Genomic DNA, 65,000 nt, shown 5'->3' with positions numbered 1-65,000 from the left:
TTTTGTAGTTAAACTTTTAATAGTGCTTAATGTTGTGTTTTCTCCCTCAGATAGACAGAACTGGGGAAGCAATAAACAAATATTACATCATGAAAATAAAAACATACCTGTACATATATATCACTTGATATCAGTTTTATTAAATTCATTCTTATTAATTCTTAATTCTTATTTATTCATTGGCACAATCATTAAGAACAGCTGACAAGGATTGTTTGTTAATAGTGTAAACACTAATTCACAATTTCTATTTTGCAACTAATGCTTGTGAAAGAAGATTTCCTTCTATTAACATCGTTTATTGTTACTTTACATTGTTCACCGAGATCCATAAAAGCCTAATTGTGGTGATCAGTTTTACAAATACAAACAGAAACCTAAAGAAAAATGTTTACATATTCACAACAAAACTCAACAGAGACTTTTGAATCTTTGCACAGCCTTAGCACCTTTTAAAGGTGGCGGGGAAAAGGGGGGGGTTGCCTTCAGAAATGTATGTGATCTCTTATCTCCATTCCCTCTTGCTCATCATTCTCTGGCTAATGAGATAACACAGTGGACAAAGGCACACTCTGAGTAGCAGGGCTTCTAAAGGACAGGAGGCCTCACATGGAGGCAGACCCTGAAGGTGTCGAGGTCCCGCTCTTGACTCTGCCCTGGCCCACAAGCTCAAGAACAAAAGGCGATAGGTCTTGTCCCCTCGTCCCCCCCCCCCCCCAGTACCACACACCTTTGAAGACACCACCCACTCACACACACACACACACACACGCACACACAGCCCAGATCCCGGAGCAGCATGGGGCAGCCCAGCGGAGCCGATCCCAGTGTTACGGCGTTTGCATTTTAAACGTGGAGAGAGGTTGGGGAGGAGGAGCTTGCCTGTACATTCAGACCTAAGGCAGGGATTGAACGGGGTAAGTGTAGTTTATTTTGTGGATCTAATTACACTGAGTCATTTGGATGTGATTTAGTCAAATTGTAGAAATGTTGAAGTAGAATGACTAATAATTCAATTCCCTGTGTCAGTCTTAACACATAATCACAGTAATGTACATTTCCATGACGGTTGTGAGGAAATGTGACTGTAGCACCTACATTTACTTACTCAACTTAAAGCTTGGTTTGAAAAGGTTTTGTGAAACTTTGTCACATATTTCCCATCAGTGTATCAGGGGGAAAATATGAATATAAAATAATAAGTTCCCTCAGGAATGTAGTCACTGCATACAAATTAGCATCACATGCTTAAGAAGGCAATGGTTCACATCATGACTGTACTGACTTCACGTTAGAAGATTTTGGGTCACTTCCTGAGTTTCTCCAACAGATAAGCCATGGGCAACCTTCTCTATCTCGTATACCATGCAGGGCCTCCTGTGTGTGTCTTAGTGCAGAGAGATATCAAGTTGTCCTGAACAAAAAGGTCAGATGAAAGGGGAGTGGTGTGTATAGCTATGGGGAGACTGCAGGCCAGTGACTAGGTGGTGTGGGTTGGGGAGGGGTAGTTTGGGTGGGGTCGGGGGCTGTGGCTGAAACAGCAATGCCTGTGCTTCTAGAACAAAAGGTGCCGAGAAAGGCCTGCAAAAGGCAGACAGGCAGAGGTGCGAAAAGTAATACCCTGTAGAAATGAGTGGTAAATATATGCACTGTGGTAGCTCTCTGCATTTCTCTATCGCCGCCATTTGCACATACTGTCTGCTCTCACTGTCTCCAATCAACAAGACAGACTGGTTGTAAGCCATGGCCTGACTGGTTTTAAGAAAATGGCCACACTCCAGACTGTGATTGATAGGTCAAATGAAATCACTCACTGTCAGGTCACAGCAACCTTAGTTTTGGTTTATAATGGTTTTAATGCTCATCTCGTGTCACAACAGGAAAAATATTTATACTTGTGCTTTGAGCACATTAAACCTTTTTGAAACATTCCCAGCATTCTTCAAACTTCTTAGTGAACCTCACCATCATCTACCTGGCGTACCTTTTTTTCCAGGTAAACACATACAAATTCAAAATATATGTATTATTGTCTGTAGGCCTAATGGAGTGTTTCGAACGGAATTCATGCGGTAAATAAAAAAAACCGCAGGTTTAAACAAATTGGGTATTGTTTGGAAAATGCAAAATAGTTAATGTAATATTCAATTCAAAAATATTAATTGTTACTACGTTCGGGTTTTTGATTGACGGGTCGAACTAGCTCAAATGACTCAAACGCAACTCATAATAAGTTATGCCACTATCACGGTTGGCATTGCTGTGGTTGCTTTTGAATCGACGGCTTTTGTTAACGTTTAGTGTTAAAATGGATACGCACTCTACGTGAGTGGGAGTGTGTTTTCCAACCACAGACAAAAACCTAGGTTGGTGATTGACAATTTCCTGGAGGGAGGTACTTATAATTTCAAATGTCCCCATCTTGGATCCAGACCTGAGAGCAGAGCTGATGTCTTACCTGTTTCCAGCACGTTCGAGGAACCTCACAGGATGGATTAAACTACCTTGGAGTTAGGAGATTGGAGACGCTTGTTAATCCTGTTGGACATATCAAACCGGGGTTGGTCTTAGCAGAAGCAATCGAGTTTTATTTAAGGTAAGATGTTTGTGTAAATACTGTTTGGTATATTTGTGAATGAGTAATGGAAGGTGAGGAAGTTTAACCTTTGCCTTGATTTATAACGCAGCCATTACGCACTCCGCTAGGCCACAGATGATCACATTTTTAACGCTGTTTAGCCATAGCCTAAAAATACTAAAGCTCCTAATATGTGATTTACAAAACAGCAAAGCATATCTTAATTTCATTAAAGTTCATAGGGTCCGCGTTTATCATTTTTTTTCTTTGAAACGGTGCATTAAACCAATTTGTCGATAACTTTTAGTTGAATCTCTTCATGTTCGTCATGATTGTCTAATGTGATTGTTTTAGTAGACGGAAATTATGACAATTAACAACAAAAACGGACAATTTTTGACTTATCGTATATTTAATATACTAAAATATGATTTATGGCTTTTTGTCCCTTGTTGACTTCTAAGAGTAATTTTTGATTAGGCTCGATTTATTTTTCGAAAGTGTTTTTGTATGTGTCTAAATCAAGCTAAGGCAAAAATAGTGTTTATATGTCAACGCTATTATGACTTTCTGGTTTCACATATGAACCATTGAAGCTAATTTTGATTCTCTTTGTGGTTCTTGTACCAGACATGATTCAGAGGAACGAGGCGGTGCTGTCCGTCCTGGGGGACCTTCAGGAGGCCACGGAGTCTGTGGGCCTGAACGCCCTGATTAAAGTCGCCCTGGAGGTGGAGAGGGTGCTTGCCCCCTTCCACCTCCCCACAACGCTGTGCACGGAGATCTCCTTCTGGATGGGTATTGATGGAGTGGCTCACAGACTGTACCCCGCCGACGCACCAGCTGACCTGCTTCCTCTGGTCTGTAAGGGGAAGGCCAACCAGTTGTTTGACGCGGCTAGCATGCTCCTGGTGGGTTCCACAAGCCTGAGCTTGGAGCTGCAGGTAAGGACGGTGGTGGAGATGCTGATATGGAAACACTACTACCTGAATGGCATGATCGATTCCAAGGTGATGCTGCAGGCAGCCAGGTTCTCCCTCTGCACTGAAGAATCCCAGGACATGCTCAAACTTCCCATGCAGGTGCTTGAAGCCATCTTCGACGCGGATGTCAAAGCCTCTTGTTTTCCTGGCTCTTTTGCAAACATGTGGCACGTTTATGCTCTGTCTTCAGTCCTTCAGTGCAACATCTATTCCATCTATCCCATGTACAACCTGAAGATCAGGCCCTATTTCAATCGCCTTATCCGCCCCAGAAGATGGCCCAAGGACACCGAGCCCATGACCCTCCATATCATGTGGTCTGGTGAGCTGGAGGCAGGCTCCATTTTTAAACCGTGCAATTTTGTGGCCTTAATCCCTGCGAGTGACCTCAAAATCGGAAGCCCCAACAGTGAGCAGCGTGTGAAGTCTCTAGAACACCTGGGACAGAACCTGTCCTACTCCACCCTCAAAGACAAGTTCAACATCACAAAGAGCACCTTCTATCGCTGGAGGAGGCAAAGCACAGAGTATCACAAGAAATTTGTTGCCAGGTATGAGGCCAAACAGTTTTTTCAGACCTGCTACAAAGAAGGTAAGCTCATAGCCCAAAACCAGTTTAGAGAGTTCTTTCCAGAAATTTCCAGGTCCACATACTACGCATGGAAACACGAACTCATGTCCACTGGCAGCATTGCATCTGTTGGCTCCAGCGAAGACCTCAGCCCCGGAGATGGCGTTGACCATGACTGCTGGGCCTCTCCAGAGGTCAGGAAGCATCCCTTCCATGAGACCTTCGCCAGTATGCTTGCCCCCAAGGCCGAGAAGCTGGAGGTAGATCGGGCTCAAAATGCTGCTCTAATGCAGGAGGCAAAGAAAAGCCTCCAAATATGCATTGCCACAAACACCTCATTCCCTTACAGGATCTTCAAGAGAAGGTTCCCAGGAATCTCTAGGTCCACATACTACAACTGGAGGAGAGAAGCCATGTTGATCGCTCCTTTCAGGGACCCATCAGGGAGTGGAGAGGAGGAAAGCCCAGATGCTGATAAAACACGGAGTCCTAAAGAGAGGTCAGCACTAGCTTTGCTAGGGAGTCACAGGGTGACCACAAGAGTTAAGATGGCGAAACGCAGTCATGACAGCCTCAGGTTGATCTGCCTGCAGAAGAAAAGGTTCAGAGAAGAGGCCAGAGCACATGTTCAGAAGTCCAAGATGTCACTGTTCAAGTTCAAGCTCAGGTTTCCATCCATCTCCTCCTCTTACTACTGGCTTTGGAGACAGTCCCTCAATAAGAAAGCTCAGAAAACTCAATCCAGCCTGAATTTAGAGAGGGCTGAGCCCGAAAGCTTGGATTTGAGTATGCCTGGAGATGCGTTACAACATGTGAATGGAAGTCCAGTTCTGTTTGCTCCTGATGGAAACGCGGATTACCAAAATGGAAAGACAAAGAGCCCCGTTCAGTTCAACCTGCCTGAAAACCCTCGGTGTGACCAGACCAACAATGAGCAGATGTTTGTGATGGATGTTGTGGCGTTGGCCAATTTCAAGGCAAAAGCTAAACTATTCCTGCAGCAGCGGTTCGAAGAGAAGTCTTTCCCCACGTTCAAAGAGTTCAGATCATACTTTCCTCTCACCCCACGCTCCACCTATTACATGTGGAAGAGGGCTTTGCATCACGGTGTGCCTTTAGTTCATGGCCAAGTGGCTTAAAAGCTTCATTTTTTTAATTTTTTTTGACTAAGTTGCTTACTCATCACAGTCTTACTGATCAGTCATAGTTTGGTATCCAGGGCTGTCCAACCACAGTGTAACTGCAGTTCATGCATCTTAATTGTGTGCTCACTCTCTTACTTTGCCACTTGGATCCACCTCAAGGACATTTGCATGTGTGTGAAATCAGACAGTCCTCGCATACCACTCCAGCGCTGTGGTTTCAGGCAAAAGGCAGTTCAAAGCCACAAATATCGCGGTTCCCAATGAGTCTGGGAGGGGTTTCTCTTTGGTTTACATTTTAAATTGACCAATATTTTGTCTGCCCCTTTATTTTCATGTCTTTACTTCATTTTTAATGTTTTGAAGGGTTTCCTTCTGTCAGTTTGATCCATTTTTTTGAGGAATTTTGTACTCTGTCCATTTATTCCAGCTTTTCCTTTTTTTAAAAAAATGTTATTAACAAAATGTAATTTTTACTGTTTGTTTACTATGTAGGATTTTTTTCAACACATGCATATGTTGTATTGATTATTGAATGTTAACTTTGGGAATGGTTCACCTCAGATACAAGGTATAAAATGATGTACAACTCAAATCTGAATAAGGGATTGAAGCTGTTTTGCACATTGTCTCATGCTAACTTTTGTTAAATAATAGTTCTGCTAGTCTCTAATATGCTGGTCTTCAGACACAGTGCTGGATGGCTGATGACTACTGTATATCCTCATACACTTGAACAGAACATTGTAAGGGCCTTTGTTTTTTCCTATTATTTTTGTTTTTGCTAATACTACCTATTATTCACTTAGTTTTTTTTTCCAAAGACTACCTTTTTTAAGTCACTGGTGGGTTTACAAAGGCTCAATTTATTTAAGTCTAAAATGCAGATGAGGATCCTTGTTATGTGTAACAGCTTCCTGTTTAAGGCGATGAAACCTGAATGTATGTGCTATGATACAGGAAATAAATCATGTAATTTGATGCTCTGACTCGTGACTCAGCTTTTAAGAAAATGATGGTTGGGACTGATGGAAGTGAAATACTGTGTTGCATTCTGGGAAAGCGTGTTAGCAGTTGCTAAACAACAAACAAAAATGGATCCCACTTTGGTCTGGTGAATTTAGTCCTTTTTAAAACAACTTAAATTTAATTGGAAATTTTTGCTAGTAGAATTGAAAGCAAGATGGCAGTTTGTTTTTCTCTTCTTGTCAGTTCAACAGATAGTATATGTGGGCTGATAAACAAACCATGGCCTGATGCGAACTATGAAATTGCAAACAGATGCAGTTGCAGCTTGAGGGATTCTTCAGCATGTTGGTCTTCAGATGGTGGTGGATGTTGTGGGGGGTTATTACTGAGCATCTTTCTCCTCATCACCTTCCTCGTTTGCTTTTCTGAAGCACTGTTGGCTTGAGGTTTCAGTGCAGCCTCACTGTGTGCTCGCTTGCCTGAAAATAGCATGAAAATAATGAGCGTTGGCAGGTGGGTATGGGAGCCTTCAAGGATTAACACGCCACACGGAGGAGGAGCTCCGAGCACTAGAGCGCGGAAGCCTTTCAAGGGCGCCAATGATCCACCAAAACAAAGATGCATCTGGGAGCTTCTGGATCTCCCAATTATGCACGGCTGAGGCATGTGGTATTCATGACCTTTCTGACAAATAATGAGATGTTTTTAGAAAAGCTCTTAACAAATGATTAAATAAAGCTGAGTTTTGGATCACAAAGCATTCGAATGGAGAGAATGATCATACAGGAGGATCACTTCTAGACACACATGTTTACACACCTAGACAAATCTAAGTATGTAGTACATGCAGTGCTTCATAATACATGAATTTCAGGTGACCTGTTACAGGATCTGTTAGTGGATGAACTTCAGCATGTTGGACCTTGCATCTACTTTTTAAACTTACTTGACTCAGGGCGTGAAGTTAGTTCATGATTCAAAACAGGTGAATTCGTTAAATAAAGACGCTAAAATGCGCAGTCTGTCTGCTCCTAAAGACTGGATTTAAAGACTTAAGGAATTAAAAGCTATTCATTGAACGCCCACCACGTCGTATTGAAGTGTAACTCGTGTACTTGCACAAGTAGACAATAGATGGCAGTAGTGTGCCATCTATATGCTGCTTTCTAACTCGCCTTTTTTGCGGTCCACTCTTTTCACTATTACGTTTAACTGATAATGCCTTACAGCACTGCGGTTGAGACTGGGGGACTATATAATAAAAAGAAAAGACAATCAGTATAATCCTACCACTACTTTCAAATTGTTTTAAGCCTGAATTTTTACAGCATCTCATATCTTTGCATAGGTGCCTACATCTGTCGCTGCTCTTTAACTGGACGGTTTACACAGTAGACCGAAACGCTTTAGTGTACACAGAGCCCACACTGTGTTCTGCAGTCACACAGCAGACATTGCGTCCAGCTCTTGAAACATGAGGAGATGTGATGAAAAACTTTACCTGTGTGCTATGGGGTTCCTAGTTTAGCGAGGGAGTGCCTGTGTCTGCATGTTCAAATGAGACTCATGCATTCCTCTCAACCTGGTTTTATTTCTCGAGGATCGTCTGTTTCTTTCTTTCAAAAGCTGATTCTTAGAGCAGTTGTGCTCAGCTCTCCAACCGCTTAGATCTTTGTCCTAGTTTCTTTGTGTGTGTGTGTGTGTGTGTGTGTGACTGTTTATGCCAACGTGTGTGTGTGTGGTTTGTGGCTGCATATGTGTGTACGTGCTTTTAACGTATACATGCATGTTTCCTGTCTCTATACCAGACACCACTGATGTGTCGCTGCTGTGACTTGTATCACAGTCGTCTGATTCCCTCAGATACATCCTCTAGACTTGACTGGCCTGACGTTTTGGCAACGTCTGGGGAATATGTCTGTTGCGTAATCTATTCCTCAGTCGGGTTATGTTCTGAGCAGATATGATTTCTCATCAGAAGACCATCACACTGTTCATTTAGCCAGGCACAATTTATGTGTCCCCTTCCCTTCCGATTAAATAAATCGGATGAAGTGTGTTTGTTTAATTTGTGTTGTCTATTTATATATTGGTTGGTTATGATGCAATAAATTATACAAAGGATCACAGTCAGGGTAGACTGACAAGCCCAAAATGAACAATATCTGAACAGATTAGCCCTGAGTTTTCTGAGTTACGAGACCATGTGGAGACTTGAGCAGTCAGTGTTCAGGTGCCTATAGGCCAGTAGCTGTGATACAAAGGACTGATCTACAAACAGGTGTAAACCCTGAGTGCTATCAACCCAGCAGAAAACAAGGAGGTGGCATCCACCCGTGAACATCCGAACGCACTCAGGCATGGCTTTGTGAAATAACGCTATCGCAGAGAAAGCGAGATGATTGCTCTGTTGTTTGAAATCGCAATGACTTAATGTGTTTACATTGTTTAGTCAGCTATGGCTAATACAACGAACTCGTAGTAGATTAGACATGCAGCTCTGCTCCTGTTTATCCCCAATAATCTGTTTCTGTTTTACAGTTACTACTCACATTGTACGTTCTCTAACAAATGCGCACGTGTGTGTGTGTGTGTGTGTGTGTGTGTGCGTATGCTTGCACATGTGTTTGACAGCAGACGATAAGTGCTCATGTGATATTTAGTGCATTTCCAGCTGGATCGCAGGCACTGTGATTCCTGGAATAGTGCTGGACAGCCCCGTGGACTCCCTGATGCTTCATTCATTATTCACATCATTGGACAGTGAAACATTGTCATGTAGCTGTTCAAAGAATTTCAGTTAGAAAAGTCAACAGCATCCTTCAAAGATTCTGGACCTGATGTAACTTCCAAGTAAAGGCAGATGAGAGAGAGAGAGAGAGAGAGAGAGAGAGAGAGAGAGAGAGAGAGAGAGAGAGAGAGAGGACATCTTGTTCTGTAATGCACATTGAAGTCATGTTAATGCTTAACTTTATTTTTTTACTCTCTAATAATAAGAGTTCATTAGCAAGCCCACCTCTCTAATTCACCCTCATCTGCAGTAATGGCAAAATGATTTCCGCTGTAAAGAGCCACTGTTCACATCTCCTGCGTGGCCGAGCTGGTCTGTTATTAAGAGGAGTCTCTCCTGCCCACGCGCTCCCCGTGCGGACTGGTCTGCAGGGAGCACAGACACTGGATGCCAAAGGTTAACTAGAGAGCTTTGTTGCAGCACAAACCGAGACACAGCGGTAGTTAAGGAGGAGTGTGTGTGTGTGTGTGTGTGTGTTAGCCCTGTTACAGTGTGCTTTGAATTAACACTCAGTAATTAGCCTCGTAATGAGCTGTAACCACTTTATCTTATTTTTGGAACACATGAAGTGTGATTTGGGAGTGCTCTAATTGTGTCCCCAAAGCTTGATGTACTGTATCATTTGCATGATATGGTGTATGTATTGAAACCACTAGGGAAGAACGTTATCTCATCCAGACTTCAGTGGCTGAGATAATGTTTACAGTATAATGTCGTGTGTTGTGGGATGAGGACTACCTGCAGAATTTGTCCAAGATTTGAATTGAGAGTTGCACACTGTTTCCTTCTGTTAGCACCATCCCGTCCTTTGATTTACGCGAATTAATTCGGTAACTATTTTGATTGTGCGGTTTGGGATTTCGATATGATTTCTCTGGAAATACCCAAGACTGTAAACATTCCTTTAGCAAAAAAATGTTGAGGCAATTCAAGCAATTATTGAACCTTTTCCTGACGAAAATCAAATTTTAATCTTTCTTAATTTTGGAGTTTTCTTCTCTTCTCTGAAAAAATGAACGGAGGTTTATTCCAATCATGGCAAATAAACTCTGCAGCACAGTTTCTAATGTTTAAAAGTTAAAGGATATCTTCATGTTGATCTAGTGAGATTCTTTCACATGTGCTTTTTATGCACACCAGAAGCAGCCCAGAGAGAAATTAAGGGCAGATGCGGGCAGTTATTCTTTTACCATATCAAAACAAGCTCAGAGGGTACGCCGTGTGGCCTCCGTGTGTCTTTTTTACTCTAAATATGGAAAGTGAGTTAGTTTGAGTTGTGTTGCACTTGATTTCATAACTTCAACATCGTAGTCATTATTGGTGGCAGGATTCAATTATTCTCTTTGCTGATTGTCTTCCGAGTCTGTGGATCAGCCCACACAAGGTGTTCATGCAGTGTGTCATTCGTGTGTGTGTGTGTGTGTGTGTGTGTGTGTGTGTGTGTGTGTGTGTGTGTGTGTGTGTGTACGTATGAAGCATTTCCCTGTGTTCTATGCTGAATTATTGCCTTTTCACTTCCAATCACTCATGCCATCGTTCTTAGTATGCGACCACACATGAAATCTTTGTTGCCACAATACTTGTCCATTCTGTGTATTGAAAAAGTACCTAGTGACAGAAGCAATATATTTTCTCAAGACATCTGACAAGTTTGATTTGACTTGGCTGTTCAGTTGTAGTGCCTCAGATCTTTGAGTCCAGTGCACTCGGGAGCACATTACTGCTGGAGGCAGAGCACTGATCCGAGATGCTCTTATCACTAATGCCCTTGTGTTCTTCAGGGCTATTGACCGCTCTCATTTGTCATTTTAAAAGGGCCTTTAAAAGAGCCCTTGGGTCCCAAATTGAATCTCCCGAGTGGAATTCAATCAATCGCACTCTTTGACATCTCTTGAAATATTTCTCATGCGTGTACAGTCTTTCACAATTATCACTTTCTTTAGCAAAGCGCCAAGGATGAACTCAACAACAGCATAATTAATAAAGATATATAGCATAAGGTTCTTATACATGTTCTAAGCAACGTCTGGTAGGAAACTGGACCACTCTTTACCCTCTTTAGGAAGAACATTAGAATATGGCACGACAGCCAGTGACTGTGGTCTTAGAGAAGACTGTGGTGTCATGAGAAACCATCATGTCTATAATCAGTAAGGTACTGTAGTGCTCCAAGCACTCTAAGCACTTTTGTTTGTGAGGATATTTAGAACACGTTTTGCATTTTTATGTATTTCAACCGTTGAACTTTCTGTCATCTCTTTACAAAGTCTGACTTTTCCAGTGACTATAATTTTATTTTGCCAACTTTATTTCCACTTAATTCTTGAATATTTTAATGTATGAGATGACATTATCCATTCTATGTTGTTAGTTTGCCATCCAGTGTTGAGGAGAGGTTCTCCTGAGAGCTTCTCCTGAGAGCTTCTCCTCCTCAGTCCTGGATAATCTCAGGGATCCTTGCTCTCGTGCTCAGACATTTTCTCCTTGCCGCTGTTAGCTTGCTCACTGGAGGCCTGGACATTCTTATTTGAAATGAATCAAACAAGACAAGTTAAAAGGTTTGTAAATGTTTGTGAGCCGATACGTAGGTGAGCCAGCACGATCAAAAACAGCTATCTTTGGAAACATTCTTTTCATTCCTGGTAAGATATTCTAGCGTAGATCACCTGCAATTTGACATTTAATCTCAGAAATTCTAAATTTGGCAGATTACCGTTAAGTGCAATAGAGGGCGACCAGCAGTGGTCTTCCTCTGAAATTAATCTTCGCTCCCTTTGATTTGACATTTGGACAGCGTCCCTACAATCCTAAACAAAATCCTGGAGAGTGCACAAGTAAGCTTGATTTCTTGAAAGCTTACAGCTCGGTTTCATTTCGGTTTGCGCTCTTATCCTGTTCTCTCTCTCCCCGCCGATGGTCTGATTGACATGCAGAAAGCCCTGCGGAATCCCTGACAGATCCCTCTCCTAAAAGCGAAGCCGAAATGAGTGAGCTGCATCATCCATCTGGCAGGTATGACACTGTGCACAAACCCCTGGTCTCTGACTTCATTCCTAAGCCGGTTGCGTGGCGGCTGACCCCCTTTAGCCGTGGCTGTGAGGAACCCTTCCGGAGGTTATTGGCTTTCAATTTGCTGCACTCGAGGCCTGCGGGTCACCACGCAGTTCTCTCGGTTTTATTTTTTAATCAACTCCTGCAACCTCGTCCGTCTCCATCGCAGCTGCCCGAGGGGAGGAAGGAGAACCGAAGGAGCTTTAGTGGTTGTGCTTCGCTGTAATAAAGGTAATCCCCCCCCCTCTGCTGGAGCTCGTCTTATCAAAAGGGGGATGTCAGTGTCCACGCTTGGTTAAACTGTTCTGTCCCGTAGTTTCTTGTACATTTAAAAGCCCGTGAAGCTGCCACTCATGCAAGCGATTACTGCCGTGACCTCAAAATAGCTGTCGTCATTTTTCAATATTGTTAAATTAGGAATCATCTACTTCACTCCCCCATGCAGGAGTTGGAGAAGCTCTGTCTGCTTTTAAACGGGAACAAAAATTTAATGTATTATTAAGAAATGAAGACTGCAGTACAAGCAAATATGGGTCTTTTTTTCCCTAAGGTTCCACAGGCAAAATGGGCTGAACCAATCGGCATTTAAAGTTACTGCAGGGGAGGATATCCAGAATTTTTTTTAGCAATGTACCACACAGCTTAATCATAACCGTGTTGATCTGAGGGATTTATCCACCAGCAATATGCACTTACGTGTTATTGTGCTGCAGCTAGCAATAAAATGTGATGAGGGTAATAAGTTTTCAATGGAACCTTGTTTGTAAATCAGCAGTTCTGAGGAGGCTGTTATCGGGCTTCTGAACCGTAAGTGTAAGCCAGCACCGTGGCCCGTGCGGAGCGTGTTTAGTGAAGAGGCTTCCGAGTGCCAGAGAGAAGGAGAGCGAGGAGGTCCCCGTGCGGCCCGGTTCGGCTCGGGGGCCTCCCCCGCCTGTCAGATCCACACAGGCTCCGGCTGGTACAATTTCACACTTGGCCGTGCTTCACTGCTGGGCATTTGTTGCTTTGCTGGAGGTCAGCGGCGTACGCGTGAGAGCACGCTGGGAGACGGAGAGAGAGATGGCGGCGGCGACACCTTCTATACAGCGTTCTAGTTGGCGTGCGGTGGAGGAGGGTCTCCGCGCTGTGGACCAGGTCCAGCCCATCTGTTCTTCTAGCCGCCGTGCTCGAGGCATCAGACCCTCTGGCACCGATACACAGATCTTCCTCCTGGCCCAAGCGTCCGGCGTCCAGCGTCTCATCCTTCGGTCGTTTCTCTCGTTCCGCGGTGCAGAATCGTTTCAGGTCTTCTCAGCTGTTGCCTGCTAGTGGTGGACCATATGTCTTCCAACATCGTGGATGGATAATCCCTCCACTGCCTGCAAACCGTTTACACCTTTACCAAGGTGCTACACATATATGAACTCTTACTTATGCTACAACCCACCCTGGGGTTAAACACATGATTCACAGCTCCTTGGGTTTCATTGGCTGACGGGATATGAGTAAGACGATCGACATCCCATCCATTTGGCCACAGTATGTGAGGAAGAGGAAGAGTTCAGTGGAGTCTAGTGTACTCTACCGAGTGAGAGTTATTTAGGTTTGAAATCAACTTCCCTAGAGAGCTAAACTCAATGTTTAACATCCTGGGTGGCATCCAGTTCAAATGATTTTCATAAGTAAATATTTTCCTCAAATGTTTTTTAAGCAAGGTAAATAGAGTCAGCTAATCAAATGGCCCTATAGGGAAGAAGGGTTTGAAAACTCATAGATTTGATGGTGTGATATAACCATAAAACCATATATGATGGTGTGATATAACCATAAAATGCAATTATAATTTTTAGTCAAATTATTTTAAACCTGTGCATGTGAGTGGGTCTACAGTAATAAATAATCTATATTTAGAGCTTGAATTTAGCTGCAGCTACAAACAGATCCCTGAGAAGCTTGCAGCAGGGTTATAAATATCACCCCAGTCTGAGTTCTGTTCCTCTGGGCTTTGGCGGGGAGTTCAGTGCAGAGGATTGGAGATGAGATTGAGGCGTGCCTTAACCGAGCCCCGACGCCTTCCCAGATGGCTCTGCAAGACCACGCCGTGCAACTATGAGTAAACACCGAAGCTGTTCATAGGCGGGTAAGGAAGTGCGTCCAAGAAAAATAAGTCAAGGAGGCCATTTTTTTCCTTTCCGAGGTGCTGCGAATCATGAAGGGAAACGTGAGCAACACCGTGCCTACTGCTGCACTGTCAGTCCTGATAGGTTCCCTGGGCCCCTGGGGCTTGGTGAAGAGTGAAAGGTTTGAAACAGGTGCCTTTCTTCAATCGCTTTTGCCGCAGATTCTCCCGGTGCCGGTGCAGCACTCCAGCGCTCCACGATCTGGGCCCGCTAAGTGCAGGGGCTTGGAATCATTAGCCCCGGGATCAATAGCGGGGCGGAGGGGGAGACCCTCCCGCTGCTCCGACAGGAACACAGATTGCATTTTCACGTCTTCATTTGCAGTCGTGCTGCTTGGTTTCAGTAACCGGCACCACAGGCTGGTGTGGATGTAACGAACGGCACATTACAAAGGAAGGAAGCCTTTCGGTGTGCGGTTGGGAAGAGGGACGGGAAAGACAGGGTTACGTTTTCCGTATTTGGAAACCGGCCATTGTGGGCTCAGCGGCAATCAGACGCTTGCCAGACCGGGAGACTGTCAGGATGCTCTTGGAATGAAAGGCGAGCTCGTCTGTAGCTGCACCTGCTGGTGCTGGATAAAGACCCGTGGACGAACGGGAACAAAAGCAACAAGATTGTGTTTTGCGTGTGCCGTGTCTGGATCCGGGCCTCTGCCAGGCCCTGACCCGGCTTCACAGTCATCCTCAGAAAAACAGGCAAAAATATGAAAAAACAACCCAATGAAATGTATCGTGCCCGTCTCTAAATGCATTTAGCTTTTCACCGTGAGCTCCGGAGTGGACATGTCTGCTTCGATAAGGCCCGCCCTCGTCTGGAGTCTTCCAGTCCGCTTGGGCCTGAGGCGAGTTCAGGGTTCATTCGGTATACAGCCCGGTGCCGTGACTCTACACGGCCCCTACTGGCTCTTCACAACCTCCGCACGTCCAGAAGTTCACAAACAAGCACAGGCTTATACACAGCTGTGATCCAACTTCGGGTGGTGAACAGAGGCGTTCTTCATGCCTCAGGAGGTAGGCCGTTGAGCAAGCTTCAAGTAACCTGCGTTTGGACTCTCCTATCACCCTGAGCAACGCGTGGAACAGAAAGTTATAGCTCATGACAACAGATTCAAAACACCGAAGTGAACGCAAGCCGACTGCACTGGGCTGAACTACAGCAAATCTCTCACGTCTACTGGAATGCAGCATGAAGAGGCTGACTGGTTATGTCTCCGAACCCTTCCTGCACAAACTAAGCAGACTCAAGGAAGGCCATTGAGAACCGAAGAGGTTTTGACCAGAGACATACAGACACATTCATAAATCCACACACACACAATTCAAGTTGCACTTGCAGGCTAACTGCAATCTCTAATGTTATCTGAGAAGATACTTTCAGCTCACTTCAGTTCAATTGATTTCAGCTGAGTTTTAGCCTAACTTAATTAGAAGAAGTCTATAAAAACATCAATAGTTGCAATGTAAGAATGATAATATGGATTATCCAATAAAAAGACTTTTGGAGTAATTCCTCACAATGTGAATCTCTGTGCTAAATCTGTAACATTGGGAAACAAACTGCTAAGTTACACTTCAAGTCTCTTGGAATGTTGCATTGTATTATTTTTATGCTTTGGTCTTATATTTTTACAATGCCATTGTTTTAAAATGATCAATAATGTATTATGTTTGACAAGAAAAACTGTTGTCCACTGCTAAGTTTTTAGAATGATCATTTAAAATATATAGTTTACTTTTGTTTTTGTTTTCTATATGCAATTCTTCCAAATATGGTCACAGCTGAAATGTTTTGTATGGTTATGATACTCTGAAATGTTTTGACAGACGTCCCGTCAACAAGCATGCAATGAATCCAGATTTGTTATGACCCACAAAATCACCTAGATAACATTAATATATGAACCTTGAATCACTCATGTACATCCTAATTTGCTATGCACACTATCAAGTCTTGTTTAACCTTTGCAAATCTTTGCTTTAAGCTTTACATCTGCATGTCTTTTTCCATTTGTTTAATCTCCAGATGAATTGCCATAGTCCTACTTTTGATTTGTTTGCATGAAGGTTATTCCTTAAATACATTATCTTCACTATTATGCACCAATGGCAAATATAAAAACCACCTTCCCCATGAATGCCCCCCCCCCCATCCTGCCTGCACCCCCATCCTGCTCGTACCCCTCAGTCCTACCCACAATCCCCGTCTTACCCACAATCCCCGTCCTGCCAGCGCTCGCCCCTCCCCCGCCCTATCCACAGCTCCGCCTTCTTACTAAAATAAACTACTTGAGCTATGAAAGCCTGTGGTAAAGTCACTGTCTATAAATCCAGCTGCAGCCATTATGTCTGAGCACTGCTGTGATTGAATCTTTGATGAATGCTCTTTAGAAAGCAACAATGGTCACTTCTGCCTGGGATTTTTAAGCTGTCAGTGTTTACACAGCAAGCCAGAGGTCTCTTTTGAGGGTTGACCACACACTGAGTCTCTTACAAGCAGTACTTCAAAATGTCTTCTGATATTGGTGCTCCATTTAAATAGATATTTGTGTATCTGTTAGATTAGCTGCCACAAATGATCTTTCTTAATCGCAAGATTTCGTGATGATTTTGGTGTGTTTGCCTCTGCGACTGTGTCTGTGAGGCTGGATTCATGCACTTCATTTACATTTGAAAAAAGATGTCTGTTCCATGCCAAACAGACTCCAGCAGAGGCATTAAATCAAGGCTCGTACACCCTGGCAATCCATTTCCCCTTTTCTAATACTTCAAAACATAATGAAAAAAATGTGCTTTATTATATTTCATTTGGATGTGAGTTATAAACCTGGTGTATCCTGTCAAATTCCAGGGATGGGACGACAACCATGAGAACCAAGATGGTTTTCCACAATAATGCATCATGTTACTAATGTTCACCTCATATATTTACACTCTGACACCCTGGAAAGAAAACGTCTGATGTTTTTTGGGTTTTTTTTTTTTTTTGTGAAATGATTTACTCTAAAATGCTCCTTAAACTACAGCCATGACACTAAACATTTCAGGATGTTTTGAACATCAAGGACATTATATGATTTTGATCTAGCCTCAAACATATGAACAAATTACAAGAAATGTTTGTCAACAGAGTATGTGATTTTATTTATCAGTAGCTGTACTGAGGCCTTTAGACTGAAATAACAAAAATGAAATATTAAAAACAACTGAAATGACGTTCGAGCAGAAAGGTGACTGCACTGCAGAAACTGACGATATGCTCCGCGACTGTACTTTGAGGTGCGAAACACAGAGCAACAAACAAACAAACAAACATAAGTGCTCCTAAGGCATTTCGTAATCTAAATGGAGAATCAATGCAAAAATGAACTGTGATGCCTAAATTTGTTTTGGATGAAAGAATCCATTGGAGTTAATTGAAATATGTTGCAGCTTGAGGCTAAGAGCGATAACAAGAAAACAATTGTGACACAGGACAAAGTGAACGTGTTTGGGAGAGAAGGAAGGATCCCCATTTTCCTTTGAATTAATCACTGTCTTTTTTTTGTAATTAATCTCTGTGTAATTTCAAGAGAAATTAGAGAAAAAGCCTTGTTTAAGAATACCAAAGATGTTTAGGATGTTCTGAGAGAGAGAGAGAGAGAAGGAGAGAGAGAGAAGGAGAGAGAGTCCGAGAAGGAGAGAGACAGAGAGAGAGAGAGAGAGAGAGAGAGAGAGAGAGAGGGAAGGAGAGAGAGGAGTGTGTGTGTGAGCGAGAGAGAGAGAGAGAGAGAGAGAGAGTGTGTGTGTGTGTGTGTGTGTGTGTGTGTGTGTGAGAGAGAGAGAGATAGAGAGAGAGAGAGAGAGAGAGACAGGAGGGAAGCCTGCCAGCTCTCATAACTTCCATTCCCTGATTAATTAGCTTGGATTTAAACATTCTGTGAAAGCAAGATACTGATAATGCAGGGAACACACAAAAGGCAGTTAGGAATTGTTCCTTCAGAGTGCCAAAGCCCAGACAAAACAGGACAAATAAAAACATGTTTCCCCTTTGTTGAATGCACAGGCACTAAATGTGTCATTACTTCTTTACTCTTGTCATGTAGTTGTATTAACAAGAAACAAACAAAGCCATTTGTACCCACTGAAGTCTCAGCGTCCCTGTCAAATCCACAGTCCATAGAGGACTGATCGTGTGTATTATCTCACAGCATACTTAGTACTGCCAATAGTATCGTGGCAGCCTCCAAAAAATATTTGGGATCGTTTGTTCAAAGCATGATCATTGTTCAGATTCTATTCATAGTGGTCATCTTGCTGATCAAAATTCTCTGTGGTTTCCCACACCTTTCATGCCATGTTCAACACCTACTGTCCAGAGCTTGAGTCACTCGCTGGTCCTTCACAGCTGTGCAGGGTTCTCACACCTTCTCCTCTCACCAGGACCGTAGCACGATCAATAGGCTTTTTTTGCCACAACCCCTTCTGTGACCTCAGTGAGAGCTGTTTTTTTTCATAAATAACCACAGCAGCTGGCACTACTGCTATAATTAAGAATTGATCAACTTGCGATGGTCACTAACCCCCCCCCCCCCCCCCCCCCCCCCCCCCCCACCCCCAGATGGAGAGGTACGCAAAGCAAGGAGAGAGAACATGAGGTCTTTTGGTGTACAAGTTCCAAAAAAGTGTGTGTGTGTGTGTGTGTGTGTGTGTGTGTGTGTGTGCGTGCGTGTGTGCGCGTGTGTGTGTGTGTATGTATGTCTTTGTGTGTGTGTGTGTGTGTGTGTGTGTGTGTGTGTGCGTGAGTGTGTGTGTGTGTGTGTTTGTGTGTGTGTGTGTGTGTGTGTGTGTGTGTGTGTGTGTGTGTGTGTGTGTGTCCGGAGGGAAGGTCCATTCTCCTTTACAAATTTGAGGATGTGGTTACTGTGTGTAGTCTGCCACATAAAATGAAAGATGCTTCCCTCCCCATCACTATTCTTTATTGTTTGCCTTCTGAATGTGGGCATCCATCTTCTTTGTTTTGCTCTCTTGAAAGCTGGTCTTTTGAAAGCTGGTCTGAGTCCATTTTGACCGAGAGCAGCTCTGTGCTGGAGCCACTGGTGGTGGTGGAGATATTAACCTGGCTCTTCATTAGAAATATCTGCCAAGCATGTCCGAGTGCAAGAGGTACCTGACAATCAACCTGAGAATCAAATGTAAAAGTCAGTGGGTGGATCATAAATCAAGACACATCCATCCCAGGCCTTTTGCTTCTCAGATTACTGTCCAGTAAAATGTCACTGCTCAAAACCTTTGCATCAATCATTCTGTGCTGCTAAATTAAATCATTTCACTCTTTTTGTCTGGACTGAATACTCAAGCATGGAAAGTGATCACCTTTCCCAGTCTCATAGAGATCTTCATCACTTCAATATCTGTGGTTCACATCTAAAAGCCAGAGCCGACTTTCAGCTTGACTACGCAAAGATCAGTGGATTGATTTATTTATTTAACCTTTAGCTGACCAGTCAAGTCATTAAGAAGATATTCGTATTTTCAAAGGTGGCCTGGTAAAGTGTGGAAGCTTCATGTCTTTCCACTAAAGGAAAGGAAATTTCAAAGAAGGATAAAATAATCAACAGCAAAGCAACAAACAAACTAAAAATGAATTATGATTAAATCCTCCATAAAGCCTTACTTTGAAAGATAATCCTTGAAAAACCATTAGGAACATGAAATTATAAACTTTTTGAAAGGCAAGAATTTGATTTTCCTAACCTATTTGAGAGTATTATGCTGCTCGCGTGAGTTTCAACAATTGAAATGTGATTAATAATAGAGTGAATAGAATTAACCTCCTTTCCCGACTCAAATTCAAGTGACTGTGTTGCAGGGAAACGTGTGAAAACTCTGGAACCGGCTAAGCAGAACCTACCGCTGCTTGAAGAAACCCCACAGAAGCTGTGAGGACGTGGAGAAGATCTTCTCCCCAACAACAGCCGAGGGGAACGCAGGGATTGTTATCAGAAATAATGAACCGGTGGGCTTGTGAAAGGAAGTGGTGGCGGCATCATTAGGGTGGAGATGCAGAGGTAAGAGAGAAGTCTACAGCCTCATTAAAGAGAGGGCAGAACCGCCTGGAGGTTTTCCTTCTCTGAGTGGAGCAAGAGCACACACCTCCGGTACCTGGCATTCATCAGCTAGGGCCGACTGAAAGCAGACAGCTGGGAGCCCCCTTCGTGGCGGTACCTCCTGAAGACCTCCTTTCCTGAGTCATTCGGGTATGGGGAGTACATTGCATTTGCAGCATATTTGTACAAATATGAAATTTTTAAAATTTTTTGCATAATGTGTATAATGCTGTGCATATGCTGTCACGTTGATAGATATGTTTTTGCATCATGTACTGTATACCATCCTAAAAAGCTTCTCATGGTATAAGTAGTCTGGGTGCATCAAAACATCATCCCTTAGTGTTAAGGTATTTCCACTCACAGCAGATTTATAAACTACAAACTGCAAATCGCGATTCTTTTTTGAAACCCAATTTTGTAGGAAATGGGAAATTATCAGAAAATAGAAAATAATAATGAATTTCATCGTAACAGAAATTAGAGTTACATCTATCTGGGAATCGTATGCTGGTGGACGGGGCAGGATAATAACTGTGGTCTCGCTCTCAAGTTCCTCTGCAGAGTGGAGATGAATAGCAGCTCTACTGTTGCTCCAGATATGTGAAGCCAATACTGCAGTGAACAGAACCGGCGTGTGTCCTGCACGGACCGCCTGCTCCCTCTTCTTCATCTGTTTTCCTGTGTACCGTCCCTGCTGGTACCGTCAGGTGCTGCTTTGTCCACAGGCAACAGGGCGAAATGACTGCGTGAGCTGCAGTGTAAATGCAAGTGTTTACGTGCTCAGATCTTCAATGCGCCGTCGTTCGCAGAGATCTCGCCTATGACAACCGGCAATTATTCAAATCATTTAGAGTCATTTCACGTTCTCTGTGTGCAAATGTTGTTTATTGCTTGATTTGCAGATATGCGTTATAGAACTTTTTCATTTTCAAGAGAGTATGAGGTTTTGAGTCTAGAGGCTAAAGCAACATAAGGGAGAATGAAATAATTGCTTATTACCTGCGTAGCCGAATGGCGTTACAAGCCGTTTCTCGGAAAACAGCAGTGACGATGTCGAATTGCCATGTGCCGATGCTCTACATTTGCAACCTCAAATACCCCAAAGCTAACGTGTTTTTGTACAGTTGAGTTCATGTGATGAATTCCATCCATTTTGCTCCAACAAAGTTCATTCACCCTAGTGAGGGAGCAGATTCCAGCAGAACACGCCCAGTCACACCTACTGTAGCGGTATAATGTCAGCTTCTCCAATCTGCTAGCAAACAATTATTAGACACACTGCAATGACTCAGCAGTCTGGTTGAATCTGAAGATTCAATTTTACCATTAATCTCTGACATAGAGAATAACAGCCACAATATTCTGTACTCAGATATAGAGACCTGTATATCTATTCTGGTAATCATTTAGCTAAGACTAATTATTAAGAGTAGAAAGAATGTCAATCAAAAACATATTAGTGCAGCCAGAGGCGGTTTTTGCATAGAGGCGTGGCTAGGCAACTGCAATGGGCCCCTCCCACTGCAACCCACTGTAGGGGCCCCCTGATTAGCTGACTTATTTCTCGCATATTAATGTTGATGGGCCCCCTAGTTAATTCGCCTTGAGCCCCCAAATTGCTAAGTCCGCCACTGATTGCAGCTTCTAAGAATGAGAATTTCCTACTAGTATTTATTTATCCATTTCACGTCATAATCTGCTGATTTCAGCAAGCACACAGGTATTTCTGTACACCAGGTAGATAAGTTCATCTCTATCCCTTTCTTCTCATCCATTCCAGGAGATTGGGAGTTTCTAAATAAATCCTCACGCATGTGACGAACCTTGAGCTCTGGGAGCTATAAAATCACCTTTCAAAAAAAAAACAAACAAACAAACAGTCTGTCCCTGCGATGCGTAGCGGAGTGTGGAACCAGAGCAGTAACAGGAACCCGCAGGAACCTCCGGTACTCCGTCTAATTTGGGCCCGCTCGCCACACGTGCAGGGCAGGAGCTCGGCGTCATGGGTCTCCGCACCACTGTGGGGTAGCGGTGGAGATGAAGACGTATTGCTATCCTGCATGAATCACATCTGCCTGATGCTTCTAGCTGAGGCACAGAAGCACCGTCTTCCTGTCGGGCGCCAGGACGGTCTGAACGTTTTGTTCAAGGATCTGTTTTTCCCAGATTTAATTGCTATATTGCGTTCGACTATCGCTCTGATTAAACCTTGAACGCTAAAGAAAATCAGGGCTTAAGAACTATTTAGGGTTTTAAGGAGATGTGTGAACAGTGTGACTGTTCATCCCTACTGAAGGCCTAACAGCGCAAAGACACTATTACAGTGAGAATCTTTTGTTTCACTTTCAGAGACGAAAAAACTTAACTGTGTGTGAAGCCTTATAGTAGATGGTGGCTTTCAGCCTCACTGCAGAAGATTCCCTTGAGAGTTTTCTTTGTTGGGATTACCACAAGGCCATTTCTGTGTCAGCTATTTCCTAATGTGTCTGCTCGCCTCTGGCTGCCGTGGGGGAGCAGAAGCTGAACTGGGTGGCAGGTGCATATCGCAGCACTGCTGGAGATGCCAGCGAGGCCTGTCTCCTGAGCAGAGGGGCCAGGCTACGGAAGACTGGCCAACAAGGGCTGTCAGGCACACAGAGCTGTCAATGCCAGCCAGCCGGACCCTGGAAGGCCCACCCAGACACATGCCCGAGAGACTGAGGAGGTGTTTATGGAGACCCTCCATTCTGTATGAAGCCGTGGGTCGGAGGGGAAATCCACATGACCGTTTGCTGGTTTCAGTCAAGGCAATAGCGTTTATTGATATTCTGATTCTTCCTGCGGTTACAATTTTATGAGGGTTAGCAGTGTAGCGCTATTCTCCTAATACAATTTGTAGAGACATCCAAAAATCAACAAGAGATATCGTTTTTGAAAAAATAGGTTTGAAATAGGTTACAGTGTCTGCCTGGAGCATAAAATAATCACACTCACAGTTATTATTCAAACCCATAACTCTGAAAGAGAAAGTTTCAAACCCAAATGTTGATACAAGGAATGAGAAAGTCCTACATAATATCCAGAAGGACAGGGTGTATCAACGTGACCACAGTGCCTCAGGAAAATGACCGCAGCAGCTCACACTGTGACATGTTGATAAGAGGAGAATTGTGCAGAGCTCACTGACCTGCGTGGGTGAAGAGAGTCCCTGCTGTTTACATGGCCCCTTGTTTTTCAGATTCTCTAAGGAATCTCACAAAACTGTGAGGCACTGATAGGTGGAGTCTGGTATCTAGGTATCTAATCCAGCACCTTCCAAATGGACTGGAGCAAATGTAGTGTGAAACCCATCTGCCTGTTTTCAGTCACAAATCTTCTTGGCAGCTATGTGTAAGTCGTTATACTGCCCCCTGTTGTATGGAAGTGAAAATGTTCATGGGGGATAAAAGGGAGAAGATCAAATGTAATTCCATGACCTAACATGGAAGTGCTGTTCAATAGGCGGAAATAAATAAATCCGATGTGAGATCACATGACCACAAACCGTGAGTGATTCCTTCATGTATACACTTAGAAAGAAATCATCTAGATCATAGCATGAAGAACACATTTGAGCTATTCATCAGCTGCGCTTGGAAATAACATTGCTCATGTGAAAGCATCATACATTACTCCTACTCTCCTGCCCTAAGATTCAAAAATATCTTGCCACCAAAACTAAAAAGATCCCAGATGTTCTATCATTTTCTTAATCTGCAAGAAGGAAGATGTAATCAGTAGTCATGAACATGTAATGAAATTTGCCAGATAAGAAAGATACCAGTCTGTCAGTCATCTGTGGATTAAGGAGCAATGTTGTAAAATTTCACTTATTCTCATATAAGATTAAAACAGTCATAATATGAAAAGGTTCACAGTGTTTATTAGACTGTGACTTTATTTTCATGAACAGTGATTGTATCTTCATGTTTAAGACGAGTCTCTGCAAATTAAACTGCTCCAATAGGAAACAACTCACCACTAGAGGTTTGAGTGTTTGAGTGAGAGATATTTTCCATCTTTCTCTAATCAGTTCCTGGTCTTTAAAGATATATCAATTTTAAACGGTTCTATATACCTATGTTACAATCTCCAGAGCATCTTACAGGAAGTAATAATGAAAGGATCAAAGCTACTTTCACACTGACCCTTGTGCTTTGTGATTTCAGAAACATAATCACTTTAAAAAAAAACAGACTCACGTTTTGTCTCAAACTTCTTTTATTTTATACTGCATCTTTTTAGATTTTATTTTCAATATTTACATGTCGTTAACTCACATAGTGACAAGCACATTCTGGCCATGAAAGGAATAAAACAATACTGACATATCACAATCCAACCCAGTGTCATCATGTTGTTGTAAACACTTCTCTTCTGACAACATTTTGTCTATTTTGATTCAAAGCAATGGTCTCAACAGACTTCCGTTTGTTGTTTGAATACTGTGCCATACCAGGTCAACTCCGCAGTCTTAGAAACACATCATCGGAATGACACAAAACAGAACACGATGCAGAGAGCTATTTGCCATGAAGATCTCCAAAAGCCAAACATACAGCACACAACTTAATTACAGTGTTGGTCATATCAAGAGGAGTATTCACGAACATAAAATGGACATATCACCACTGCATCCGCTGGTGATAGGCTTTATAGTCACTATAAAACATAAAAAGTGTTTAGACAAAAACACACAGGAACATTTAAAAAAATAAACAAAATGAACACATAACATTGTTCAAATGTGTCCAAATTAAGTCCCTTTGTTGTTTTTAATGCAAAACAAATACAAGTTCAGTGTATCTGCTTGGTCACTACAGCACAAGGGCTTTTCATAAGAATGATTGTGTTGTGCTATTTCTGACTGTGCTCCACGGAGTGCCAGCTCTCTCTCCAAACCACCATCATGGGAAGCTAATTGTAAAGCACAAATGTCAGGTATGACTCATGCATGGCTAGTGCACTGAAACTGTAAGTGTCTAATCTTAGCTTTGAACACTTCAGTGGACACGGTGGAAACGCATTTGCTGAAGTCTCCTTTTTGCAGCAACATCAACGGAGCTCAGATGTGAATCACAGGCCCTCAGAGATCTGTAGAGGCTCAACGCTTTGAATCATGCATCCTCCTCTAAAAAGACCGGACGTTGAAGGGTCACAGCAAACCATCTGGGCATTCTGCTATTCACCTAGCAAGTCGTGACATGGTGGCATCTGGTGAGTTATGGAGTAGGGGGATAAACTCCATCAGCTAGTGTTTGTCCATGTAGGGTTGATAGTCTTGGGTTCAGATACCAGATGACCCATTTTTCAGCTTGTACGGATATTTTGAACCAATACCCTTTAAGTGGACATGCAGGCATTTTCTAAACCTAAATAGCTACATTTTGCTTTCCGCATGTATGTCACAGTTCCTTTCAGCAGGCAGGTTTAGTTTGATTAGGTTGGCGTGTGGTGGAGGTTAACAATACCAGCTGGCATGCATGACCAAGCCCATGAGTGCAAAGGAAGTTGTTTTCTATGTATTGCACATGTCAAACTATTTCAAACTAGACCACTTACCAATATACTGTAATTAAGATAAGGACATAGTTTCAACGGATTGGATTGATATGAAGCTCCATCATCATGCATAATAATTTGTCCTAGTTGGATGCCGCTGTTTTCAGACTAGATCTATATGTCTTTAGCACCTTGGGACCTTAACTGGTTACCTGTCAGTGTAGCTCTGCATGCACTGGGTCGTTTTATGTAGATAAAAGGCAGGGCTTCCCAGCATGCACTGTGTTTTGTCAGTTTGGTGAGGACAGATTCTCGAGACGCTGGAAGGCTGACTGAGACTACCATAGGCCATCGTGTACTTATTTTAGAAGTGTCTTAGAATTCTCCTTCGGAGACCGCAAGCTTGACAGTATAGCAAAAATATCTGGCACGGATGTGAAAATAAAAAGTGCAAGCTGAAATAATTTTTCGCCGAAGTATGTTTACATTGGAGAGGTTGGCGCACATCTTTCATAACGATTAATCATATAGTTTTCGGTGTGTTTCATATGGTCATTCACTGTGTATGTTCACTATCGAAGTGCTGTATACATGATACAGACTGCTGTCTTTTACAGACTGCTGTCTTTTTATATAGAATCAAGCTCAGGGTGAAATGCGGTGCTGCCTTGAATAGAAACCACTGGTACCAACTCTCTCATTTGGGAGACGAGACATTTTTGTCTTGTGAATCAAACTGCAAAATTTATTACGAGGTAGAATGTATTACATATTACAACATGTTTCTCCTTGGCCCTTAGTGCAACCAAATCTCGTTAAGTTCCATGTTGGAACCACAGTATCCAGATATCAGAGCTCAATCCTTTACAGCTAGAGCTTGCGAACCTTGCATTTGGTGGCTATCGTCATCACTTTGTTTACCACAGAGCTGAAGCAACCGATCAATGTAATTCTTGCAGTTCTGACTGAAACGGGAACGCTGGACGAGGTTCGGAGCATCTGTCGGCATGTTGAAGTTCAGCACATGCTACCTTCTTTACACACCAAAGTCAGTAGGTTGGTTCTGCTGTGGGAAAGCCAGGCCCAGACCACTGCCTCCACCTTACACTCATTTACATGCTCCATTGCAGCCTTGCCTGGAGCCATGCAATACATTATTAAGCAATTCAATCAGATGTTTTATGACCTGAAAATAAAACCCATTTTAACTAGACCACGCTGAGAAAGTGGTAACGTCATCTATATAGATACATATCACTCCATTCTTCCTTGAGTGAATGTAAGCATTGTCAAATTAAATCATCCACAAATGTGGATTCTTAAGAAACATCTCACAATGGAATGTGAATGTGTCTCCATGCCAGTCCACATACCTGCTTCTTTCTATTCTCAGAGTTGCTGGAGCAGGAACCGCACTGACAGAAGCTGAAGGTATCCTGACGAGATCAGGCAAGAGACGTTCCCACATAGGTGGGGGATTGCATGTTTTATCCCTTTTTTTTGTTTACTGTTGTTGTTCTGGTGGTCAGGTTTCCAAGCACCGATGCTTCTTCCCAGTCTTTCTCAAGAACGGGCAGGCATCCTATGGACGGGAGAGTGAAAATCCCAGTGCTTTGGGCTTTGATCAGAGTGAGGGGAAGCAGAATACAAAAGATGATGCACAAGCCTTAAATGCGGGGGAAGGGCGCAGAAACCATCAGAGGCTGTTTTCTTATGGAGCTGTGTTTCTTTTGAGAAGAAATAGTGGATTTCAAACCCCCTCAAGGGTGCACAGCCAAGCACGATGTTTATCTCTCCCCTTCTCTAGCCCACAGTTTAAAACCATAGTGAATCAGGTTTCAGTATTTGAGCTTCTGTTACCCTTTAGGAGAGTAAACACATAAGAGGATTTGACTTTTCATGCCTCAGTCAGTATTGTTCAGGATTGTTTTTGAAATTGAACAGGGAGACAGTACACCGTCTTAGAACAGCGGTGAACTATTCTGGGGGCTTTGGATATGCAGCAGGGCTATTTCGGAGCCCTAGACAGTGGAGATGCACTTAACGAAGTAAATTTAAAAAAAGGGGTCGTGAATCTCTTCTGGTTTGAAACGGAGGTTGGCTGTAGATGGTAATAACAAATCCAAGGACACTTGGGTTGCCTTTCAGTCCTCATGGCGTGTCCTTATTGAATGGTTTGCCACTGGATTTGCTTAATTGGATGTCTTGTTTCACCATGCGATTTCCGTTTGCTTGAAATGCAGTAACTTCAGCAACTATGCAAAATGTCCAAGCTGCATTTGCACAAGCGTCCCACTCAATCATGTGCAACTTTGATGATGAAGAGTCCCCCAGCTCTCCCATATGTCCTCTCTGGCTTCATCCCTCTCTCTCTCTCTCTCTCTCTCTAAACAGGGATGAAAGAAAGTCCAAGGGGAGGAATATGCGCGTAAGGGGAAATAAGCCTTAGGTTCAGAGGCAGTGCTGCGATCTGAAAGGGTTTTCCGGTCTTTTAAGGACTCTGCTATATGTGACCTGGTTTGGAGAGGTAGGCGATGAGAGCCACCACAACGCCCACATACACTCCCGTCCCGATGGTGATGGAGAGGGCGGCGAGGAAGAGGGCTCTTCGGGAGGCCATGCTAGCCAGCGGAAAGTCCCCCTTTGTCACGGCTTTGCTGGTCTACGAGAAAGGAAGAGAGGAAAGAGGCGGTGAAGCAGGTAGGATCAAAGGGCTACACTGACCGGATTGCCTGGTTGTGTGATAAGGTGAATTTGCAAGAACTGTCTTTTGCTTTAGTGATGATGCAGTGGAGAATGTAAGATGTTCAAATAAGACATTTGTTCAGTTATGTCTCTGCCAGAGACAGAGAAAACCCCAAATGGCAAGAGATTAATTACTTATTTGTTTTGGGGGTTTTATATGTATATATGTGCTTTGATATCTGACACACTCAAACGATTCGCTTTGATTCCTTTACAGCAGAGAAATTTACACATTTCTAAGTGAGAAGCAAAATTATTACAGCATCACTTATTAGCAATGGGTAAAGATTAATAGAACAGTAAAACAGAACAACGACTTATGTTTTATTATTAATGCTTGTTACCGAATAGGGCATGAGGTTTAGAGTAAGTTAATCCATATATGTCTTAAATAAATAATACTTTGAATTTATCAATTAGCACATAAGTGCTTGTGCTCTGATTAAGCTTTAAGTTAATAAGTGTTATTTTATATTTCAGTGTACATCATTAGGCTATTGTATTATACAGTATATGGGCTGTATAAAATATAACTGAACTGTAGATTTAAAGTTCAGATTTAACATTTAAATTTCATTATGTGCTATTTATATTTGTACTTGTATTGGCTTTTACAACATTTTATGTAAGATATTTGACCAATCCTTATTCTGTATCCAACTATCTGTTTGTTATAAACTATGTTCATGAAATTTTTCATTCTTTTGTACTTGGATGTGACACAAAACTCACTTCAGCAGTTGACAGAGTTGACTTTACTATTTGCTAACTAAGGTCCCCTGGTGAGAAACTTGGATTCACTGACTGTAAATGTAATTCCCTTTGTCACGGTGCTTTTGCTTACGACTGGGCTCAACACCACCAGGCTGCTCCACTCAACTCTCAACCGAACCCACTCCGAGGTTCGGAGCACAGGGCCTCAGGCCTCAGCCACACGACGTGGCGGGATCGCGAGCCATCTTCACAGCACCGGCTTTTCGTTCGCAAACAACCTCGTTTGTCACACGCATGGCTCGTTTCTACGTGTTGAAAAGCGGGTTTGTGAGTAGGAAACCCGGCAGTAAACACAAGAACGCGAAAGCAAACAAGCGGAAAGCACGCGTTTAGTTTCCATGCCAACAAGAAGCGCACTAAAGCAATGTTAAGACGTCATTGTTTTTAATTCTGAGGAATTTGCAGTAGGGCGACAATTCAGAGCTAAAAACATCTTTAAAATGACACTCCACGTTGTAGGAAATTTCACGAAAATAAACACTCTTAATATGGCCGTCGTCAGCTTCATCTAATAATTCAATTACCTGAACGCTGTGTGGGAAAGAATATGCACATGAGACTGCGACTCAGAGGAGAAGCTTTGTTCCAATTTAATTTCGTTCATAGCTTCATCTATTTAGAATCTTGTAATTCTTTAATCAATCCATACCAACGTTCCAGATTAATACTAAAGTGATGGTAGGTCACTTGACCCCACTAGGTCTGACTGGGTAAATGAACTCTGTGTCAAAGTACTGCTATTGCCTGTGAATCAAGGTAGATGTTAATGCATTACACTGCTGCTTTACATTGCAAATCCTTGAATAAACGTAGGTTCTTGCATAAATAGTTTAAACGTGTATATACAATGAACAAAATCAAAATAAATGGAACTCAATTAACCTAGTGCGTGTTTAAGAGCACCCTGTATCTTTTTACAAATTAATGGGAGTAAAGAAATGTTTTGTGTGTGTCTGTGTGTGTGTGTGTGTGTGTGCTATTCACACAGCAGCAGGGTGGGTGCTGTCGGTCACACGGGCTCCAGGCGTGGGAGGCTCAGTGCCCTCTGTCACTGCGTCCAACCCCCTAATCCCAGGAAAACACTATCGATTTTCACTCCTTCGCATGGCGCCTGTCAGTAATGTGCTGTCTGGCCACCAGTCAGACTCCTCCAATCTCCAACTTATCATGTAAACATGTATTGTCAGTTTTGTTCCATCAACACTCACATTCTCTGTGAGAGATGTGCTTGTTGAAGTAACCCACTTCTACACTTACACACTTACACACACACACACACACACACACACATACCCACCTAATTTCATAACACTCTGGACAAAGAACATTGTTAAGACTGCTGTAATGAATGTTAAGATTGCTGCTGCAGATATCACACTGATGTGAGTCATGTACACACTCTTAATGTGAAAGTCATCTTTTTCTCCCCAGAAGGCAAGGCCATCAGAGAGACACAGATAGAAGCAGGTGTGGAGAGGGAGGGGCTAGAATCACGGAGTGGGCGTGCCTTCTATTTAACATTCCGCCGGGCTCTGCTTCTAAGGCGAGAGCATCTATCCAGAGCGTTCTCTTAGGAAGGTGGCTCATGTCAGCTGAGACGTAATAAAGCCCTATCTCCACCAACTCCTTTCTACCCATGGATCTTCCGGAAGACAGACAATGATAGACAGCCGCTCTCCAAACACCACCGCCATTATCGTAATTACTCTAAGATAAATTAAATTAGCCTCTGACAAGATAATGTACTCTTTGACTCCACTCGCCGTGCCTCAGATGGCATATAAAAGTGATAAAAAATGCAACAGGAAAACTGTAAAGGTCTGCTTGGAAAACAAATTCCGTATAAATGGAAGCTCCAACGTTAGCGTGCGGATAAGGACGAAACCTGTCAGGCTAACTCGAGCCTTGGATTGCCGTTTTTGATGTGGAAGGTGGAAATGCTCATCGTGTTTTAATGGCTCCGGCGAAGCTGTTTGTGTTTGGCCTAGCGTAATGTGAAGTAGTCTGTCTCTAACAGAGGGGCTGATTCAGGCTTTCAAGAGGTTTAACTACAATAGGGTAAAGTCTCTTTAACATCTGCGTAGAGCAAATGATTCACACCACACATTCGGGAATGAAATAAAGGGTAAAATAGCTCGTATATTGACAGTGCTAAGATAGACGCTCCCCTACAGCCAAGACTTGCATCGGAACAGGAGACGTGGCTCTCGCATGTATCTTGCATACCCCCTGGTCTTAGCCATATGCAGGTAACCATAGCAGCATGCAAGATGGTGACAGAGACAAGGTGGTGAGCGATATCCTGTGGCCAGTGTACGCGTTTCTGCCCATGCAGGGTGTTATCAGTATTTGGAGAGTAGTGTTACACTGACATATTAAATCATTTATGGAAACCTGTAAACAACATGCGGTGCCTTTTCAAGAAGAATTTGTATATCACCTTATTTATTTTCTTTTTACAACATGGCGGCTTTTCTCTTCAGTTCCTGCCTAAGTCGTTCATATTTGCACTCCTCATGGTACATCGTTCGTCATAACTTATTAAACACGGGGCTGCCGTTTCGCTGATGAATTGCGCCCGTCCCGACCCGTCAGCAGATTTGTCAGAAGAGCGGAGCTTTGCGGTGCACACACACGCGCGGTGTGTGGTGAAGATGTCGGTGTGCTGCTGCGGCACACATCTGCCACACCGCCCGCCCGCCCACGCCACATTCCTCATTCACGCTTGTGTTCTCCAGTCCAGCGCCGGTCCGGCCCGGAGCGGGGGGTGGGGGGGGGCGGTTGGACCGGGTTGACTACGTACCCCCTGAGAGAAGTAGAAGGCAGCGATGCCCAGAGGCCAGAAGCAGCAGAGCATGGAGAAGATGGCCAGGCCCAGGTGATCGCGGGGTGGGATAACGATGAAGTTGTCCTCGCTCTCGCTCTCGCTGGAGCAGTCCGTCTGCGGGGGGAAGCAAGACGCTTATCCACCATGATGTATGCCACCGCACACACACTTCACACACACACACACACACTGTGATGCACACACACAGCAAGCTGAATACCATCATTTCTGCCCCAGATTCTTATATAAGACGTTTCCCTGGTTACTGACATGATGCTTAGATCCATTGCATTTATGCATATATATATTCATAGTACATACCACTTCACACAGTAGTTAATGTAATACTGTACTGCATTAGATATACAGTAAGTGTATACACTCACCGACCACTTTATTAGATACACCTGTCCAACTGCTCATTAATGCAAATGTCAAATCAACCAATCACATGGCAGCAACTCAATGCATTTAGGCATGTAGACATGGCCAAGACGATCTACTGCAGTTCAAACTGAGCATCAGAATGGGGAAGAAAGGTGATTTAAGTGACTTTGAATGTGGCATGCTTGTTGGTGCTAGACGGGCTGGTCTGAGTATTTCAGAAAATGATGATCTACTGGGATTTTCACGCACAACCATCTCTAGGGTTTACAGAGAAAGGTCTGAAAAAGAGAAAATATCCAGTGAGCAGCAGTTCTGTGGGCACAAATGCCTTGTTGATGCCAGAGGTCAGAGGAGAATGGCCAGACTGATTTGAGCTGATAGAACAGCAACAGTAACTCAAATATCCAGTCGTTACAACCGAGACATGCAGAAGAGCATCTCTGAACACACATCACGTTGAACCTTGAGGTGGATGAGCTACAGCAACCGAAGACCACACCGGGTGCCACTACTGTCAGATAAGAACAGGAAACTGAGGCTAAAATTCACACAGGTTCACCAAAATTGGACAATAGAAGATTGGAAAATCGTTGCCTGGTCTGAGTCTCGATTTCTGCTGCGACATACGGATGGTAGGGTCAGAATTTGGCGTAAACAAGATGAAAGCATGGATCCATCCTGCCTTGTATCAACGGTTCAGGCTGGTGGTGGTGGTGCAATAGTGTGGGGGATATTGTCCTGGCACAATTAGTACTAATTGGGCCAATTAGTACCAATTGAGCATCGTGTCAACACCACAGCTTACCTGAGTATTGTTGCTGACCATGTCCATCCCTTTATGACCACAGTGTACCCATCATCTGATGGCTACTTCCAGCAGGATAACACAGCATGTCATAAAGTGCAAATCATAAACACGATAATGAGTTCACTACTCGAATGGCCTCCACAGTCAACAGATCTCAATCAATTAGAGCACATTTGGGATGTGGTGGAACGGGAATATATATATACACCTATATACATGCCTTGCTAGTACCGGGTTGGACGCCGTTATATATATATATATATATATATATATATATATATATATATATATATATATATATATATATATACAGTTAAGGTCAAAATTATTAGCCCCCTAGGAACTTTTAACTATTCCCCTAAAATACTGGCAATTCTTTGCAATATACATAAAATTTCATATAGTAAATTATTAATCCAGGATTCATCCATGGTCCACTTTGGAATGTAAAATAAATATTAAATATTTCTATGTGAAACAAATTGGTGAAAACTGAGATGGTCAAAATTAATAGCCCCCATGTGATTTTGATTTTCAAAGCCAATTAACTGGGTTTCAAACCACACCTGACCAATAAATTAGGTTTGAAAACATACCTGAGCAATCAGTTAGCACTGAACCTTATTTAAGTGACTCCAAGAAGCAGAGTTAGTATTACTTGACTGCTTGAATGAAAGGGATACTCTAGGGTTGCTCTATAATTGTTATAGGAAGCAATATCATCATGCCAAAAAGAAGAGAAATCAGTCTGGACCTCAGACAGAAGGTAGTGGACCTTCATTTTCAGGGGGAAGGATATACTGCCATTTCCAAGCGTTTCTTGGTTTCTAGAACAGTTGTGCGTTGCATCATCGCAAAGCACAAAGAAACAAAGTCTGTTAAAAATAAACATGGCCGTGGTCGAAAACGCAAGATTTCTAATACTTTGCAGCAAAAAATAATCAGAGATGTCAACAAGAATCCCCGGACCTCTGCAAAGATGATTGTTGCTGAACTTGCTTCTTTTGGACTTGATGTTTCACGCAAGACTGTTGTGAGGGCTCTTCATCGTGGTGGACTTCATGATCATTGTCCAAGAAAAACCTCATTGCTCTCACAGCGGCACATCAAAGCCAGACTGAACTTTGCCAGAGACAATCTGAAACATAAGGGTGAGTATTGGAAGTCTGTCCTTTGGTCTGATGAAGCCAAACTTGAGCTGTTTGGGCATATGGATGCTGCTTTTGTTGGGCGTAGGAAGGGCGAGGCCTTCAACCCTATAAATACTGTCCCCACAGTGAAACATGCTGGTGGAAGCATAATGCTGTGGGGCTGTTTTGGTGCTTCAGGGACAGGAAACCTTGTTCGGCTGCATGGGACCATGAAAAAAGAGGATTATGTGGAAATTTTGAAGAACAACATCAGGTCATCTGCTGCTAGTCTAGGGTTAGGTCGTCGCTGGGTCTTCCAACAAGACAATGACCCAAATCACACATCGAAGTTGGTCAAAACCTTTTTGAAAGACAACAAAATCAACGTTCTGGAGTGGCCCTCTCAGAGCCCTGATCTCAATCCTATTGAGAATCTGTGGAGGGAGCTCAAGGTTCGGGTCCATGCTCGGAGACCAAGCAATTTGCATGACCTTGAAAAAATTGCCAAGGAAGAATGGCTAAAATCACTCAGGAGACATGTGCCAACTTGGTTAGAAATAACCAGAAAAGATTGTTGTCAGTTTTGAATCACAAAGGCTACACTATTGACTATTAGTTGTCAGAGGGCTAATAATTTTGACCACTGCATTTTTTGCTTTTTTCTTGTTTCAGTGAAGCAAACCAATAAAAATGTTTATTTGACTTATTTATTTTATTTGGCAGATGTTGTCTTTGTTCTTGTGGACACATGTCACGTTGTGAGGGGGCCCCCTGCCGGTCGCCCCCGGTTACAGCGGCAGCGGTCCTGTTTTTGGTCACGTGATGTTCGTCCCTCAGGTGGGCGGGACCCGTGATCCGTCTCACCTGAGGGTCGTTTGTTCGTCTATATATGTCTTGTCTTTGTACCAGTTGACTGCTGGTTATTATTTCCTACATTTGGAACAATGCACGGGTTTTTGGTTTGCACACTTTCTATTAAACCATCCTCTTTCCCTGAGACTTGACGTGATCGCTTCCTTTTTGAGTTGCTCACCCTGCCCGTCACAACACACAGAAACTATAAAGACTCAAGGTTATGGCCCATGTCATTGGAAGGATAAGGGTTTTATATGATTTCATAAGGGGGCTAATAATTTTGACCTTAACTGTGTGTATATATATATATATATATATATATATATACACACATAAATCCTGAATGTTTTCAACATCTTCTCTGGGTGAAGACCTTGTCTTCATTTCCACTGATTCACAGGAGAGCCTAAAGATAATCACATTCTGGAGAATGTGCAGATCAACAACAGTGATGTTTTGTTCCAGTACACAGAGAATCACTCTCAGTAGGCAAAGCAATAAGCTGCAGTCATCCCTGTTGAAGGGAGGATTTTGTAGTCCCAGCTTTATCTGGAAAGACAAGACCTCTGTCTACAATAACACGCAATATTAGATTGGATGTCATAGGAGGAGGGAGGAGAGAGTCCATTCGTTCACAGGTTGTCAGGTTTAATGTCAGTGTATTTTCTTTCCCGCTGGTGCAGGGCATGGTGGGGGTGTAATTGTTCTCAGTCCTTGTCTTTTGCATTCGGTTGTCAGATATGTTTTCCAGCACCAGATATCATTTAGCAATTCTCCATAATTAATGCTAAACAAATGTCTGTGAGCTCACACCCCTGTGAGCACACTACCTGGCACTTCTGTCTCCAAATCTCCCCGGCCTGCTCTTACGTACACACCTGCTGTTGTGTAAGAGCATATAAATATTTCATCAGGAATGTGTTAGTCAGTTTCCCTTCTAGAGTGCGCTGGAAGTTTAGTTGGATCCTGGAGTTGGGATACTGATCTAATGCTGTAAGAAGAGTCTTTCCACAGCAGCTATGTGCTCTCTTTTCATTAAACAGACTTTGAATAGAAGTTCCTTTTGTCACTTTTGAATGCACGTACTGAAAATACGAACACTGTGATTAATATTAATATTGAGATTAATAATAATTGTCTCCATACAATTAATATAGTGATGTTGCCTGATGCTGCAATGTCAACAACAACAAAGGAAAGGCCCCCCCTCCTGCCACCACTCAGCCTAGAAACTAGGCCCTCACACAACGAAACCGGTCCCAGCCTGGATCCTTCAAAGAAGCAGGTCCATAGCAGCTTCATGTCACAGCAGTGCCCACCGCACACACAAAACAGGCTCAGCTACAAGTGACAACACGGAGCTCAGGTGCCATTGTTTGAACTGCCCGTCCACTTACGCATTATTCCAAGTCTTCTAACATGACAGAACCCGCAAGCATAAACAGGGCCCTGTGTCCGTTGTCATTTCCCACAGTATCTCATTAATGCCTCCGGCTAGACCCCACAGCCTGGGTTTACAGCCTGCTCCAGTGTGCTCTGCTCGGGCCATGTCTGCTGTCTTTCAGGTGTTCCTCCGGAGTGACCCGTCACCACGATGGGGCCTCCTGACAGGTCATGACAGATTAATGGATGGTTTTATCCTATCAGGGTGGCAGGAGCCACCAGAGAGTGAGCATGTAATTTATGTTGCTAAATTGGCTCCCCGGCGCAGGGAAAAAGAGAAAATCTATTCCTCTTTCTGACTTGCTGGTTTTTTTTTTTTGTTTCTCACCCTTCAATCCGTCTCCCACTTAATAGCACTTCATTTCATTCCGGATCGATTCCTGTGCTTTCACACTTATTATGTATGTGTCATGTATGAGGGGTTTTTTGCCCGAGTTTGCTCCTTTGCCGCCGGACCTGAATCTATATGCGCTTGTAATTAGCTGTTTAGTCAAACCACTTCAGTCACAACTGCATCTCGTACGTTTTTGTTTGTTTGTTTGCGGCTTTTAAAAATGACTTCCCCGGTGCCAAATTGGGAAGCAATCCCGTGTTGGTCTTGGGATTCCTGTTTGTGAGGCACTCCATCGCCTGCGGTGGTTCAGCTCTCTCCCAGGGTGGGATCCTCTTTGCACAAACACAGGGAGGTGAATTAATCCCGCAGCCAGCGCCGCTCCGTGCGTGGGCCTGCCTGTAAACAGTCCGCAGGGACGGGCGCACAAATGGAAATGAGCGTTTGGGCCAGAAAGCGAATGAGACGGCCGGTTGCCGCGGTCGGTATGCGCCACCGGGGGAGGGGGCTCTCGGAGCCAATTATAATCCAGCGAAGGGCCGAGCGGCCACGGCAGTGATGTCACCGGGAGGTCACCGCCACGCTGGGGAGGTTGGAGTTGGTCAGCAGGGGTGGTGGGTAGCGAGAGAAACGCATCCACATCCATTTTTAATGGGTTACTCAGAACCCACCCAAGAGGTATGAAGGATGGTGGTGGGGGTGTGTATGTGAGCGTATGTGTGCGTGGGGGGTGCGGGTGGGGGTTAAGTCACGCTCCACCGGGCACGCGGTCTCTCAGCAGGCAGGTCATGAAGGTGCAGTTCCTCGGGGTTTCTGATTAATGCCCAGAGCGTTGCCAGGTGCCCATAAAAGCAGGCGCTGACTGGGCTGTTAATAAGCCTGTCTGATTTAGACAGTAGAGCTCAGGACCTTTGCTCAAGGCCTGTGGGGTGAGTCTCCATCACTGAGGGTGTAATCAGGACGCAGTGTAAACCCAGTTACCAAGCCCCTCCCACTGGCGTGTAGCCCCACACTCTACAGCCGTACCGGTTACAGTCACAAACCCTCACAACCTACTAGTATCATTATATCATACGACTCAAGGTCTTATTCTGAGCTTGCGAAAGGGTCAAAGGAAAAAAAACTGGATACTTCACAGAAAATACTTTAAATCATTTGGCCTGAAACCATATTACATTTAGCCAAATTAATGTGCAGGACTTGGCAAAAGACTCTGAATATATACATGTTGTTGTTACGAACATTTATACAATTTGTTTTTCTTTCAATGTATAATATCCTCATTTGCTTACTGAGCAAAAATAGCCCTTGATCACCTGAGAGTTGTGAATGAAATGCATTAATGAGATTAAGAATGAGATGGATGGCTTTTCAAGACCCTTAAACACTGGGAAACGCATTGATAGGTGCTGGGGATTTTTAAATTTACACTGAGTGCAAATCTATATGGAGTCAAAATGCTTTCAGGGTGGGTTTTATTTTTGGAGGGGTGGGGGAGGGGGGGGGGGGGGGGTTACTTAATATGCCACTGCCACGTAATTTTAAATTTCTACCAAGACAACAAAACCCTCATTTTCATGTGCGGCTGAAGAATGCAGGTGGCGTCGTGAGCTCCGTCTCTCTCTCCCGCTGCAGATGTGTGAGACATGCAGCCCTCATTCAGACACTTTAGTTCGATTAGTCCAAAGCCAGGCTCAGCAACCTTCTCGCCTAAATTAGATTTATGGGTTTGCATGGCCGTATTTAAAATGCTCATATTTAAAAATGTTTTGGCTGGTTGTGTCTGGCTTGCTGTCGATAGTCTGCTTGTGTGAGCCATTCAAGAGCGCTCTGCAAATCCAGTTTAAGCGTTTGATATTTTTTGACGCGCTGCTGCGTTCCATCAAGACTGGCGTCCAGGAACGGCCAGATTCATCAGCTGGGGGATCGTTATCCCTGCACTCTGACACTTTGCAGTCTCAGTGATTAAATAAGCCGTGCACACTCACAGGCTAGCTCCATTTATATCAGCTTCAGAATAACGCTTCTTAGACTCAGTCACCGTTTCGAACAACATCAGCTTCAGACGCTGGTTGGCATCGTTTTTTTGAGTGAACTGCAGATAATACAGATGAATGGTTTTGGAATGATTGCTGTTATTGTACCCTGGTGTGCAATAGATCTTGTAACAAAATTATAGAGCAGTGCTAAGAGTAATTGTAGTCTTCTATGTATATGAGTTAGAGGGTTGTTCACACGGAAAAAGTGCAGATTGAATTTTGTATAGTGGAAATTTTAAAAATTAAAAACATTGATGATGGATAGAGTAGTGACCACTGCTGGAGTCCATCAGTAAACTAGATCAGCACAACATCACTGATTCGCTTATCAATTTGGGTTCTATTCAAAAGGCAATAAAAGCCTTTTGATAGACAACCATGGCAATTCCGTTTCACAGAGAATGATTTTTCTCCCGCGTGTCAGAATATTTTCATTCTTGAACTCCAAACATATCGTGTATGAAATGAAAGTTATTAGAAGATGAAGGTTTGAGCAATGGCTGATTATGCAAAATCACCTCAGAACTATTTGTTTGTCAGATCACTGAGTGAATTCTCCATTCAGAACACTGTTCGCTCCCACTTAGACATGGGTCATAAGTGCAATAAACACCGCCATCATCATCATCATCATCACCATTATCATATTCTTAGCATTAAAAGGCGGCCCATTGAGAACTGTAAAAACCATTGTACGCTGACAAGAGTCTCTTAAAACTGCACAGTTTGGATTAGGCTAATAAACTGTTGGAGATGAAAGGGTATAATCTGGTTTTTTCTCCAGTAGACCCTCTCATTTTAAACATCAGAGACAGCACTGATCCCATTTTCATCCTTTCTGGATAATTCATTTTTAGCCTGCTCTCTCTGGAGAAGGGGAGATCTTAAGGGGGAGCAGAAAGCTTTAAATTGGGCTTTAAAAAAGGTAAAAAAAAGTGGCTTTGGTGACACAGAAAGCTGTCTGCAAGGAAACACGAGGGCCATTAGCATCTCTTTCCCATTAGAGAGAGGCGGGAGCATCAGAGAGCTACCGGTGAACGAACTGAAGCGCCGACGTGGGTGCGCAAACCTGCGCCGAACGCAGCAGTCTGCAAACCTGACACCTGTACAGACATGACACGGCCTGTGCTGAGGGTATGGATTATCGATGGAAAGTGACAAGAAAAGCTTCTTTGAGAGTGCTTTAAAGCGTACTGTATCACTGCCACAGCTGAACACTGCCGTGCTCTTAGAGCTGAAGATAACTGCAGGGGGGGGGAGTCTCACAGTGGCATCACTGCCACAGATACAAACGTGGTGATAATGTCTCTTCAGTCAGATATAAAACAAATGAAAAATGTACTTGTGACATAACAGATTTATTTTATTTTGCTTCACAAGCCTTCAAATGAGAAAAATATAGAATAATGAAAAACCCTGTACCCTACCCTTGCTTTGAATTGTTTTTTACTTTACTTTTCATTGCTATCTAAACAGCTACACTTCTTCAAAAGCAGCTATAACATTTTATGTAGCAAATCTTTATAAAATCTTAACCACATAAAAAGTTACAGCTTTCCTTACAGGCTACAGTGTTCTTAGCTCCATATATATCTTGTGGGATGTGTATGCAGTGGCCAGGAGGCCCACACAGGGCGGCTTTGATTTGAGGAGTCGAATGCTTGAAGACTGGGTTCTGCTCAGAGCCCAGCGTGGAGTAACATCCCTGGGATATTCCTAGTGCACAGACTGGCGCACAGTGTGCTTACAGTCACATAAGCACACTGGTGTTCAAAGGTACCATATAGAAAGATGTCTTACACCTTCAACAGTAAACACAAGTCCACCATCCCAATTCAACTCCCTCATCTACTGGGATCAAACACATCTGCTCCTGATTGGACACTTTCTGGCACGTCATCGCGTTAGCAGTGTTACCCACTGTACCTCACACTAGGTAGAAGGATAATGGAGATTATGTAATATTTTGTCCATTCAGTGTGTCTGTGCTCTCTTACCTCATACTCCACATATTCCTCCTCCTCCACCTCGTAGGACACCGTCTGGATCTTGGTCTCATTTTCGTCCAGCAGCTTCGCCTGCGTCTCCTCCTGCGTCTCCTCCTTCTCCTTCTTCTCCGTGAAGGTCGTCTCGCAGCACTCGCTTTTGAAGTCCTTGACCGCCACCTCGTCCTTGTAGAGGATGAGGTTGGGCTTGTAGAAGGCCTCCACCGCCAGGTGCAGCGAGGTGGCGTCCAGAAGCTGGGCCTTGGCCTTGCCGTTTCCCGCCGGAACGTCCGCCTCGCCCCCGCCTTCCCCGACACCCCCACCACCCCCAACCCCGCCCCCAACCCCGCCCCCGCCGCTCGTCACAAAGTAGTTGATGATGTTCTCCTGGTACTGGGTGCCGGGGTAGCCGCTCCTGTAGCCGTAGTCGGCCTTCACCACCTGCTTGCTGTTCTTCTCCAGGAGTGGGTTCTGCAGCTCACTCAGGCTCTCCATCGTATGGCGTCAACAGGAACGTAACTGTCTGGTGTTTAAGGCTGGCCAGGAGGCGGGAGCAGGAATGGTGACCTTGGCCGGACCAGTGTGACAAAGGCTAATGGTTTTCAACAGGCGGTGAGCTGCAGGAAAGAGGTTGGGGGAAGGGGATGGGGAGAAGAAATGGGTTACTGGACACATGGAGTAAGTTTATTAGGACTCTTCTGCCAAGGTAGGTGAGAGGGAGAAGGCAACCCTGCAGCTAACATCTGCTATCAGTGGCAGAGAGCACTGCTTAGAGAAGGAAACCCTTTTCACAAGAAAAAAATTAGCAAATAGTTGAGCACTGAGAAGGAAAAAAATAAGATCTGTGGGGGTTTTATTTATCTACCCATAAAGCAATTTGACATTTTACATTCTGTAGTAAGATTCACACACCACTTCCCTAGGCTGTTCCCCACCTATCGCTACCTGTCAAGTATTCTGTGATTATCAAGCAGATTTCAATTAACTTAGGTCTGCCGCCCCAGGAAATCTCAGATAACCCCTATCTGTATCCGTGTGGAGTGAACGTCTTAATTAAACACCAGAGACAGCTCCACGAATTCTATCCCAGAGCAGCCCTGGGACAGATCTTGAAGACATTTTTAGCTTTGCGCTATTTAAATGTGAAAAGTGAAACAACATTGACAGGTGATTATTGATGTTCCTGCTATGCTTACAGCTTGTTCAGAAGAATAATTTCTTACTCATAATCGCCAGGTGAATTCATGCATGCTGATTTTTTAATGTTTTTTTTTTACCTCAGTACCATCACCGTTGCTCTCTACTGATTTGAGAGGGATGAACTGTATGGATCTGCAGGGACTGGTGGGTATTATCATATTTTGCTCTTAATGGTGTCTAATTAAAACAGCAGCGCAATCACACAAAAAGCAGATTATTTCAGTGGCTGGTCCAATTTGTGCTGATGGCTCACTGTGTTATTCGCAAGTGGTCCACTCTGACGACATGACAAAAACTGGGTTAACTGTCATCAAATCCTGATGTAAATTGTAATTTGCTTGATGTCTGTATTCACCCAGCACACCCAGTTCACAGACGCCATCACAGTGTTGGCCTGCTATTTTCAGATGTAACTGTACGCCTTGACTATGCATGTGAACACGCCACGTGAACACGCCACGTGAACGCACCACGTGAACGCACCACGTGAACACTCCATGTGAAAGATGGAACGCTTGCTGTAGATGTCGAGCCCAGACAGAGAGCTCGGAGACAGACCGATGAGGCTCAATTTGACCTCTCACCTCATGCCCTGCTCGGAAAACGGCTCTCAGCCGTGTGAACGGAGCAGACGGAGCTCCGTGAATTCCTCCGTTTTTTCCCCTCATCTCTCTTCACTGCGCTGGATCCTGTACAGTATTGACCTCCATTCTGTGTTTGGCATCTACTGGAGATCCATCATCTCCTGACATTTGTTTCCACCTGGAATTCTGCTAGCGTTCTGGTGTCTTTCCATGAATAAAATAAAAGCTTTTTCAGGAGCCGGTTGAACTAAGTGGGACATGCTCACTTAGTTTCCTCGTTATGTGTTTTCTAGTTAAATATGATTGTAAATGTACTATGTTAAGGTAGTTTATTCTATAAATTTATTCTAGTGCTTCCTAGTATATGCTTTCACCGGGGCAAAATAATCATTCATTTGGATCGGTTTGATTTCATCAAAGGCCCTGCTAGTCCTTTCAGGGTTATTTTGGGGTGTTTAGCTGCTAGTGAGCTTGTTTACGTTTGCCACTGTCACTTCAAGTGCTGAACATACCCCCGCTGAAAACATGTCTGATGCACGTAGTGCCAACATCCCCTAAATTTTCCGGGTCACAGCTGACCTAATTTCCATTTTCAACAAATTCCGCAAGTAATCTGCACCATAAAGATCAGACAGAGATCAGACAGAGATCAGACAGAGATCAGACAGAGCCACGGAGGTTCTAGTTAGTTCTGCTCCTCTAGAACCTAAACCTGGCAAAGGAACATATGTGCTCTGTGGTGCTGTAGCTCAGCATGTACCAAACACAGATCTATTCTTCCCCCAAAGATATTTCATGACATGGGGCACAGATGCAACTGTGAGCTACAATACAAGCCTAAATACGGACGCCGTTTACGCCTGTCCCATGTTGCACTCCAGAGGTCTGAAGATATTATTAACTTCAAATAAAAGGAAGTACGTCGAGTCAGTGGTTGTGCCACAATTTCGTTTGACATTTCACGTGAATCATCTGTAATAGTGCTGAGAAAATGTACGTCCCGCGCAGAAGGCTGTCAGCCTGCATAGTCGATGGCAGCCTGGTCTCCACAGGCCTCCCCCACTACCACCGCCCCCGAAAGGGTGTAGACTCAGAAAAGGTGCCACTTACATCCAGACGGTACAGCCGGAGGGGAGGAACCATCTGGAGATTGAGATTATAGCAGTCATTTCAACAACACACCAACTGCGGCCTGCCCTCCAAAAATCCTCCAAAAGCACAGATCATCACAAGATGGAGCGCTGCTTAAAATGCGCTTAATCCTATCATGTTTTTAGGGAACTCGTACGCTGGCAGTGTGCTTCAATCGCGTCAGTCACTCCCTTATCTCACCCTGATCCTTACGGCATGTTTTGTGACTAATAATGCAGTGAATGGATCTGGATCTAAGCCCATTTTGAAGAAAACAATGCAATTCCTTGAAAGCCCATCTAAAAAGCTTTGTTTGTTGTCATTTGAAGGTGTCGTTTTCATTTTAGCTCGTAATTACATTCTTTCCCTGGGACGCACATGAAATGAAGAGCTTACCAAGCAGACCAAACGGACACGTAGTCACGACCACGGAATTTGGTCCTAGTGGCGAACGCAATGGCCATTTGATGTGCACGGTATGTGCATACAGAAACATACATCCCGCGTGTCAAATTTATAAAGCGCATTCTCTATGTAAAACGTTCTGTTTATGTGGCTGTGACAAATTAAATCTGTCTTACTCAAATCATGTCACACAGCTTTAATGGATCAGTCAGCTGTCAATCAACCCCTGCTTTGTGACCCCAGGACAATAAATGCAAGCTAACAAAAGCATTACCAGCAGATCAGGCCGGTTGCTGTGGATGCAGCAGAAAATAAATGTCTTCGAAGTTTATCTCTTTTAGTGCTGCTGACCCTGTTTGACCGTGTCGGAGGACTGCTAGTCGTGTTTATCATCCCCTGAACCTCCCCTGAGTGCACAAGCCACAGGTTTAGCTTACCTTTACCTGTTTGCTTCTTAACATTGACGAGGCATTCTAACTCGCTTGCTGTAAACCCTCCCACCCCAGCGACATTTCATCTAAAGATGTTTCTAACGTTTAAAATAAAAGCCGGAAGTCTCCCCTTCAGACGTTAAATAATTGAGAACGAGCCTGTCGATAGCTCTCCACCGTCTCCTCCATAGTCGGACGCTCGAGCAGGAAAGTGGCAGGACGAGCTTTCATCGGTCATTGATTATGGCACTTTGTTAGTGGTGCTGAGGGGCAACCGAATTCCCCCAGCTTTGCCTGAGCTGTGCCTTTAGTAGCCGTGTCGCTGCACAATTGTAAATGGCTGAAAGCAGAAATGTAAACGTCTTAATGTCCGAGGAAAAACAGATATAGCGATGGAACTGAAGTCTAATGGACAACTTTTGGATTGCATTGCTCTATAGGCTGAGACCAGATGCCCTGAAGAATAGAGGTAAGTATAATATGTGGATCAAAAGCATATGATGTCAGAAATCTGAGGGGTTTCTTATAAACTGTGTGGGAATGAGAAGCTCTAGCTACACTCCAGTGTACTTGAAGGTACTTGTATTTACTGGGGTCCATAATCCTAACTGATAGATTATGTCTAAGCCCTGGTCATATAGACTGACTTTAATACTGATGTGAAATCCTCAGGGTTAAGGAAAAAGATCAGAGAGATCTTGGAGAGGAAGTTCTGCTTCTGGTACCTCTTTGATTACAATGAGGATATAAGTCAAAGAGTTCTCTCGATCTCTCTCTCTCTCTCTCACTCTCTTTCTCTCTCTCGATCTCTCTCTCTCTCACTCTTTCTCTCTCGATCTCTCTCTCAAGCTCTCTCTCAGACAGATGCACAAACACACAAGTGCTTGCGTGCGCACACACACACACACACACACACACACACACACACGCATGCACACACACACACACACACATACACACACACACACACACACACACACACACACACACACACACACAAAGAACATGCTGTCCAGCAAGACAATATGTAAATCACTCTCATAGGTAACTACAGTCAGCACTTATCCCATGGTCATTAATAACAGATACGGGCATACTGGGACCATTAAAATACAGTTTCTCAAAATCTCATAGCATTTACTGAAATGATGTAGGATCAAGTTGCAGTGTACTGCAACTACAATGTACAGTATCCTTGGCTACAGCACCCATACATTTTTCAGGCTATATTCATTGTATTTATAGTCCACATTTGACAGTCAACATTTGACACCAGTATATTTCAGAGTATAAATTTCAGCACGCAAGAATTAAGACGCGATACCAGCGAGACACGCCACTAGAAACAACAGATGACGATAAAACACATCAAACCCAAAGTGAGATCTTACCCGAGGACTCAAATAATCCCAACGTCGTGGAATGAAGCAAATCCACTAAATCCACTAAACGCGGTCCACTAAATCGGTGTTGCGCATGGATCAGTTATTCCCCTTTGCGTGTAAAACGGTAGAAGGGCAGAACGGCACGAGCGTGATCGCGGTCTCCGGTAACGGGCACGAGACTTAACATGCGCTCCTCCCGACGCGCCTCGGACGCTCCTGGTGTCTCTCACGGATGTTCAGTAGTTGAATTAATAGTCTAAGAGCCCCCCCACGGAGGAACCGGGTCTCCTTTACGACAGACTCGGAACCGTGCGAAGTAGTTCACGGAATTTAACGGGGGAAAATACAGGTGAAGATACAGTCGGTAAAGTGAAGATTTAAACAAGACCGCGGCACCTAAGTCCGAGTATAACAAGTGTCCGGAGCCTCCTCTCTTAAAACGGTCGGCTGTTGTGGACCATTTTCGCACAGGGGACGAGCAACTTGTCGTGTCCGAACCGCCACAGTCCTCGCGGTTCGTGTCCCCCCACAGCCTCCTGAAAACGGCCCGTTTGCTACGGCGCGAGCGAGCCCGCCAGCGCGAGACGCACAACGTTGTCACGCGCAGAATTTAGGGAGCGACGCGCGGTCTAAATAGCGCACGTGCAACACATTGTATACGTGTGTGTCCTTGTGTGTAAACGCCTAGTCCTTAGTGAAGTTACTTTAACTGAAATAAGACGATTTTAACACCGCCTCTGCCAGTTTCTGTGTACATATTGTTAAAGTTGATGAAAAAAAAAATATTATATAGACATGGTCTCCGTCTCAAACCGCATGTTTTCACAGCCATGAAGGAAATGCAGGTGGTGACCTTTAATAAAACAAATGCACGGTCACAACACTAAAGCAAAATATATATACAGAGCATTTATGTCAATATTTCATCGTAGTATTGGATGTTTTGTTTGTCTATTTGTTTTGCTTTGGTATTCATGAATTATGTATGTATTTTCGTTAGATTCTTGTAGAGAATAGTTTGGTGTGAGTATAGAGGTGCTATATCTTTTATTTTCTTATGGATGGTGAGTTCAGCATGAGTTCTGCTCTCCCGTCGGGGGTGAAGAGGGGAAAATGATCGTAAACTGCCAGAAAGCACAAAGATTGCACGACGAAGCAGGATGTCAAAACGCTCAGGTTCATTTTTCAAGGTGACCGCAGGATGCAAAAAACAAGGATGAAAGCGAAAAGTGTGGAAGTGTCTCACATAATAACCTGCCAGCTCCGACCCAGCGGTTCCGTCAGCGCCGGGTTAGCAGCATCTCGTGAGACTGGCCGTCACCTTCTGTAGCGGTCCGAGCCCGAGCTCAGGACTAACAGGTTCTGCTATAAACCGCCATCAGTCAGAAGACCGGCTTCACTTTCAGTGGTTCGCTTCGTGGTTGTTTATGTATAAATCTGTGCTTACAGGGTTCGCCCATGTGTCCCCGCCACCGAAAAGGGGGGACAGTGATACCTGTGGGTCGGAATCAAGCTGTTGAGGACTCGAATTTGCAATTTGCTTGTGGTGAAACGACTTCGGTCCTTTTGCCACAGAACATTAGTGCTGCAAATGAATGTGTTCTCTCATTCTTGTCTCGCTGCAGTCTGGAGACACGGCCGCTTAATGGCAGTTTTATGAGGAAGGCGAAGCTGTTTGTAGCCGACTCACTCTCACCAGAGCCGTGGGAGCCCACAACGAATTTATCACAGACTGAGACCTGTGATGGAAAAGCTGGATAAACTGCACAAACACCAACTTTCGAAGTGGACAAATACGAAATAGATACACATAATAAATATGTCGTGGCAAAAACTAGTCCAGCTCTACACGTGGAGCACAGTCAAGGCTGAGGTGACATATTAAGATAACCTGGTATATAAAGGTGACATATTAAGATAACCTGGTATATAAAGGTGACATAACCTGGTATATAAAAGTGATATAAAGATAAAGATGGTTTAATTGGCGTTGGGCTTGGATTTTCAAGTAAAAACAGCAAACTGAACATTAGAAAGAATAAGTTCTGTATCATCTGGGCAAGTACAATGCAGAATAGAATGATTTGCAGCAAAGCAGATAACAGAATAACACAAAATAGCCAGCCAATGTGTGACAACATTGTATGTCTAATAATTAAGTACCTCCACAGCGCAAAGAAAAAAATGTGTTTTTGTTTGAATTCAGTAGAGAGTTAAACAGACAAAAAGCAGCTGCTTTTATTGCAGTTCAGAGCTGCTGGTTCTGAAAACGTCCACACAATGATGATGATGATGAAGATGATGATGATCAAAGCTGTTCGTTATATGTAGCCTATTCAACTTTCAGAGTTCACAGATACATTTCCTCTATAGACACCTTTTAAATTCAGAGCTGCTGGTTCTGAAAATGTCCACATGATGATGATGATGATGATGATGATGATGATGATGACGATGATGAGTTATATTTCCTCTATAGACACCTTTTATTCTCAGATGTCTTCAAATTTTACCAAAAATATCCATCAAGCAAGTAATCTGAAATCTCAAAATAGCACATGATGTCAAGGTATTTAAAGTGAGTAAAATGTATGGTGTTATGGATTAAGCAGATGTGGTTTAAAGCTGTCAGGCCAAAAGTGTTTCTCTTTATATCTCTCATTCCCAGCTGTCTCTTTATCTCAGACTTATGTCCAAACTCAGTTTCATCCACTGGCAGACCTAAAAGGCAGCCAAAACCACCACCCCCACTGCCCTGTAAAATACATTAACCCTTCTCTATTACCCTTGGTCCATTTGTGAGTACAAATTGCTTTTCTCATTTATAACTATAAACACTTTAACAAATATTTAACACTATTTAACAAATAGTTCTTTTTTTTAGCTCTTTTTGTAATAACTGTCATGGAGAAAAGGTTGTTTCCTCATCATTTATGTAATATTAAATTGAGACCGATCTAAGTGATGATCTTTACCAGTGATGGAGAAAAACTGGACCTGTGATTCAGTACTGATCAGCATCAGTACCGCCTGGTACAACCCTGAGGACTCAGTTATGCATTTTTGTCAGCCTAAAAGCATATATCTCCTTGATAACAAATATTACGGTAAATATAATGTAAAATCCCAGCTGAAAAAAGAATCATGCGTGGGGAACAGACACAACGGAAGTAGCCTATCAGATCTTTTGAATTTGAAGACAAAGCCCCACATGCTTTATAGATGATCGCTGGATGTGTGTTTGGTGTTAAGGCTGTGCGCCTGCCTCTGTTGCTGTCCATCATCATCCATATTCATTGTACAGCTAAATATACATCTGACACGGCCCTGCTATTGGCTCAGCCCCCCCGGTGGGAGGAAGCCCCAGTGGCGAGGGCAGGGACAGGGTAGGAGCCTCTGTGAGTTGCCCTGCAGGTGACCCCATACAGGTGGGAGGTCGTGAGCGTACCAGGATGTTCTCCCACTGCGGATGTGTCAGCGTGGCAGATTAGAGAGGGCTCCCGCAGCCGAGGTGATGGATCATACGGGCTCAGAGACAGACTGTAGCTGGAAGCACCTGAGAAGGTCTACCCCCTTCTCCCTGTGCGTCTGCAAACTTGCTCCATTAGCATCGACTCGGCTTTTTTCTGGCTCAGGGATACAAGGGTGTTGAGCCTCAAATTTCACACAGTCCTCTCCTGGGAGGCTGGAACACGGGCAGTGTGCTGTAGCAACACATAACACTGTGAGGTTGTACTAATAGAAATAACAGAATATTAATATGGAGTGTTTATATAAGCATTCACAAGTGAATTTGCTCACTTCGTTTACTGTTTGTGTCTTTTGTGAAGTACTGGTTCACAGGAGAAGAAAGGCCTACTCTGATGTGCCAGTAGTGACTTTACAAACATGGAGCAATGGGAGATTTAGTTTAGAAATGTTATCCAAAGCTGCAGTGGCACTCTTAAACCTGCCTGCATGATGAAACAGTTGTTAACTAGAGCTTTTAAAACATAAGGAATTAATTGGAAACTGTACTATGCAACGATGCTTTCTGTATAAAGGTTTGGGTAGGCCATTAAGAAGAGCTTAAAGCTATAATGAATTGTCAGTTTATCAGGCATGCCTTCTCTATAGCTATACCTATAGGCTGTACATCCTTTTTAGTTCTGTGTACACAAACGTTAACTCGTGGTAACTAGGTTTTAATCTACATGATCATACTATGTTTCCAGTGACTTCTTCCATGATTGTGATGTTTAAAAAATGTTTTTTTTACCCTGTAAAAGTGTTTGAAACTGCAGTGCCTTCATACTATGTACATATGTATGTATTTAAAGCATCCACCTAACACTTTCTCTTAGGTATAATCATGAATGTTTGTCAGCGTATTGGGTATTAGCTATGTGGCAGGTGCACTATGAACACTAGACGGTAGGCAAGAAATGCACAGGATGTAAATCTGAGTTCACATAACTCCAGTCTAGTGGAGGTTTTAAAGTCAGCAAACAAATCACGTGAGAGGACTGTAATTTCATTTTAAAAACTCATGGCTGTTGTGACGATGCTGTTAAGTTGGCATACTTACCATTTGACTGGGTAAATAAAACACAAACGGTTCTTGTCTGAAGCACCACTTTGACCTCAGAACCAGCACCGAAAAGACAGTAAATATATTCATATATACCAAGAATATCATAAGCAGACCTGTTACCTCACTGTCTTGACCATAAACCTATACTGGCTCGAATCCACTGACCCTGCAGCTACAGCTGGAGCTGAGATACCCACAGGGTGCATCACTACTGATTCATTCTGTCAGAGATTTCCCAATACAATTAACATGCTTTTAGTTATGATACAGACCCTTTCTAATTGGCTAGATGCTGGCTGTTCGTACAGCTATCTAACACTTTTTGTCTAGTGAAAAATATTAGAATAGAATGCTTTTGTATTAAATCCATAATGCTGAACAGGGCCTAATTAGTAATTCTGTGATTGTAGTTAAAACTTCTTCATCCTTTTGAAGTCCTCAAATTAGCACAGCTTGTGCTGACTACTGTAGCCTGGTGTATAAACATTTACACTGGTATCTGCACTGTGCTCCCAGTGGAAAACCTGAAGCTGCGGGCAACACCTCCCTAACGTGTTCATTACTCCACGTCTCCCCTGCTGAGGTAAGTACATTAAAGTGACCAGCACATATGCCATTATAGTTAACAATGAACACTATCAGCCCAAGTGCCTAGCAATTCATTTCTCTGCTAATTATTCTAATAGCATTGTGATCAAAGAGCATTTAAGCTGTCTGCCAAGCGGAAGTGTATGAAGGTAATTGGGGCCTTTTAAAGTCTGTGACGTTTAAAGTTAATGCATCAGACGCAGTAGCGCCTTTAAACACGTTCGAAAGAAATTGCACCAGTGCAGCACATGAAACACAACACATACTTCTAAGTGTTTTCATATCAAAACAAATGAAATGCCAGTTATTTTTTCTTTTTTTTGTCACCACTACCATGGGTGACTCCCCAATAAATGTCTGCCCTAAAGTTGGAAGTACTTTGGGAGGTAAGCTGCTACTCTGGGTGAAAGGCAATAAATGTTTTGGAGGTGGCTTCAAAATACTGCAGGAAGCAATACAGAATGTCCTTAGTATGCAATATTCTGGTCAGTGGTGATTGTAAATATTTCCGTAGTGGTGGACATAATGCAGGAATGATGTAAATTACCATACTGAGGCTGAGCATGTTTTGTAGGTCGTTTCTTTCAAATAGCTGGCGTCACGTGACGTATGATACGAACCAGTGAAATGACGTCTGTCTATAAGAATAGACTTCTGAAGTAAAAAATAAAATCCAAAGATATGCTGGTCGACCTTTAAGTTTAATAGGGAAATGTTGAAATGTTGCCGTGTCCTTTCAGGGAGACGGTGTGCCGTTTGAATCACCTTCACCGAGTTCTCGCGCTGTGACACGCGGCAGCTCGTCGAGAGTGTAGCGCGAGCCCCCCGCTCGCGCTGAGTGCCTGCATGGAGGAAGAAAGAGGCGCGGCGTAGAGGCGCTGACCCGCGAGCGTGCCGCGCGTGCTGTCTGCTGCGGCGCCGGCCACGCTCGTCTCCAGCAAAGTGCCGGTCACGGCCCTCGCGCACGCCCTCGCGCTCTGAGGACGGAGATGAGCTCAAGCGGCCGTGGCCCACCACAACCCCGCTGCCGGTAGCCGGGTGTGTGTGGGCAGCCGTGCAGTCCTTTAACGGGCTCTGTCATTGTGGCTGTTGTGGACAATGGCTGTGAGGTTTATGGTCGTGACTAGTATGAATGCATTCATGGGATACGGCGGGTCACATCTGTTTTGGCTGTGATATTATGGCCTGTTTATGAAACGTCTACAACAGCATGAACCCAGATGATGGGTAATTGCTATTTTTAGCATAGGCTAACAGGGTGCTGGGTTAGCAGGGTTCTTGTAATCCAACTGTCTGGGTTATATTTTTTCAGTCAGGTCAGTTGGCACTTCTGCAAGTTAATGCTGCATAGAAATGTCCATATTTGGGTTATTCTCTGGTCATGTACTACCAATGTTGTATATATTTTTTTACTTGCCATTATAGACACATGCATGCACACCGTGATACAAGAAATATAGAATATTAAACCAGGGTTGCAACATAATCGAAATTGTGTCTCCAGCATAGGGGAGCCATAACCACAAAGAGATTAAAGACGCACTAAGTCTTCACATTGAGGAAAAGCATCAGTTTCTGTAGTTTTATGGGGTCTATTAGCACTGTAGCCACATCCACTCCACAGAGCCGCACAAAGCAGACACCATTCTACAAAGAGATTTCTAATTCACCCAGATTTGTTTTTCAGAGTAATACATTTCATTACATTTGCTAGCTGCACATGAAAAGGCACATAAAACCTAGTTTGGGTGAAGTTCTAAAGCATTTTCTAAAACTGTTTACTTCAGAAGAGATCAGAGAACCCCACTCCCCCTGATACCCACAGCGTATTTGCTGATACAAGAGCAGCTTCATATATTCATTTGACAAAGATGGTTAGATTCATTTGGACAGCACCGTTTCTCATTCCATTTGACTGATGATGATTATAATCCCGATTACGCCCGTTTACATCAGTTACTGGCTGCATAAGGCTTGACACTAGATATTATATAATAAAGGTGAAATGAATGTCTTGGTAATATTTAAATCATGCCGCAGCCATATTCCTGCATATTGTCTAATGTCATGTTCCATACCTTCCATTTATTTCACTCATGTTTCGTGGTCTGTGGAGTGCTCCCACTTATACCACTTCATTTAAACCAAATTAAATGTGAAATTGAAGCAGAGGAACAGCTCACATTTATCTTGTTAATATCCTCATCATATTAACGGCTCATTTGCTCGACCCCCTGATCTGAAATGCGCTTTTAGAAAAGCCTCCTCCTCTCGGAGGTCCGTAAAAAACGGGAGTTTTGAAGATGTGCTTGAAGGTTACTAGGAATTCAGCACATGGGGACCAGGGATGCTCCCCAGCTGTTCAGAGACTCACTGAGTCACGTTGCTGAATGCAGACATTAGGCTAAGAGCGTTTTCATTTACCTCAAGCACCTTCCATCATACTGTCAAGGGCTCCTTCTCTAAATTCAATTAAAGACCCAGTCTTGGTGTTGGTCCATGCATAACATCAGGTAGTATATATCTTGTGGTCTGGAGCGGAAACGGAGGCATGCTGTGATGTCATTGTCTCTTACTACAGACTATTTCCCGTGCGAGGTGCCCTGCAAGGAGAATCTGCCTTTGACGACAACACAGGTTTGTCACTCGCATCTTAACTAACGCAGTCTTTCTGTAGTAAGACATCAACTGTTTTGCTGCTACAGTCCAATATATAACAATTTAAATAGATTATAATGTCTAAATAATAATTCATGAATACTAATGATTATTAATGAATAATTAATTAACTCTAATGAATTTATATGGATTAAATACAGACTATAGCAGTCTTTTTGTAGTAAGATGTCAACTGTTTTGCTGGTACAATCCAATAAATTAAAATTTAAATAGATTATAATGTCATGTATGTAATCATAAAGAATTATTCATTATAACTAATGATTGTTAATGAATAATTAATCAACTCCAATGAATTTATATAGATTAAAATCAAACTATAGCAGTCTCTGTAGTAAGACATCAATTGTATTGATGCTACACTCCAATAAATTACAATTTAAATAGATTCTAATGTCATGAAGAATCATTAATACTAATAATTGTTAATGAAAAAACATCAACTCTAATGAATTTACAGTGATTTACATAACCATGACATTGACATGTCCCCAGACTTTGTACGTCAACAAAGAAGAAAGCAGCATAGTACTTATTTCGAGCGTTATTGTGCAAACATGAAATATCAAGTTATATTATCATGCCTAGGGGTTCTCCACCCTTCATTTCAAAATGGGGAGCAAAGAATAAATGGTAGTCTAGCATTAATGAGTTTGTTTGTTGCTCTGTTAGAGATGTCAAAATGTGCCTTCACATTCCATTATGTACTTTATGTAATAGAATTAGTAACAGCAAAGATGACAACATTATGTCTGACATTGTTGTTACCCGCATTTCACAAAGGTGTGTCTCTGCAATTTATAGAGGGGAGAAGACAGAAGATTTTTGCTCAGCTATCCAATTTGACTCCTGCTGCTGGGGTTCTTCTATCATCTTCTGTCCATGAATGGAAATTGTGTAACTTACCGGCATAAAATGGCGGCTTTTACCTTCATTCATGCTCTATTGAAAGAGGGCGCAGTTATGTTCAGTGTGATAAGAATTTTAACCAGTATTTAAGAGTCAGTGATGGATTGGTGTTTGGAGTATGTCAGCACTGACCTGTAAATAATGGCATGCTGCTCAGAAATCCGCTCTGGTTCCTCCCTGCAGCAGCGAGAACACCACCTACTCACAAAAGTTCTGCCATCGATAGCAAAAAGCAATTTTCCCCAATTCTAATATGTTCCTGGAAACTGAAAAGACCAGAAATGCACAAGCTCAAAATAGCCTCCGTATTTTAATGGGTTTAGCAACAGGTAGGGAAGATTCGCGCTAGAAAGCCACTGAAAAGTGAACAGTCCCTAATTATCCACCTCAGCGTGCTCGTATGTCGGTTTTCTTTGCAGGGGCACCAGTCATGAACGGTTTTGCTATGTGCTTTGTAGTTTCTAGAGTCTGTTAACTGGGAATGTGGATAACCACATGTGGCACAGCAAGTGTAAAGAGTCAATTTGCTTTTGTTTGTATGGACTAAGTATGGACTTTGTTCCCATCCGACTTGGTAAAATTCCATTACAGTTCCTGTCGCTGAATTTACTTCTTTAGCTACAATCTGTCATTTGTCAAACTGCCACAAATATGTCACCTGTAAAAGTCAGTGTCTGAAAAGTGTATGTTTTGACATAAACCTGACCAGACAACAGTGCGGTTCGTATTATTGTATATGTGGATTACTGTAAACATAGACTTCTGCTATGTTTCAAAACCCAGGCATTTCTGGGGCTGAAAGATTTCATAATATAACAACATGGGCCATATTGTTAAATAAGCTTTATTAAGTGAATATCTAATTATGTTTTTATCATGGGTGATCTAATAATCATAGTCAAAAATCAGAAAGCTATAAACAAACAACGAAACTATTCAGCCCCCTTGAACTTTTCAACCTTTTGCCACAACAAGTGGGACACAATCGTGAAGTGGAATGAATTTATTGGATATTTGAAACTTTTTTAACAAATAAAAAAACTGAAAAGTGGGTCATGCAATATCATCCGGCCCCTTTACATTCAGTGCGGCGGCAAACTCACTCCAGAAATTCAGTGAGGATCTCTGTTGTCCTAAATGACTGATGATGATAAATAGAATCCACCTGTGTGTAATAAAGTCTCTGTATAAATGCACCTGCTCTGTGATAGTCTCAGGGTCCGGTTTGAAGCACAGAGAGCATCATGAAGACCAAAGAACACACCAGGCAGGTCCAAGATACTGTTGTGGAGACGTTTAAAGCTGGATTTGGATACAAAAATATTTCCCAAGCTTTAAACATCTCAATGAGCACTGTGCAAGCGATCATATTGAAATGGATTGAGTATCAGACCACTGCTAATCTACCAAGACCTGGCCATCCCTCTAAACTTTCATCTCGAACAAGGAGAAGACTGATGAGAGATGCAGCCAAGAGGCCCGTGATCACTCTGGATGAACTACAGAGATCTACAGCTGAGGTGGGAGAGTCTGTCTATAGGACAACAATCAGTCGTACACTGCACAAATCTGGCATTTATGGAAGAGTGGCAAGAAGAAAGCCATTTCTCAAAGATATCCATAAAAAGTCTCGTTTAAAGACACCAAACGTGTGGAAGAAGGAGCTCTGGTCAGACGAAACTAAAATCAAACTTTTTGGCCACAATGTAAAGCGATATGTTGTAAAAGCAACTAGAGCTTAGATCGGGCCTAACAAATCAAACCCGACCCTTTCCGAGCCCGTGCACATTGTGTCCAAGCCCGGCCCGGCCCGACAAATTAACTGTAATTATGAGCCCGAGACCGCTTTAAACCCGACAATTCCTTAATACGTGGGCCGTTATAGCTGCCGTTGTCAACTACACTTTAGAGTTGTTTTAAGTGAACAGAATTTTAAAAAGTTATTTTGATGAACAATGCAACAAGGACGACACGAGGACGACACGAATTAACAAAGTAATTATTGGATTAAATAAAAAATGTATTATTAAACTGAACAGGTCAACCCCATGTTTACGTCCTGCCAGTTGATTGTAGCCTCCTGCCTGAAAAATTAATTAGGAAATTAATTAGGCCAAATATGCTGCCTGCTATAACGTAACAAATAATAGTACATTCATCATGAAGACATAGCCTACTTACAAGGTTCTACATGCTGTTATGTAAGAATAAGATCGCGTCGACAGTTGCAGGTTTTAGAGCCGTCCTTCTCTGCTCAATGGTTCGTCCCGCTGCGCTGAAGACGCGTTCACTGCTGCTGCTGCTCGCTGGAATTTTGCAATTTCGTAGTTTGACATGTGGAACTTTGTATACATTAAGAATATAATATTTCGTCTAATTATTACATAATTTTGCCTCTACCAATTAAGCTAATAGTGATTAAAAAAAAAAAAGCTCGATCACGCCCGGTCCGGTCCGACCCGAGGATAGTGGCGGGAAATACCGGACCGACCCGGCCCGCGGTTCGGGTTCGGGTGCGGGCAGAGAATCTAAACTCTAAAAGCAACACAGCTCATCACCCTGAACACACCATCCCCTCGGTCAAACGTGGTGGTGGCAGCATCGTGGTTTGGGCCTGCTTTTCTTCAGCAGGGAGAGGGAAGATGGTTAAAATTGATGGGAAGATGGGTGGAGCCAAATACAGGACCATTCTGGAAGAAAACCTGAATGAAACCCGAATGGGGGCATTGCCCCCTCAGGCGAGGTGTCCCGCCCCCTCAATGTAAAAAATAAGACCCATTTATTTTACAACAATCGCTACATGGTGCCCCCTCGGCCGCTCGACAATCGTTACAAGCACCCCCCCCCCCCCCCGCTCAACAACTTACGTTCGCCCCCCCCGAAATTTTCTGACGCCCCCTCACTGTATATGTTCTGGCAATGGCTCAAAACATAAAGCAAAACCTACAATGGAGTATGTCACAAATAAACGTATCCAGGTGTTACAATGGCCAAGTCAAAGTCCAGACCTGAATCCTATCTCTGTGGAACGAGCTGAAAACCACATTGAATCATTCAGACTTCTGGAGTGAGTTTGCTGCATTGAAAGTAAAGGGACCAAATAATTTTGCACGCTCATTTATTCCGTTTTGTATTTGTTAAGAAAGTTCAAAATATCCAATAAATTCGTTCCACTTCACGATTGTGTCCCACTTGTTGATGCTTCACAAAAACAATTTTAATTGTATATCTTTAAAGTTTTCTGGGCTCTACCAAGACAAACAGGATTTAAACACAGAGACTCACAAGATAATCAGTCAGTGCCAAGGAAGTGAAGTGAAGGTCTAGAGCAGGGGTACTCAAATAGAAATGATGGCGGGCCACGTAAACTGGTGGCGAAGGCATTTGGGCGTCTGCTACGTGTTTGTTATTGCCATAAAGGCAATGCCCGGCAGCGTCTTGAGATCGCGGTGCGCGATTTCAAAATAAGAGCGGATAGCGCGATTGAAAAAAAAGATTCCTAAAACAAAAACACTTTTCAAAACAGCTCGCGGGCCGCTATTTGAGTATGGGGGGTCTAGAGCAGGGGTGCTCATTACGTCGATCGCGATCGACCGGTCGATCGCGAAGGAACTGTCGGTCGATCGCGAAGGAATGTGCGTAGATCGCGTCACATAAAATAGTAGTAGATGAATCGCACATCTGCACTGACGGTTGTATTTTGATTGACATTCACGGCAGCCAATCTGCAATCCACTCAACAAATTACGTCCCCCCCCCCCCCCCCCCCCCCCCCCCCCCCCGCTCAACAAATTACGTTCGCCGCCACCCCGGTAGATCTTTCTGACTGGGTCATCTTACATCTTATAAGTAGCTCGCAAGCTGAAAACTGTGGGCACCCCTGGTCTAGAGTTACAAAGCAGGAGATGATGTGGATGAAACAAAAACAGAAGAATATGACCCACTGATGAAATCCAATAGCATATTCTCTGAATTATAATCTGCAAATACTTGTTGAGTCAAGTGATTTAAAACTCCCAGTTTACACAGGACAACTCTGTCACGTGTGCTCTACCACGTGTGCTCTATCACATACTCTAGTGAGAGTTTTTTCCCCTAGAATGCAGTGTGCCAACTTTGTATTTCTAGTTCAATGCCAATCAAGAATTCCATATAAGTGAAGAAAAAAAAATAGTGGGTTGTGGGTAATTAAAACCAGAGGCGGTTTTTGCATAGAGGCGTGGCTAGGCAACTGCCTTGGGCCCCTCCCACTACAACCCACTGTAAGGGGCCCCCTGATTAGCTGACTTATTTCTCGCATATTAATGTTGATGGGCCCCCTAGCTAAATTCGCCTTGAGCCCCCAAATTGCTAAGTCCGCCACTGATTGCAGCTTCTAAGAATGAGAATTTCCTACTAGTATTTAACTGATACTGATTAAAACCATTACAGTATGTTGAAATAGCCTAAATATGGTTGTATTCATATATTACAGTTCTCTTACTGTTCACACTAACACATTTCAGTAGCCAGCACTATTGGTGCATTTGAGAAATACAGATTGATGTAGGTTATGAGGTTATTGGAAATTGGTTCTTGGCTATACTACACTGTATATGTTGTACATTAGCTGTTTTGTAATTACTTTAAATCAAAAGCACTAATTAGTATTCTAATTATTCTTGACAGCCCTACAAAATACAGTTAATAAAACCTTAATATAATTCTTGGACTAGGCTTTAGGGAAAGTAATTATGCGATTTATATTTAATATCCAATACTCTTGCTTCACGAAATGTGATTGAAAAATAACAATAAAACAATAATTGCTCAACTTAAACTGGTTTTTATTTTGTCTAAGTCACTGCCCAATGTTGTTAACTGTGCTCTGACTGGACACTATTAATGATGTCAGATCTTGTATCTCTCTCAGATTTCATGGTTGCCATGTTGAATTCAGCCGAGACCTGTGGCAGCTGAACTGACTGACTGACTGAACTGACAGATATTCACAAAGCTGTCGAAGGAGGGTGGAGTTGTTTAGTCAGAATCACATACCTACTTGCAGCGTCAAGGGAGAAAGACCCTTCGTATAGGTGATGCAGACATGTAAACTAGCTAAACAGACTCCATCACAGAACCTCTGTTCCCCACCCCGTCTGTCTGGACAGTTATCTACTAAAATCCCATTAAAAACTGTAGCCCACCCCCCACTTGAGTTTCGCAGACGTCGATAGATCCATGTGAGGGTTAAGTGGTGCTGGACGCTCAACAGCCGATAGAGTGGAGAGAGAGCCAGAGAAGACATGGAGAGATTGACAGTAGCAGGGAGAGACACTCTCTCCACATTCCTGAGGGGAATATGGTAATATGTTTCTCTGCCTTCTCTTCAGACGCCTGGACTGTCCCTCAAACGCGCCCATACACGTGTGTGCGGCCTTGAGATCCTCCATTGCAGCTTCCCACACTGATAACAGCTCGGTATTGATCCACAACCATCCACAACCATGTTCTGCATGGTCTGTGCAACGAATGATTCAGTACAATTTGCCGTTTTTAATTCCCCCCCCTTTAGAACATTATTGCGATTTGTACAAATTTTTGTGATCGCTTTAATGGATACAGCACATGAAGGAAATGAGACCTGTTACAATTCATGAACTCTACAGTGCGAGCTTTAATTGAGCAGGGAGGGTACCGCAGGTTGGCCAGATTCATCATCGGTCCCAGAGAAGCACGGTCAGCTGTGATTAAAAGTGAGTAGATGCACACTGTGCAGAAAGTTGTTTCCCTGCTTGAAAATCGAATAATAATTTGAAACCCTTAACCAAACAGACATTTTAATACCAACCCATCTGACAAAATTGCCTTTTTGTCTTCCTGTGGATATAAAGGACGCTTTAGTCTTGGTCTACGGAACCTGCGGGTCACGTGCAACATAAATGAAATTCAAGCAGTGATCGCCGAGTTCTCCCCCACTCGAGAGCGGCTGGGTAGGAAGAGAAGCCTCCTACCCACTGTAGGCAGCACAGCCTCGTATCTCAGATGTGTCGGCCCAGCGGTGCCGATCCAGACTGACGTGAGGTCACGTGAGGTCACGTGAGGTCACGTGGCTCCGCTTGCGGAGAGCCGAAGCTCGGAAAGAGCAAGTAGCCCAGCCCGGGCACTAAATTTAGGCCCGCGGCTGGGAGTCAGCCAAAATGAAGTGCTCGCTGCTTCACGCAGCAGCAGGTCTCAGTGGGTGGAGGAGAACCATGAAGGTGAAGCATCTGCACACCTCTGGCCCCCAGCCATCAGAAGGATGGATGGACGTGAGAGGGCGCCCGTCGGGAGGCCGACGACGTGGCACGTTACCGCCCAGGGTCGTCTCAAGGAGTCAGGAGGCGGGACTCTTTCAGGCTGTCTGTGGCAGCAGCCTGCTATAAGGTGACCTTTCTATTACAGTTCTAGATTATGAAATCACCGAGGTAATCCATGATACCTATTGGAATGGATTCAGATCTTGAACCAGATAGCGGTCAAACATACCAAACTGGCTGGACATGACATCACGGCACGTACGCCTTGCATGTCAATTTGATCCTCTCCGAATACAGGACGCTATGTTATTTCTGTTTAAATTGCTAAAGTGCTCAGTAGATCGATGGTACATTCAGTCTGTTTATGATATCCCCCAAGGCCCACTCTGCTGGAGAGATGATACCATAAATTTGACTGAGACCACAAATCATTTTTAATGAATCCCAGTTTTCCCTGTAGCTCAGGACAAGCCTCCCACCCCCCTGTTGCTTTTTATAAACAGAACAAAAATGAGTGTGCTGTCGTTACTTTGTGCTGCTAAGGACATTGAGACAAAATGATCTGATATGGGGGTTACAGACATCTAGCAGAGGGCTATGTTCATAGCGTGCTTCAACTCAGAATTTTGTTTCGTCTTCTCTGCAAAGTGTGCAGCCTCAACATTCACACAGCACTTATCTGGACATTAAAGATAATTGTCTTCATTGCCCCGTGGAACATTTGTATTCAAGAATACAACAGCCATTAGAGACGGAGGCTCTTTGCCATCTCATTACTTCACATCGCTGCTTATAGCGTGCGAGCGTCTCTCACAAGCAAAAGCGGAGAGCAAATAAGAACACAAGCCAAGCATGAAAGAGACAGGGGAAGACAGCCACACACCACCCTGTGCTGGGGAGGGACGCCGGCCACTGATGGATCAGGCTTCCGTTTAAATGTCATTCGGAAGTCCACGTCCCAGAGAATGGGCCCAACGCTGCCGTTCGTTTTTAATTCTGGGCATGTGCCAAGGCCCAGTGGGTCTCCAGGTACACAGGGAGTGGGGCGGTCATTTGTAATGGGGAAGACTTGGCCGTACGTACTCCTTAGGGAGATGAAACACACATCTTCCTTCTCGCCCTCACTCGTAAGTGTCTAACGGCTCTACGAAGGGTCATTATTACTCGGCCAAAGACCCGGGCAGGATGTACGGTAGGAGCCTGACTGTTCTGAAACACAGAAAAGTGATTAGGAGCTACTTTTGTTTTTTTCTGAATCACTGGTACTATTATTTCCAAATTATACATTAAAGAATGTGAACGCTGGATTTCTTCTTTACTTTAAACTCTGATGATTCCTTAGCAGATTTCAAACCTCCAGAGTCTCGTATTTTTCACCTGATTTACTGTCGAGAGATGGGGGATCACTTCAGACTCGATCCAAGCAGAATATATTGGACATATAGTCCACTGTAGTAGATTAGATGCTAACATGATGTACAGTGTGAAGGCAGCACAGAGCTGGCTTTGTGGAGTCATCCAATCACGAAGAGCCTGATGGATGATCAGGAGCTCTAATAAACATCTGAGAAAGGGACGCTCCTGTACGAGAAGTTCTCCTGGACTGACGGCTTCATAAAGAGGCCATTTCAGTGATGAGGCATAAGATACTGCATGGAAATAAAAACCTGCAATACGCCCACACCACACCACTGCAGTCAGAAGTGTGATGGTAACTTCTCGTGTAGAGTAGGTAGCATACGCATGTATAATCACACAACGGGTATTCAGGCAGGCTGCTTAGATTCGTGAGCAGGAATTTCCCCAGGCTGGCATTTTGCACGCCAGAACTTTGGAAGCCAGTTTTATCAGTTGCAATGATCTTCAGATTATCTTGATCGTGAATATCTATTATCTAAACGTAGGGTAAAATTCCAGTCACCAAGTTCAAAAATTTAATTTCCATTATATTTGGGAGGCACTGAGGCAACAATAGAACACAAGCGTTCTGCTGATTCTGCAGTCCGTTTCATTAGAAGCGTTGCATGACCAGATAAAAAAAAATGCATACAAGTGCATAAAAGTTGCAGGAAGTACCAGCCCTAGAAATCAAGAGAAGAGCTTAAAATGAATCCCTAGTGCAAATGTACTGCACACAGCCGTATGGATCATTCAGTCAATCCAGTCAGGTGCAGTACTCTCAGGTGATGCACGCTTGTAAGTCACAGCACCGTGGAATGTGCTAGGCCAATGTTTTCTCTCTTTCCATGTGAACAAGCTGTGTGAGTATTACCATCTACGCTTTCCTCAACGTGGAACGACTCGTTTGAGGACTCGGATCCTGGATTCGGCCACCATCAGCAGAAAGTAGGTGACCAGGGTCCATCTGGGTCATTTCGCCCTCTTGTTTGGAAGCTTGAGTCCAATGTGTGATTTGTGGCAGCTGCCAGATGAGTTTTGTTGCCTTGTTACCCTCCAAGACACCAGAGAGGTCCTGGGCTGCCGGTGGGGGGGCCTAACATGGTGTGACAGTTCCCCCATTGCACTCTAATGGAACGTATTGCGAGGAAAAAGCATCTCTCCTGCTATAAGAGCCCTTTCCTTTGATTTTAGCCGCCAGTGTCATCATGTGCATGTGACAGAACCGGACTATTATACCTTTAGTGGACCGTGCACCTTCCTCTCTTGATGACTAACCTTATTCTTGCCAGTAATATTAATAATTGCATAGTGCATGGCCTAGTGGTAGCACTTACGGCACAAGAGAAAATGATCTTTCATCATGCATATCCTGTAGTGCTTCTTCTGTTCACACTAGCCTAGTCCTTGGAGAACTCTGTATACTTTAGACCCAGATGGTTTAAGATTTCTCCAGATCAACAAGCGCTTAAATTGCTGTGTCACGGCATGACACTCTTCTTCTCACCCCTCCCCTCTTGTTGGTTAGTGTGTGTGTGTGTGTGTGTGTGTGTGTGTGTCCCCTCCCCTCTGTGTCAAGCCCCTACCTCACTCATCCATTAAGGTCCTGCTTTGCGGTGGTGTTTGTCATCGTTTGGCTTCACGTTAACTAAGTGCCCAACGATATTTGTGCTACAATGTGTGGATCCTCGTCTACTGAGTTCTGTGTGTTACTTTAGTGTTTTATCTTTGGTTTTAATAAACGTCTTTCTGCGTTAGAACGACTTGTCTCTACATCCGTGTCTCACCTTCTGACGTGCTGAACGCTGCATCAGTGCAACAGCTCTGTTAATACAGGTGGTGCGTAACATTTAAGAATGAGGCCGAAGATTCAGAAACATCCTTCATTTCCCTTGTTATGAAGGGTTTTGAACTTTACCATTGTTAGCATGACAACAGGCAGACACGCTTTCACAGGTCGTTCTGATTGTTGGCTGACCTTTCTGGATTCTTTTCTTTTCTTTCCCAGCTCAGCACACTGTCCAGGGGAAATCCATTCACATCAACAGCCTTTTACAGACGGCATTTCAACTTCATTTCTATGAGAAGTGGGGGATCTGACTCTTAGTACGTTTCCATTTCTTTTCTCAAATTTGTATTTTTTTTTCATCAAAAACAAAAGATGTGATTCTCAAATGATCAGGTTATATGACAAAATAATAGTATGATCATGTTGAACAGTATTGAACCTGGGATTGTTTTGTGCCATGATTCATATAGTGTT

The 65,000-nt window shown here is 43.4% G+C and overlaps 2 protein-coding genes across 3 annotated transcripts; one reads left to right on the top strand and one right to left on the bottom strand.

Annotated features, from left to right (window-relative positions):
- The first annotated feature begins 2,344 nt into the window (after positions 1-2,344).
- vrtn (vertebrae development associated) lies at positions 2,345-6,263 on the top strand. The gene is made up of 2 exons (XM_077017595.1): positions 2,345-2,596; positions 3,209-6,263. Exon 2 carries the CDS (start codon positions 3,211-3,213, stop codon positions 5,269-5,271), a length of 2,061 nt encoding a protein of 686 aa, XP_076873710.1. The 5' UTR covers positions 2,345-2,596; positions 3,209-3,210; the 3' UTR covers positions 5,272-6,263.
- An 18,302-nt stretch (positions 6,264-24,565) lies between these two features.
- On the bottom strand, positions 24,566-46,943 carry syndig1l (synapse differentiation inducing 1-like). Of its 2 annotated transcripts, none has more exons than XM_077017592.1 (4): positions 46,319-46,943; positions 41,189-41,793; positions 32,175-32,312; positions 24,566-28,514 (listed from the first exon to the last, which is right to left on the bottom strand). In XM_077017592.1, exons 2-4 carry the CDS (start codon positions 41,669-41,671, stop codon positions 28,356-28,358), a joined length of 780 nt encoding a protein of 259 aa, XP_076873707.1. In that variant the 5' UTR covers positions 41,672-41,793; positions 46,319-46,943; the 3' UTR covers positions 24,566-28,355. The 2 variants fall into 2 exon arrangements, with proteins under 2 accessions (XP_076873707.1, XP_076873708.1); XM_077017593.1 differs by lacking the exon at positions 46,319-46,943 and adding an exon at positions 42,454-42,566.
- Between the last annotated feature and the right edge of the window lie 18,057 nt (positions 46,944-65,000).

This window comes from Brachyhypopomus gauderio, chromosome 9, assembly GCF_052324685.1.
Source record: "Brachyhypopomus gauderio isolate BG-103 chromosome 9, BGAUD_0.2, whole genome shotgun sequence".
NCBI lineage: Eukaryota > Metazoa > Chordata > Actinopteri > Gymnotiformes > Hypopomidae > Brachyhypopomus > Brachyhypopomus gauderio.
The sequence above is the reverse complement of the archived record's forward strand: the minus strand, read 5'-3'. Positions and strand labels throughout refer to the sequence as shown.

Coding starts and splice junctions, on each gene's coding strand:
- vrtn (XM_077017595.1), top strand. CDS start 3,211: ATGATTCAGAGGAACGAGGCGGTGCTGTCCGTCCTGGGGGACCTTCAG.
- syndig1l (XM_077017592.1), bottom strand. CDS start 41,671: ATGGAGAGCCTGAGTGAGCTGCAGAACCCACTCCTGGAGAAGAACAGC. Junction 32,313..41,188: donor AGGAATATGTGGAGTATGAG/GTAAGAGAGCAC, acceptor TTCCCCCCGCAG/ACGGACTGCTCCAGCGAGAG. Junction 28,515..32,174: donor CCTTCTACTTCTCTCAGGGG/GTACGTAGTCAA, acceptor CCTTTCTCGTAG/ACCAGCAAAGCCGTGACAAA.